Below are 60,948 nucleotides of genomic sequence, written 5' to 3'. Positions count from 1 at the left end.
TCTTTATTATTGAGTTTATATCTCGAAAAGATAAGCATTTTATTTTGATAATATTATTTTTTTATGTTTCTTAATTTATGATTACCAATATGAAAAACACAAGAAACATCAAAGATATTTCAATAATATTAGCACAAATTCTTACTTTCTTTTACCTCCAATCCAAACACAAAAAACATATGACATTCCATTACTATACTCGTGCTCCAAAGAAGATATAAATTCAACCCTGAACTTACTTTCCCTTCTCATACTTCACATTCGCCTCATTCCATCCAAACAAGGCCTAAAAAAAAGGACCCAAATGAGCCCAATCCAAGGCCCAAATCAGCTTATTTAAATCCTCACACGCCATCGATGAACCAGAACAAGAAGAGGTCTCGAGAACGCTTCTACATTCCCAATCCAATCCGGATAAGAACCTCTTCCCCTGCTCTCCACTCCTCCCATCATCCCATGGCCTCCATCACCACGGCCTCCCTCCTACCCTCCCCCTCTCTCTCCTCCAAACCTAAGCCTCGTCTCCTCTCCTCCCTAGCCGCCTCCTCTCTAGCCGCCTCCTCTTCCAACTCCTCCCCCACTCTCAACCTCTCCCGCATTGCTGCCGGAGCTGGATCCCAGACCTTGCTGAAGAAGCACGGCGGACTCTTCGTCGTGCGTGCGGCGCGCGGCAAGTTCGAGCGGAAGAAGCCCCACGTGAACATCGGCACCATCGGCCATGTCGACCATGGCAAGACGACACTGACCGCCGCGCTGACCATGGCCCTTTCCTCCATGGGCAACAGCGCCCCTAAGAGATACGATGAGATTGATGCAGCCCCGGAGGAACGCGCTCGCGGTATCACCATTAACACTGCCACCGTTGAGTATGAGACTGAGTCTCGCCACTACGCCCATGTTGATTGCCCTGGCCATGCTGACTACGTGAAGAATATGATCACTGGTGCTGCTCAGATGGATGGTGCTATCCTTGTTGTTTCCGGCGCTGATGGTCCTATGCCTCAGACGAAGGAACACATCCTTCTCGCCAAGCAGGTCGGGGTTCCTAACATGGTTGTGTTTCTCAATAAGCAGGACCAGGTTGATGATGAGGAGCTGCTCCAGCTTGTGGATCTTGAGGTTCGTGAGCTTCTCTCCTCCTATGAGTTCCCCGGTGATGACATCCCCATCATCTCCGGTTCTGCTTTGCTCGCTCTTGAGGCTCTGATGGCCAATCCCAGCATCAAACGCGGTGAGGACCCTTGGGTGGACAAAATTTATGAGCTCATGGACGCTGTGGATTCCTACATTCCCATCCCGCAGCGCCAGACTGATCTCCCTTTCCTGCTCGCTGTGGAAGATGTTTTCTCCATCACAGGGCGTGGTACTGTCGCCACTGGACGTGTTGAGCGTGGCACGGTCAAAGTTGGTGAGACTTTGGAAATTGTCGGCCTTCGCGAGACCAGAAGCACCATTGTCACTGGTGTCGAGATGTTTCAGAAGATTCTGGATGAAGCCATTGCTGGTGACAATGTAGGCCTTCTTCTCAGAGGCATGCAGAAGGCTGACATTCAGCGTGGGATGGTCCTTGCTAAACCGGGGACAATCACTCCTCACACAAAGTTTACTGCTGTTGTGTATGTTCTCAAGAAGGAGGAAGGCGGCCGGCATTCGCCTTTCTTTGCTGGCTACAGACCTCAGTTTTATATGCGAACTACTGATGTCACCGGGAAGGTTACTTCCATCATGAATGATAAGGATGAGGAGTCGAAGATGGTGATGCCCGGTGACCGTGTTAAGATGGTTGTTGAGCTCATTGTGCCGATTGCTTGTGAACAGGGAATGCGTTTTGCCATCAGAGAGGGTGGCAAGACTGTTGGAGCTGGTGTCATCCAATCCATCATTGAATAATGAATGAATTTGCAGCCCTTAGTTCGTGCCTTTGATTTTGATTGTTCATGGGGAAGCTCATAGATTGTCCGCCAAAGATTTGTCGGTTGCATTTCACTGTCAGAAAGACTACTGAACTGGCATTGTGATATAAATTTTTTTCCAGTTTTGTTTCCTTTCCCCTCTTGTAGTGATTCCCTTTTTGTGTTCGGGTAGTTGTTTCTTCAGTGTAATCTGAAAAAAGGCCATTTTAGTCTTGATAGTATTTCTGTATGGATGGAAACTAGCTTTTTCTGATTCCGGATTTGTTGAACACTGACTTAATGCTTCTTAGAGTGCAGGCATATTGCCGTTGATGTTTCCTCACTGATGCTATTGAGAATAAGAGCTACTTCTGCATTGTGATAATTTTTTGGTTGGTTATTTATTGATTTTTGTTGCATGCGTGGTTTTCTTATTGACTGTGCTCTTTTGATTTCTGGGACTCTTATCATTTAGTAATTATGCCTTTGCTTTAAGTGCATATGCAATGTATGTGATTGTTCAAAGTGCAATATCTGCTTATTCATATGAAATGCAGATGCTGTTCTCTTTCTTGCTGATGCAAGTTATATAAATTTTTCCATGTGTAAGGATCACTGTTGATTGCTTGTTTTGGTGTTAACTGTTAAGTATTCTGCCTGCAGAGGTGGACTTTAAATATTAAAGTTTGTTTGTATTTTGGGACAATTTCATTTTAAAACATTTTAAGTTCTTTAACGCTTATCTTGATGTATGCTGAAAACTAATGTGTTTTCTCTTTGTTTCTCTGCAGGTATATTATTACATTACTTCAACATTTCAAAAGGCAACCTGGTTAGTTTTTTCCCTCATAATTTTTATATCCTTTTTGTGGCTGAACATGTGCTAGAGGCAGGTCTCTTTCACCAATTTGAACTTCATTATCTGTTTCAATTAAATCATTCGTCTTTGTTCAACATGTTTTAAATTTTGCTACCTGGCATATTTGTGTGCTTTGTGGCTTTCATCTTAGTCTTTTATGCTTAAAATTATAGGAATTTATTTAAATTTTCAATTGGGAAATCAGTATTTGGCATACTAAGTTCATACCGAGGATTGGCTGAAGAAGAAAGATTATGGAATTGCCAACTATAATAGATAGGCTCATTTTCGGGGTAGGATATCTTCCGGTGGTGAAACGTTGCATTGTTGTGTATGCAGGACAAAATTGGTTATTGCTTCTGTCGGACATTATAACAGAAATTTTACTGATCTACAATGTTGGCAGCAATTTTATGTTTTGTGAAAAAAGATTAGAAGAGTATCTAAGAAATCTGGCATGAAGGAAGAATAAATATGATCTAATTTGACATTAATTATAACAAAAGCGCTAGATCACAAGGGCTATGCAATAGATGAGATTGTTTTCATCTACAAGAACCGATCGATGGAGGAGGAATTTGAAATGACATGGTAGCAATGTGTGTGGGAGGATTCAATGAAGTTTATATCTGTATTTATATATGATTTTGTACTTCTAGAAGATAGAACTGCTTCATTTATAAATGGTGGACGCTTTTAAAGATTTCACTTGTGCAAACCAACATTCCTTTTGTTTGCTTCATTCTTTTATTTATATTATGTGGAACGATCAACCAATATAGGATTGTTGCTGAATTCCTCTTCCTGCCTTAGGTATTCAACCAATTCATATTCTTTCTTGGTCATATGGCTTAAATTTTTTTTAACCGGCCCATTCTTTTGGTATCATTTACTATGTACACCGTATAGTTGGAGCCAAGGGTGTGAAGACAATGCAAACAACCATGTTAATTTCAGATTGACGTATGGCGATCCAATGTCGATGATTTTCACTTTTGTGGTTAATAAGATGTCCGTTAGTGATGTTGTATAGAATCCATGTAGTGAACTGTTAAACCAGGAAGTAGATTAACTGCTGTTCCGTTAAGTATATATTTATCTTAATGAACCTCATTAAACTTTATTGAACAAGATAAAATCTGGTTAAGCTCCGCTCATTTACTCATGGAGCCAGAAGCTGGAAAGTACAGCTCAAACTTGGATCGTTTATTAATGGTGCAATCTTGAGTGACTTAAATATGTGCTGAAGTCAGATGGCTTGGCTTTTTGAACAGCCCTAATAGTATGTAATGGAATAAGTATAAATTATAAGACAAACTATTAAGATTTTAAACATTAGAATCTAGTTATTTGTAGACTAGTAATAATAGTAACCCTTGATCCATTACCATCCAATGGAAGCTCTTAGGAGAACACTTGCTTGAATTAGTAACTTTGAAACTATAGACCATCCTTCTATGGTGATAAACCCTTAGGATGCGGATGAACTGAATTTTAGCTTCTCTGGAATAAAATTTGAATGAATTGGTGACAGTGTTAGTTAATGTTACTTTGGAACTAGCATCATCATTTTGTTTATTGAAGCTCAAAATAATGTAGCAACTTAAATTTTGCGAGCTAACAAAAAGAACTTCTGAAATTAATGGAGCTATATGGTCAGGATTCTATACATTGGATTTTCTTTAAGACCAACCATCCTAAGTTTTATTTTCTTGCCCTGGATTTATGTACAATGAGCTTATTATGGATATTGATTCATGCAGCTTCCTTTAAACCCTGCAACATAATATGATGCTGTAGTATACTCTGCCTCTCTATTCATATATATGATGATCGTACATTTTGGTCACTATTATAGTAAAAAAGAAATTGTTCAATATGGTCTTCCGACTAACTAACGATGTTCGGTTTTTTCATCATCTGACTCCATGAGCCATGTGGTGAGAACCTTTTCAAAGGTTGATACGACAGCTGAGGTGGCACCCGAAGTGTTGCTTTAATCCTTAAGTTTGAATGCTTACATTAATACTTCCGGCTACTATGGTAAGATCTACAGATTAAGATGAATTGCATCTGAAATGAGCTTTAAATTCATTTCATTGTTAGTCATCAGTATCTTTTACTTTGTAAAAGTTTTAATCACATGACATTTATGATTCTCTTTATGCTTTTCAGTCATTATCTAATGCTCAGGTTATTTAGGGTGTCATATATTATAAATTAATTAATCTAACCACAATACAAAGCATTATGATTTTGAGTGCTTGATTTATTTAACCATCATCATTATTGAAACTAAGACAGGTTTCAACGCCAACTTTGTAGTTATTCTCATGTCCATAATGTTAAGTATCAGTTTGCATATGATACTCATGTTATACATGAATTGACCCAATAATTTTAAAATTTAAAACCTAATTAGATGCTGATAAGCAATGGAGAACAATGAGCTTGATGAGTAGTTTTAAGTTATCAGTTATATTGCATGGCTTAATAATTTGCATTATATGGGGACTTTTCTCAGTGTTTTTTTTTTACTCTCATTAACAGTTCTTTGGGTGATTACTGCAATCTTGTGAAGGATGGCATTTTCTCTGGTAAATTGTTGATGATGTCTTCTTGATGATTGCTTTATAATTGTTTTAACTTTGCAATTGTGCTACTTGTTCTCTGTTTTGAAGGGAAAGCCATAAGATTTGTTTGTGATCAGGGGTTGGTCTGGTTTTTAATTTTAGTGTTTTAGTCATGCTGGATTTTAGGTTTCATAATTTAAAATCAAAGTTGGCAGAATTTTTATTTATTTATTTATTTTTATGAAATGTGGACAAGCCAAGTTTGTGGGTTGGGTGGTTAAGTTTGTGCCAAAAACCATAGGAAAAAAAGATAAGAGGGTGAATAAAACTTAATAAATAAAAATTTTAAGGTAGAATTGCCAAAAAAAAACCCCATAGTTTTGCAATACCCAAAAACCCCTTCTTTTTATACTCCATGATTTTCAAACCCCTAAAGTACGTAACGGCATTAAACGGAGTGTTTTTTAAATTTTATGGACGAATATGCCCTCATGACGGGAAGTCGTGGGCTGCACCCTATTTCGGTGATGCGAGAGGAAGTAGGTGGGTTTTTCTTAGAAGCTGCTGCTTGTCTTCTCTCAACTCGCGTCTCCGACCATTTGTCTTCTCTTAACTTCGCGTCTCAGCTCTTCCCTTTCCACTGGCGTCTCGAAGAAGTCGCGCAAGTATTCGGCGTTTCATCGACTGCGATCTAAAGTATTGATTATGGTTTTTTGTTAAGTATTCTATTACGAAGAGACATTTTTCGGTTTTGTTTTGTGATTTTGTTTTTCTTGGAAGACATTGAAAGGCTGCGTAGGGGATTGATCGGTGGGGTTTTTGTTAGTCCCAGTAGGGAGATCTCTCGCTAGGGGTTTTTTTGTTTTGTTTTACATTTTTAGATGCAGTATCTACGATCGAAATGGTTTTTCGATTGTTGTGATTTGTGTAATATTTATAATCTACGTTTACCCTTTCGGGTTGATATGGTTGAAGTTGTAAAAATGAGGTCTACGTTTAAATAATGAGCTTTTACCGTTTAAGTTTTGTCGTCTCTGTTTAACTATTTGTATCTCTGTTTAATAATATAGTTCTCTATTTAACAAATGATATCAATGTTTAAGAATTGAGAGTTTACCGTTTAACAACTTATAATTCCGTTTATCAATTTGTGAATACTGATGTCTGAATGTGCTGTTATTGTCGCAGGCTTGTGATTATGGCGGTCAATCTAGTTAATGGGCGATGCTACATGACACCGGTAGTGGAGACCGTGGGTGAATTGCAAAATTCACATGATCTCTCGACATCGGGAGATCATCCGAAGGACACTCGTTCAGCAGCATTCTCGAGTTGGAAGTCGTATTCCAAGAACGGGACCCTTCTTGATTCTCCGTTGCAAAAGTACGATAGTCGCACCAATAAATTCGTGATCGGGGAAAGCATGCTGACTTTCAGGCCTGAAGATGTGGCCCTCGTTCTTGGTCTGCGTTGCGATTGAGGCGAGTCGTGTTTTAGAAGAAAACACGCTCAGCTTTCAAAGAGAGGTATCTATCGAAAAGCGTCACGAGAGATCGAGAGACTCCATCGAGAGCACTCTTGACGAACTTCGTTTGTCGAGGAGAAGAAGAAAAATTTTTGTTAAACTATTGATGGTGTACCTCACGGGTGCAATCCTCTTCCCAAATACGTCTCGCTCGATTCCCTAAGCGGATCGTTGATTATGTCGATGATCTACCCGCCATGGGGCGATACGCGTAGGCGCGAGGCGCCTGCAAGTGGGCTTATGGAGGACATTCCACGAAGCCGCGGCTCGAGTGCAATCTAGATGCATGGGAAGAAAGACCAACACCGGGTATGTTAAGGGTTGTACGGTCGCGCTTAACATTTGGTTTTACTGGTGACGGAGCCGGAAAGAAAGTCCGTTTCGAGATCCCAAAAAAATCGTCGTGCTACGGTGAAAATACTTACCGGAAGCAAGCGACGATAAAAACGAGTTTGTCATCTCTCGAATGAAAAGAGGTAATAATTCAAAAACAATATGTCTAACCGTAGGTGTTAATGTTTAAAAATATTATTTACCGTTTAACTTTGTTCATCTACCGTTTAAACCGTTTCTTTAATATTTAAATATTTTGTTCTCTGTTTAACCTAATACGCTATAATGTTTAAATATATAAGTTACATGTTTAAATATAGTTTTTATTGTTTAAACTGAATGTTTTCGCTAAGATTGTTTGGTTTACGCATGTTAGTTTCCTGAGCTAGTTCCTACGAATGCTGATGAAGAAATATTTATCGGGTCAACCGTCGGTTGGATGCTATTGCTCCGGAATCGCTTGCTCGAAGGCAAGATGAGATGGCAACCTCTTCCGTGCGCGCTCGACGCCGTTCTCCTACTTCCAGCCCAAAACGCGCACGCATTCCTCGAGGTTGGAGAAGCCCTCGCCTACCCCGCCCGACCGTGGCAGAGCCCCCACCGGCACTAGGCGAGGATGTCACTATAACTCTTCAGCAGGCTTGCCAGATTTTGATGACCGTGTTCCCTCGGCTTGTCGCTCGGGTTGAGGCGTTGGAAGGCGGTCGCACTCACGATCGATTGCGTCTTTCTCGAACAAATGAAGCACCCGGGGACGGATGCGCCGGTCGGAATTCGACGAGCGAGGACATCATCGGGGTGGTCGTTCGAAGGGGCCTCATTCGAAGAGGCTTGCGAAAAAGGGAAAACAATAATACCTCCGTCTCCACCGCCGGCTGATGATGAAACAATAGCAGCACCATCGGCGGCTGATAGTGTTACTATTGATGACATGCCCGTCACGGTGGAGGAGATCGCAGATGACGCTGAGATTGTCGCGGTGGATAAGATCGTTGAATCTGTTGTTAACGACAACATGAACCCGGTGGAGCCGGCGTCGGCGATCTGCGGCATCGAAAGATGGACACAATCCATGAAGAACAACAACCGACCAGACGTTGTGTATCGCCATTGATCTCTGTTCAGTGGTGCGGTCGAGAAGGTCGTTGACTCTATCCTCAGCGAACTCGAAGTCACGGTGGAACCAATCGACCCGGCCGCTGCGCATCGAGCGGACACAATCCCACAACAACAAGAAGCGTGTAAGGAAGTGTCTCCCGTTGATGCTACGCATCGTGCCCCCATCGAAGGAAGGGAATGCCACCGAAATGGAGCGAGAGAGAACAATGCCAATAAAAAAATTAGAAGAAGTTCGGAAAGTCTTTCATTCGAAGAAGAAAAAAATCGTTGGCGATCGCGCCTCAACAAGTACCAGCGAGGAGTTGATAAGGATCTTCCTCAGCGCCACTATGGACAAGTAAGTTTGAAGTTTTTTTATGTTATTGTTTAAACTATTATATGTTACCATTTAAGTAAGGCGTTAACGTCTAACCATCACAAATAGCATTTAAACTATTACATGTTACCCTTTAAGTATTACAGTTAATATTCAAACATTAAAAATATAGCATTTAAATATATAGATGTTAACCTTTAACTATTATATGTTACCATTTAATTTATATCGTTAACATTTAAATATTTTACATAGAATTTTAAATCTTGTTGTATCAGTTAAATATTTACAATATTGTTTACGTATCTATGTTCCGTTCAACCATAGCATTGTCGTGTGGAAGAATGACTCTATCAGCACCACACGGTCCAGTCTATTCGACCTGCTTGAGGGGAAGGAGATGGTTGCAAACGATGTGATGGACGCTTTCGTATGTATATTGCAAAAGTCGATGAGCGTAGTGCCATATCGTTATAAGAAGCGCGCCTCCATCACACGACCACTGGCGCTGTTCATGTCAAAGCAGGGCGACGACGCACATGAATCTACTATGGCTATGATCGGAGATGCCGCGCGCAACATGCATGAAGTTGACATTGTCATCCTCCCGATAATTATGAGTGGCCACTTCCATGTCGTCGTCCTTGACAATGACAAACAAGAATACAGGCATTATTCTTCATGTCAAAGCGAGGAATATGATAAAAACACGTTAGAAATGGTAAGTGCTTTAATAATGTGTTTGAGTAATAGTATTCGGTAAATAATCGGCATTATAATATCAACTTGTATACCTTGACAGCGAAACCTATTCGACCTTTGTATCGACATGGAGTTGGGCGAGTCGGCGACCGCAAAGTTCCCGCTTGTTCACAACACTGAAACCCCATGACAAAAAAGGAAGTGTCGACTGCAGCGTCTATGTCATGCGGTTTATCGAGCAGTTACTCGCCGATGAGAAGCTACAGCTACGGCAGACGGACGTCCCTTATCTGCGATTAAAGTATGTTTCCCACATACTTAAGGTGGGGAGGCGGCAGCATCAGCGCGAAGGGGAGTGTTCGCAAGCGGGTTCATAGTCATCTGTATACGTTCTTTAGTTTCAAATGTAAACCGGTTTAAATTCAATTCATTTTTCCGAAGAAACATGACAAATTTTTGTCAATGTAAATTTACATGTATCTATATTTATATACTTGACTTTTTCTTTAACAATCCAGTTTCATTGTTTAACTTGCACTTTCATTGTTTAATTATCAACGTCATTGTTTAAATATCCATGTTACAGTTTAAGACGAACTAGTCACTTACGAAAATAACTATCGACCGTTTAAACTAACAACGTCTCTACTTAAATATATGTGTTAACTGTAACAATAATGTTTTTCTCCGTTTAAAAAAATGAAAAGTTGGCACACAAATAACTTTGTTTCTTTATAAAAAAATCAGTGCTTTTTACAATGGCTAGTCGGTGACGTTTCATTGTAAATATCTTGTTTCGCTTTTGAGGTTACGTTCTTGTTGGATGATATTGAAGTCCCTGCGAGTTCATTATCGGCTAGGGTTACGTTTCGTTTTCATTTTTCATTATCGCCTAATGTTAAACAATCGGGTTTCGATGTATAATTATCACTTTCTCCCTTTAACTTTCTTTCTCTCTGTTTAAATTTCATTTTCTCTGTTTAAAATTGTCTTATTGAATATCAGTGTAATTACAATGAAATGTACTTAAAATACAAATCTCTGATAGAAATAGAATGTTCACGTAAGACAATACAATACAACATTCATTTTCTTAGTAAATATCAACGTAATTACAATGGCATATACAAATCTCTGAAAAAAATAGAATGTTCACGTTAGGCAATACAAAAATTCTTTGTTTAAGTTTCAAACTCTCCGTTGAACGCACGACGTAACCATCACGGACCTCGGAATCGTCAAAGTGCACCTTCGAATAGGGTGTCCAGAACACTCGCTCCAGTCAGACCACATTTTCTTCTAGATCAAGTTCTTTTTAAAGGATATGTGATGAGCCTTCTTCTGGTAATCATCCACAATCAACTTGTAAGTGAAATCTTCTTTCCTTGACAAAGTCGAAACGCACTTCCGTCATTGCTTACCCGTAGAGCATTTCGACTTGGCCAAGAAAAAGCAAGTTTCACCTATAGGTTGTTTATGGATGACGTACTAGAGGAAAACAATCATGACACATCCTGTAAAAAGTCTCTGATCTAAAAAATGTGGTTTGAATGGAGCGAATGTTGTGAACACCAAGTTTTCGACTCGACAGGATGACCATCACACAAGAAGAAGAGGAAGGAGAGTGGTTGTATGTTCAACGAAAATGGTTCTTCCTTCCCTATTTGTACTCGCGAAATCCAACGACTGCTTTGCCGCCTGACTTCCGATTTTTAATGAAGTCCCGGAGTGGAAACGCTGGGGAACCGAGCGTGTATTAGTCACGCAGGGGACCAAAAGGCACGGCAGCGTTGTATATTTTAAGCGAATTCAAATGTATTTTTACACGATAAATTAAAACTTTAAAGCAGAGAACCAAATATTTAAGCGTAATTGATATATTTAAATATAAAAGTTCAATATTTAAACAATAATAAGAAGTATATACACAATACACAATGCCTACTCTGAGCATGATTCATTCCGACGATCTGCGATTGTGACCAGAAGCGTGGCAATGGCTACAAGGCACCTCGCGGACCTCGGACGCTTACGACTCGATCATCTTTCGTCTAGGATGCCCAGGTTGCCTTCTCATCTGCGATTTTTGTCCGTCGTCACTGGCGGTCACAAACAACAGTGGCATTGCAAGCCCTCTTAAACCCCACAATACACACACTGAAAGAAAAGAATGCACGCTTAAACACCAAATGAGAAGAAGAAAAAGAAGAACAAGAACAAGAACAAGAACAAGAACAAGAACAACAAGATATGAGCCTTCTAAACTTTGTTTGAGAAAAAGCAAGCAGGAGGCAAACAAAGTTGCAAAACTATGAATAGATTTTGGACATGATATGATTGTGAGTCATTTTTCCCTCCTTTTGTAAGGGCAAAAATGGAATTTCATATCATAAACCTACTTCAACTTACCGGCGGGGGGTTAAAGGGAATGTAAAATATAACGGAGGGTTGTCCGGGTGTGTAAAAGTTGAAAGGGGTTTTTGGGAAGTTTTGAAAATTACGATGGGGTGAACAGTAATTTTCCCATATTTTAAATATAATCAAAATTATATAATTATTTTTTAAAAATAATTACATAAATAAGTATTACAAAATATCAACAAAAGCAAATTTATAATTGTCCTTTACTAGTTTTATTATTTTGAAACAATGAATAATTATTTCATTATATATATATATATATATATATATTTCTCAATGTATATCACTAAGCAATCAGTTAAGAATTGATTACCAATTCTATTGCATAGTTGAGTCTTCTCAATTTTCATGGTTGAAAAATCTCTTTCTATAATTGCAATTGAAATTAATAAAACTAGAGTTAAAGTTGAGACATTAAATTAAATAAGTAAATATTAACTAAATTTAATTTCAAATCAAACCAAAGTCAAGGTTTGACTATTTTCATTTTTTTTTTTTAGCTAGTAAAAAATTAAGGGGGTCAATTGTAAAATAGATGGAGCAATTAGGACATCAACTAATTAAATTATTATTAAATAGATTTAATCTCAAATTATACAGGGGTAATTGCCCTTTTTTCCCATAGCTTGGCTCTGCTATTGGGTGTGGGAGAACACAAGTATATAGCTACTACTTTCAATATATTTGTGCTCTCATCCTTGTTCAAAAGTTCGACCCGTCTCCTCGACATGAACATGAACAATTTTATACAGAGCATCCGGTGTCAATAGACTAAAAGGTCGATTGTCAATTTATTAAATTAATTATAAATTTAATTAGACTAATCAAATTAATCAAATTTTTAGTGTAGATACGGTGAATTTCAATTTCAATTTAGTAAATATTTTGATTATTTCATTTGAAAAAATAATAATATGAAAACAAAATTATCAAGGTTTATCAAACGGAATAAATCAAACTGACCAATTGCACGCCCCAATTATTTAGCTCATGTGATAAAAGAGACAGAGCATCATAGTTGTCAAATGCAGGTTTAGGAAAGAATCATTGAATTCAAAAATAAAAATTACATGAGAGAAGAGGTACACATTGCAGTAAAAATTAGCAACCTTTTATGCGCACACAAACAAAAAAAGGTTACTAAGTTTTTCATGTGAAATTATAAAATTTTGTCATTATGCAAAATTTCTGATATACTCATATACTTGTTTTGTGAAATGCAGTAAATAATTTATAATTTTTTATTTCATGATATGAATAAATAACTGCATCCACTATTAATTTTATTTATTCTTTAATTATGTACTTAAAAAGAGTTAAATTTTTGACCTCAAACATAAAAATTACATGTTTTAACAGCTTGGTCAATGACTCTTTTTGTTCACCTTTGAATTATTTATTTATTTATTAAAAATTTTTTTGAAGAACACCTTTGAATTTTTAGGAACTTGTTTATATTTTATTTTTGAAAAAACAATGTGCTTATTTATTTCTTTTTTAGGTTTGTTCATGGAACTAGCTTACATTTTATTTTTAGAAAAACGATGTGCTTATTTATTTATTTATTTATTTATTTATTAGGTTTATAATGAAAGATGTTTCATGGCAATGCGAAAAGGGGACCAAACATTTTTTCCAATTTTGTCTAAACTCTTCTGGAAGCTAGGAAAAATCTTACATTGTATAATCTTTTCTGCATCAACATTTTTGGAATTTCTATTTGTCCCTTTCCTCACCAAAGAATACTCACAGTTTAATTACAAAATATTGAGTTATCCCATATTTACTCATAAACACACACACACACACACATTTATATATATATATATATATAATTATAAAAGAATTATTATGGAAGAGTCCAATACATACTTGTTCGGATAAATGACTGATTAGATTTTATTTTTATTTTTATCTGAAAAAATTATAAATATGTCAATTGTAAATTTTCTTCCCATTATACAAACTAAACATATTATTCGGAATTAATTTAACTTATAGTTTAAGTTTTTAGAATGAAAAACTTAGATTTATATAATTTAAATTCATATTATTAATTATTTTAACAATTTAGAAGTTAAAAAATTTTGTTTTTATATTTTTTTATCTAATGAATAAATCACTTTGCACAGGCATGGTTCTTATGTTTCAATCATACATTAAAAAAGATTATGACCATCATATCTTTCAAAATTTGTATTTTTTATTTTTTTATTTTTCTGTATATTATCAAACCTCTAAACTGTTAACAACCAAATAACAGATCAGCAACACTAACAACACAAGTTTTGAGATGCCTTTTCTCCTCTGTTTCCAGTTAACACATGCACTGTTTTTGGTCTTCAGAAAAACTTCTTTTTCTTCAGAAAAAGAAAAGGAACAAAAAATAAAAATTAAAAAATACAGATTCAGGTTACTACTGTCAGCAATGCCATCCCATGTTCATTTGATTCTTATATTCCTCTTTGCACTGTGTGAGCTGTTTACAGCTTAACCAGTCAATGAATTATATTAACAATCTTTTCTGTTGTTCACTTGTACTTTCTACATAGATACACTTCATGTGCACCAAATAATAATATTATAAATGTTATAAAAAAAAAAGAGAGAGAGATAAATTTCTGAAGACAATCAAAGATTTGGATGGAAGTGAAATGTCATATATTATCCAAAGGAGAGAAAGAGTCCATAAGGTTTGCAAGTAGGGGCATGAAAAGTATAAGCTGTAGTCACATCTGATGCAATGCTTTTATAGGCACTAAAGGGGACATGTCAAGTGACTGGTCATTTTCTGGTGGCTATATGATCCTCTCTTTAGTTGGTGTTGTCCTTGTGAGGATGCCCCCAGGAATCCTTTGTTCTTTGAAGTCATGGATTAGAGAGATTGATTTTACCCTCAAGGACAGGATAGAAATGTCTCTGCATTTTTTTTTTAACATCCCTAAATGGTACTTGCTTGAATTATATATATATATATATATTTAAAGTAAATAATCAAAATATTCTCTTTAGAGTTGATTTGTAATTTTTATTTCAGTCACATACTTTGAAAAAAATTATAATTTTATTTTATTTGAGCTTACCGTGTTAATGACGCTCATGCATGACTTATAATAAGATTATTCCAAGGATTTTACATGGCTTCCAATACGGCAAACCAATTATAATCATCATTAATACCAAAAATATGATTAATATTTTTACAACAAAAACTAAACGTGGGGACCAAATCATAACTTTAAAAGCTAATTTTATTTTTAAATTAAATTTAAAAGGACCAAATCATAATATTTTAAAACTGATTGACTGAAATTATCACGCTTAATATAAAAGAGTTAGTATTTCATTTTTTTTGTTAATATGATGAAGAATTTAGTTCACTTTCTACTTAAAAATATTGAGGGTTTAATCTCAAAATTGAATTGGGGGTTGAAAAAAATCTTAAGGATTAAGACTTAAGTAGTCATTTAAATAATATCAAGAAATTTATAAATTGCTTTTTCCTTGATTTTAATATTTTATAAGGATGAAAAACTTTACACTTCAAATTAAGATAGTAAATTGTTATTGTATTAGATTATATATAAGTTGATATTTTGTGAAGTATTCTAAATTTATATTAATGTTTTTGGGTGCTAATACAAAAGTAAAATTTCTGAAATTTATACTACATCATCTTCATGTGGATGTTATAATCAATATCAGTGTCACATTTTTTTTTTTAAACAAAGACGACAAGTATCTCTCCAATTAGAGATCATGAAGGAAACAACAACTATAGTAGCACATCAATTATGATGGATTATTGATCATTTAAAATTTTATTAATCTGATCCAATGTTATATGGTATAATGAAAGTTGTGCTATGTACAGACTTAAAAAATATTTATGAACTAAATAAAGTTAATAAATCTCCTAATCATGCAACCCGAAAAAAGAGATACAACATCTCTCATAAGAGACTCACCAAACCCATTTATCTCGGCCTTTTACTATTATTATTTTGGTTAATATTTCTAATTAGTAACATTGATTAGAATTGGTCCATGACTCCATGGTGATCTTTCCTAGTTATTAACAAAGGTAAATAGTGAAACTGGTATTATCTTATAAGAGTATTTTAGTAAATTGATAAATAAAAAAATAAAAATAAAAAAAAAAATACATGATGGGGTTAATAATTCATGGCCTAGTAGGGCAATCACCCATGTGACAAGATCCACTGTCTAGACTTTTTTTTTTTAATTTAATTTCATGAAAATGAACAAAGGACAACCCTTCTTTTACTCTTTACTATTAATGCATCCATCAATCTCCAAAGTAAAAGACATGACTCTTTTTGGATTGGTTGTCCTTTTCCGCAACACCCCTCCAACAGAGTTGACCATTGACCCATTTGCCTGTTCCTCTCTAAAACCTTCTGTTTTCCCAAAAACAAAATAAAAAAATCATTATTTTTTATGATTACATACAACTTCCTAACATTTTTTTTCTCATATTTTTCGAAGTTAACAAGGTTTTAAAAATAATATATTAAGATAATATTTTGTATAATCTATTTATTTTTACAAACTATTTTCATAATTTAAAGTTTATAAATTTTGCCATAGTGTCCTAAATGTAAAATTTTCAAAGGTATAATTTTTTTTTCGTACATGGGAGAAAGAAAACTTTTTTCTTGCTCATTTTTTTTTACTTTTGTCTTTTTTTTCTTAAACTTAACTAGGTTTAATATGGTCATTTCATATCTAGGACTAAAAGCCAACTGGCACTGAAGCGATAGTTACAAAAACGACAGAGTTTAAAGAATTTTTTTTGATTGAGAAATATGGTCAAAGTACAAAATTTAAGTCCTTGATTTTTGAGTTAAGAGAAAAATTTATTTTTTTTAATAAAAACTACCATGTAACAGAATTTAAACTCTCAAATTTTCAATTTTTGAGTCATGAAACAATAAAAACATTATATTTTTTTTACAAAAGTGAATTTTAAGAGGATATACAAGGCAAGAGACAAAAAAAACAACAATTCACTCTCATCCTTCCTCCTCTTATCCTACAACACCACCTGTAGATTCCTTAGTCTTTAAACCTCCAATGATCACAATATTATTATTCATCTATGAGCCCTGAAAGATAAACAAAAGCCTCCCCCCCCCTCCTTGGAAACCCAAAACTTTTCTTCACATGCCCAAACCTTTTCTTTTTCTTTTGCCCCCTCTAACCTTCTCAGGGCCCCAAAAATCCACACCAAACTGGAAAAAATTAAATTACTCACCCATAAAATACTGAACAGTGAGTACCAACTCTGTAAACTTTTCCTGGGAAAGATGAGATCTCTATTAAACTTAGTAAACTACTTCCTTTTTCCATAGAATTTATCAAAAAGCCATCTTTCAATGGCCCCTTTACACTCATCACTACTCCCTCTCACTCCCTTTGCTTAAAAACATCACCCTCTTGGATCACTAACTCTCTCTTCTTCTTCTTCTTCTTCTTCTTCTTCTTGCTTAGAATGCAAGACCAGTTCCCAATTCCTTCTTGTTTCTCTCCATCAGATAAATTTTCTGATGATCCAAACTCAGCAAAGTCAGGCCAGAGCCTAGTTATGTCAGTTTATCGAACAAAGATCGCTGGTCACTGCCGGATAATCACCATAACATGGTGCAAGAACCTTCTTGTTCATGGCCTTTCCATTTCAGTTGAAGCATTAGATCAGAATCCAAATGATGATCACAACATCAATCACAACAACATTGACATTGATCACAAGCACTTGAATCAGTTCAGCTGCAAAGTAGAGCTCAGGCCTTGGTACTTCTGGAGAAAACTTGGTTCTAAGCGTTTCCAAGTTGATGGTAAGCCTGTTGACATCTTCTGGGATCTCCGGCAAGCCAAATTCTCCGGCGAGACTGAGCCTCGATCCGATTATTATGTCGCTGTTGTTTCCGATGAAGAGGTGGTACTTTTGCTAGGTGATCTCAAGAAAGAAGCTTATCGCCGCACCGGCTTTCGCCCTTCGATCATTGACGCAATATTATTGTCCAAGAAAGAGCATGTTTTCGGCAAGAAAAGATTTTCTACCAGAGCCAAGTTTCATGAGAAAGATAAGTTCCATGATATATTGTTGGAGTGCAGTAACAATGGAGGGTTTGATTCAGAGATGATGATCAAAATTGATGGAAATTCAATGGTAGATGTTAAGCATCTTCAATGGAAGTTCAGAGGCAATGAATCAATTTCCATTGGGAAGACAAGGCTAGAAGTTTATTGGGATGTTCATGACTGGCTTTTTGTTCCTGGTATGCGGCATGCATTGTTTATATTCAAACCGGTGTCATCGCCGGCATGTTCTTCTTCGACGTTTTCATCGTCTTCGTCATCGATGAGTTCCGTTGTGAGTTTAGGGGAAGAAGGGAGTAATGGTTCATCTGGTTCTTGCTTGTTTCTCTATGCTTGGAAGCTTGAGTGACTAACTAAATAAGAACTACTACTACTACTCTTTGTTATACCTTCTATGCTCACAAAAGAATTATATGTTCTTAGTTCAAAGTATATGTGTGGCTTTTAAGTTCAATAATGTTTGCAATTTTAGATGAACAAAAATAGAGATAGTTTTTTTTTAAAAAAAAAAAAATTTTCAATGTTTGTAATACTTTGAGAATACTTAAAAAGTTTCTAGTTTTGATACCATATTGAATACAAATAAGGTGTAAAGATATGTGGAAAGAATAGTGGGTGTCACATGGTGGGGGCCTAAGAACAAAAGAGGAGAAGAAGAGTTAGTTGCAGCTAGCTGGTCTTTTGAATAAAGGGGAGAGATAAATTAGTGATGACAGTAAGGATGCACATTAAGATTGAGCCAATAATTCTAACAATTGAAATATATATATATATATATATAAAAGATATATATTTCAAACATAAATAAGGAGAGTTTGGAACATCCATGGATGTTGGTAGGGTGTCTGGTAGGAAGGAGCCAATTAGGGTATAACCTACAAGAGGGGATGTACTAGTGGTTGGGCTTGTAGGGTCTGTATGATATATAAAGTAGGAAGGAGCACATGGATTGATAAGGGAGGTTGTGTAAGGGGGTGGACTTGGTTAGGGTGAGTGCATGGTTGGTTAAGTGATGGAGTGGTGACAAGGTCCCTAGTTAGGGTGGGGTTTTTGTTAGGGTTTTGTAGGGGGTGCACAAATTGGCTTTGAATTGGCTCCTCTCGGCACTTTGCCTTGTGGCCCTATCTATCATTTTGGAAGTTTATTAGATTTTCCTCTGTTTTTTAGATTACCTTCTCACCATAAAATGGAATAATAATATTTTAGCAATCTTAAATTTCTTTTTTTAAAAAAAGGAGAGAAATTGCTAATTTAACGATGTTTGTTTATTTTATTATCGATGTAAATTATTTTTATAAACTAGTATTTAAATGCCTAAAAATCAACTTAATTTTTTCATAAAAATAAATTATTATTTACACTCTTTCTTAATTAATTAAGAAAAAGTGTAAATGATAAGACCGGAGTGCTCGTCCAAAGGCAATGTAAGGTTGGAGTGCTCGTCGACGGGCAATGTAAGGCTGGAAAAGGGAAGGGACTTCAATACGTATAGTGCTAAGGTTCACAGTGAGGGATGGAGAGAAGAGAGGCAGAAACGATTTTTTTTTTAAGTTTTAACGGGATGAACACAAACTGATCCTTGATATGTGTGTTATACAAACCGATACATTCCGTTTGTGAAATTCACAAACGGCGTAAATATCTGTTTGTGTTATACAAACGGAGTCAATCTCCGTTTGTATAACACAATTACTATTATTATTATTATTATTATTATTATTATTATTATTATTATTATATATTTTAAATTTTAAAATTCAGTTAATAATAAAATAATATATTTAATAATTTTATATATTACAAATTTATTAACAAACAATTAAATCTAACTTAATTTTATAAAAATATATGCTAACTTTTATACATCGCAAATTTATTTTCAAATGACTTATATATATATATATATTCATATACGTAAATCATTTCAAAAATTACAAAATAATTTTAATATTAAAATATAAATTTACAAAAGCATAATTATAGCAATTATGACTAAATTTAATTTTAGTCATGATTTGTTACCGATGGAGAGGATTCAGTTTTTATATTTAATTACCAACGGACAAGGATCCCGCTGGTAAATTTAAAAATGGGATCTTTGGATCCATTGGTAACTTTACCAATGGATCCAAAGATCCATTTGTAAAAATAAATTTTGGTATTTATAAATCATGCAATATTAATTATAAATCATTAAAATTATAACAAATACTATTATATGCAGTGATGTATGTTATGCTTTTTATATAATATATATATATTTATATTAAAATTATATGGAAAAATTTTTGAAATATCTACATATATAAATATGTAGAATAATTTTTAAAAAAAGTTAATATATTTAGCCATACCAGATAGATAAAATAATAACATAAATAAATAAATGGTAATAATAATTGTTTCTTAAAAATAAATTATAAATGAGTTTAAAATATAAAAAATAGGCTTAAAATTATTATTATTATTATTTTTTGTAAAACTACTCTGTCCAAAAAGAGTTAATATGTTATAAAAATTTTATGTATTTTTAATTTTTTGTTAATAAATACAAATTAATATTTCATGATTTATATCAATAACAAATTTATTCCCCAAAAAAAAAAATTTACAAACGAAGTTAGGGATCCGTTTGTAAAATTACCAACGGATCCTTAAATCCGTTTGTAATGTTATTTTTCAATTATATATATATATTTAAATTTATTTTATCATGAAGTAATCAATACAATTAGAAAATTTCAATATTGTAAGTTGTTATTTGTATCTATTTGAATTATATATATATATATATATATATTCTTTTAACAAAATTATTGGTCTAGTTTATATTTAAATCACTTACATATATAAATATAAATATGAGTAACAATTTCCAAAAAAAGTAAAATATAAAATTTTATAAATATATTAACTTTTTCAGATAGAATAATTTTAAAAAATAAAATATATGTAACTAGCAATAACATTTTATAAATTTGAACCATTTTTGAACCGATAACCGATGTGTAAAACCTTGTACTGATTTGTGTGTTTGGTGTAACAACACCAAATCTCGAGATGAGTGCATAGAAAAAGTGTAGAGTGGTGTGACATGTACTAGGGTTATCTTTAGCTTGTTCGATGTGACTACACCAACGCTTAGGATGTGTGTCTAGAAGAGTAGTAGTGTTTAGGACTGTGGTATAGAAACCAGTGGTGTGATGTTATAAAAAAGTTTGGAATGCCTACTCACGGAATTGCGCTATAGACTTCATGACCTACATTGCTAGAACATGGCTTTAAGTAGAGTTAAGATTGGGGATTTTTCAATTGGAATCGACTCGCTTGAATAGTCATCTAACATGCCACTTAGACGCCAACGAAGATCACCTCCTCTGAGGTATGATAGACTGAGAGTGGAGAGTTATCCCCTGGAGGAACATTTGAGGGAAGAAGAAGAAATAGCTCAAGGCTCTACTAATGCTACTGTGGACGAGCAAAGAGAAGTTCTGAGGGTGTCCCAAGAGCAAGAGCAAGTTCAGACTCACGTATTAGTGCTGCAGACACACCTGGTGGTGACCATGAGACCAAGAGACTTTACCACGATCATTGTATCCGAGTTGCGAGATATATACATGGAACAATACCACATAGAACTACGGTCCATGCTGCAACTACGCAGAAGATGCGGGGTAACAGGAGAGATGGCGACAACCTATGATGATGCTCATGCAATTCTTCAATATAGTGAGCTAGTTGATTTGAGGAATTAGAGAAGGCGACGCCAAAGACACTAGTTTAAATCTAAGGCTTGATTTATAAGCAGTTGTCTTGCTGAGAGTAGTGCTTGACGCAAAGATATTGGCTTTGTTTTATGTGCTTTTCTGTCCAAAACTTGTTATGTCTTTGTGTACTTTAATGATATGCTGCTCAACTAGTTTCCAATCGGGTCCGTTTAATTGATACAAAGCAATCATGTTATTAAAAAAAATATAATCAAAATTTGAAAATATTGGTCTAATATTCATTAAATACTAATCCTATGAATAAGTATCTCTATGATAAATTTTTTAAACAAATATTATACCTATACATATGCATAAAAGTTATTTATCATTTTATTTAAATTTTTTTAATAAAAATATAAATTTAGCAATGGAATTTCTTTTCGTTTCTAATTTACCAACGGAATTATGTTCCATTGCTAATATTAGAAACAGATTTGTTATCCGTTATTAATTTACCAACGAAAGTATGTTCTGTTGCTAATATTAGAAACAAAATTGTTATCCGTTACTAATTTAGAAACGGATTTGTAATTCGTTTGTAAATTAAAAACGGATTAGCAATTGATAAAACTTACATTTCAAACTTTGAGGCGAATGTAAAGTTCGTTTCTAAAATGAAAACGGATGATTAATCCGTCTTGATTCGTTGCTAATTAGTAACAAAATAATTTTGTTGCTAAATTTCTGTTTCTAACTCAATAGTTTTTTTAGTCATTCATCTTGGAAAGACCTTAATTTTCAAATGGTGTTTTGCTTATATATATATAAATCATTTTTATTTGTAAATATATATTTCTTATATATAAAAAAAAATCCAATCCCTCCTGCAACATGATAGTTAGTATTTTTTTTCTTCTCCATACTATTTTTTTTATGACAATGTGGATAAATCACTTTAACACACATTTTTATTATTTTAGTCTTAACATCTAGAGAGAGAGAGAGAGAGAGAGAGAGAGTCAAACCCTAACCCTCACTCAAAATCAAAGGTTCAAATTTTTGCTTGTCCATGATTCTCAAATATATATATATATATATATATATATATATATATCTACTTAATAAAATTTTTAAATATTAAATTATCATTTAACTGTATAGATGTATAAATAAAATAATTTAAAATATTTTGCATAAATATATGAGCAAATATAATGTTTATAAAGACAAATTAATAATTATCCACTTATACAGGAGATGTGCAAGTAATTCTCTTTTTAAAACAAGTAAAAATAAATAAATAATGTTGGAATTGTTTTTTATAAAAAAAGAAAAAAAAAAAACAATGTTAGAAAATCACCCTTAGTTTAGTTTGTCAATAATAATGTCAGTCACATGACTCAGAAAAAAGCCCTAGCATTTCAAATACCGGTTTTTATATAACACATTAACATACTGCTAATATTTCACATTATTCATTTTGTATTGAATTTTATTTAAAGAAAATTACCATTGAATTTTTCTTTCTCACTTGTGTACACAGGAGACATTGGTTATTTGGAGTTTATATTTTCTATACAAAATTGAAAATGTGTACACCTTTATTTATAATTTCTTTTTATGCGTGTATATATAATTAAAAGAATTAAAAAAAATAGTAAAATACTGAAATGACACGCCACCTCTTCTCCATCCCATAATGCCAATCATAATGTGACATTTTCTTCATTTATAACGTTATAACCACCCCCATTATATCCACTTTTCTTTCCGTGATGGCAGGGCTAAACAAATGAATTTTTAAAATAAAAATAATAAATAAATAAACAATCTATGTTTGAAGAGGGCTTTAGAAATTATATAAAAAGAACAAAGCTTGTTGGTCTTTGGATAGCTCAATAGTATGAAACCAAAGTGTAAAAGAGATGGTCATAGGTTCAAATCCCTCCCCAGACAGTACTGTTTCCCATACTGTTCATACACCGTTCACCTAGGATTCTTATATTATTTTTTGTACATGCATATATACTTTTACATCTCAGGGCCCAAGATCTTGCTTTAGATCTATTTATATTCATAAGAAAGGTTGCTTATCACCTGTTATTCCAAAAAGCGCTAAGCTTAATCCGGTGGGCTTAGCTTACCCTCAAGAATACATGTCTGAGTTGAGGTTGATTTTCATTGCAAAACTTTGACCTCAGTTTGATTTTATTTATTTTATTTTATTATGTATTTTTATTTTTATTTTTGAATAAGAGAAATATTCTTTATTTAAAAATGTCAAAGGACCGACTAGCTTTTAGAAGTGCACTAGTTATAATTGTTTAAAAAACTTACAAAAAAATATTTAACCTGTCATGCAAATCTGAAAGAAAAAAAAAATCATTATTATTCCCATAAAAACCCAAATGTATATTTACGAATTAAAGAACTTGAATTCAAGCCTTCTCCAAACAAAGCACATAATTTTTATTCTAAACCTTTGAACTTAGTTTGATTTTGCTCAAAATAAGTATAAAATAAATTTATTTTTAATAATTCAAATGTGACGTAATTTAGCTTAGAATTAAAATTTAATTTTTAATTTAATACTTATTCTTAATAATAATAATAATAATAATAATAATAATAATATACATAATAGAAATTGTGATTATAAATATATATAAAAATTAATATATTTACATATTCTAGCTATCGAGTTCTATTTGATATTGATTAAGCTTTAGTAAAACATAGTTGGGAATTAATTTTGAGCAGGCTTTGTTTGAAAGTTCAAAATCTCATTTATTTTATTTAATTTAAAGTTTTGAGGAAATTGAAGAATGCAATATGGCATTTCAATTTTATAGATTTAAATTTTTATAAAATCGAATTACTATAACTATATTCCTTTCTGTTTAGTTAAACAAATAGAAAGGATAGTATAGTCCAGTTTAGCTTTTAACCTTCAATACCTGAAAATATGATATAATTCAAACAAGAATTGTTAGTTTCAGCGGATGTATTATGGGTTAAAATTCACTCAATCTCTCATGCAAACACTCACACAATCACACACTGACACTAACCAAAGAGAAAGGAGGCACATGAACTTGGTAACCCAGTTCAGCATAACACTTGTCTACATCTGAGAGTCTAAGACCAGAGATAAAAATCTACTAAAAGAGGGGAATATAAATGAGTATAACTCTGACACTTATCCTCACAAAGGTAATGCCCACTCACTCTCGCCCACACACTTGGGTCTCTCCGGTGGCTCATACTAAATTTTGGAGCAAGGTTTCTTATATAGACGTCTCAACATCTCAAATATAGCACTTCCATCTTTTAGAATCTCTATGGCCTCTAATTTGGACATCTTCCAAATTTAGATGTTGCAACTGCTATTACAACTAAGCTTACAACGCAGCCTACCTGCTGACTTTGATTGAGTTGCAACTTCTGTTATAACGCGACTTGCAGAAGCCTTCAGTCCTCCTGACTGTGTTTAAGTTTGAGTCGATGTAGTCAAATCCTCCCGATCTTGACCTACCAACAACTAGATCGCCTTCTCACGTCCTATCAATAGTATCCTCGCAAATATTTTAAAAGAATCTTAAATGATTGTCAAATATTTCACTAAACTTGATTTCTAAGTCATCCAAATTTAGTCTTCATGATCTTTCCAAACTTGATCTTCATTCATCCAAGTTTGATTTTCAATCTTCAGGTTTCTAAACTTAATCTTCATTCATCCAAGTTTGGTCTTTCACAATATTGTTTGTTACCAAGCTTGATCTTTTATTCATCCAAGATTAGTTATTCAATATTCTCTATGCATATTTGTGTCTTCAAATAGCTATGCCCATAAATAGCTTCAATGAGATCTTGGCCTCCATGTAGTTGATCTCCCAAGCTTGATTCACTTGCCAAATATAGATGTCTTTTCATAAGACCATTGCTTGCACATCAAGAGGTATCTAACACTTTGCTTGTCTTGCCATATAACTCTTCTAAAGATAGAGTGATATCTTCATGTCTTCTCTTGTTACATCATCATGAGTTGCCATATAATAGTGCTACCTCATAATAGTTGCCACGTCACAGTTGGCAAGTGTTAAATAATGGCAATCGTAGAGCCAAGCTCAAACAAGAGTTATAACAAAAGAAATTAAATTATTAATATATTTACTTGCATGCCTTGAAAAAAACAAATTGCTTATGTGTATTATAAAAATTTTACTTACTAATATATCCCCAGAAATTTTATTTATTTATTTATATAGTCCTCTCACCAAAATCAGTTAAAAATGTTAATAAAAAAAATTAAATCTATCATTTAAGTAACTTGCTTTCTCACAAAGCTAACACAAACAATTTTGCTTGCTTATTATATAAAGAGTAATGTTATATATAGCGAACTTCTTGTCTGAAATGTTTGCATGACTGACGTGTATCCTATTCTCTCTCTCCTAATCACCCGCCTTAAAAAAAACAATAACAACAATAAAGAAAACATCACTTGTTCCTCTTTCTAGAGAGACGGCCACCAAACTCATCGCTCGGCGTCGCTGCCACCACCAACGCGGACAAATCCCATCACCCGTTACCCTTCTTCGTCTCTAGACCTCTCCTCTCCAGTGCCATCCAAGTCCATCACTAGCGTGCCACCAAGCATGTCGCTCATCCCTCGCCGTCGTTGCCGCTACCGAAGCTAACACACCCATCATCTGTTGCCCTTCGTCTCTAAACTTCTCCTCTCCGACATCATCTAAATCCATCACCAGCGTGCCACCATGGTTGTCGCTCATTGCTCACCGTTAATGCCACCACCGACATCGACGAACCTCTCCATACATACTGTCACTCCTTCACCTCTTCGTGTAGCTGAATCTCGCCACGCCATAGTAGGTTTCTGGCCTCCGGCTCTCCCCATCGCCCTCGCAATCACCCTAACACCATGGCCATTTCTTCCTGGTGAACTCTCATTCCTCCAAAGCTCTTTATTTCTTAGATCTATCTCCATTGATTTTAGTCTTTTTAATTTCTTGAGCTGGCTAAGTCCTAAATTAACGGAATCTAGTGGGGAACTGGTAAAGCCTGAGCCTTGTGATCAGGCTCCGGAGATTAGCTTGTGGGCCAAGCTGGGTAATGCTTTCATGCTTGACATTGAATCAAAATCATTCTCATGGGATGCTCTCTCATCATTGAGTCATACTAAGTATACCACCAATGCTAATCATTATGAGGATGAATTGAATAAAGCTCCGGAGGAACTCTCATGTTTTTTCATTCTTGGCAAGTAGCAATTTTTGGCATGATTGATGATTTCATGTGCATTGGTTGTTTAAATTTTCTGAATGATTTGTATTTGTAGGTGACTGTGAATTCTGGAGGTGTTGTTTTCTTTGCTTTTTTTAACACCATGAGTAGTGATGATCTCTTGCAAAATGAAGCTGTGGTGGTGATCAAATTTTCAACTTCTCAAATGGCCACGCAATCGGAACGTCTCGGTTATGAATTTGCAAAATGGCTTGGAGTGCACACACCTCAAGTGGAGTTAGTATTAATATTTTGAAACTTGCCATTTTGATTTTCATCATTGTATGAATGTATTGCTATTGTGTGTGAATTTTTTCAGGGCAATTGAAGTCCATCTCCTTCCAATAATGACTCTGAAGATCATTTCTGTTTTGCTTGCTTTTCGCTGAACTTCATTCATGCCGATGATTTTTTTTTTTTACTGAATTGACGTGTTGCTTGATTTGCAGGTTATATGCGTAGATGATTTTCTTGTGAATACAATATAATTAATTAAACATTTTTTTTCTAGATGTTGCATTCCAAATTTGTTCATGAAACTTCCTTCACAATGAAATTGACATAATGTCAAAAGAAAACTTATTTAGCATAAATATGCCACTAAGTATGAAACTCACACAATTGAACTTAGTAGTCAATATAATATCCTTGATTCTGAAAACCAAATACATAACACAAAGCTATCATTTATGAGCATCAATCTACCATAATTTGAAAAGAATACTGCTATAGTTTGGCCAAAAAAAATTCTTTCAATGATAAAAAAGCTGAAAACAAATGCCAACTGAAGTACATCATAGATTATCAAGAAAAAGTAATGATAACAAAAACCAAAATCACAGTAAGAACTCTGTCATGTTCTGATTCTAACCCATATGCCATATGTGATCCTCATAGATGCAGCATTCAAGCACCTAAGCAATCCTTGGGGCTTGCTTGGGAGAAGGTTTTTGGAGGTTTTGTAAAGTAAGGTTATCTACCAAACCCTTGTTTTGGATCCAGGGGATTATATGGAGGGTAGGGTATGAGAGGGTTAAAATGGAGGGTTGAGAAACCTCCATTTACCCTCATTTCTCAACCCTCCAAAGTGGGGATTAGCGAGGTTTTTGAATTTTTCTTTGGACCAAAAATGCTCTCAACTTTTTCCAAACAATTACATATTTGTTTATTTAGAGTTAAGGATTTTTCAAAAATGCCCCAATCTCAATTTTTCTGGACAAAAATGCCCTCAACCTTTCCAAACAATTACAAAAAAATACCTCAAAATTTTTTTGGACAAAAAAATGCCTCAATTTTTTTCCAAACAATTACAAAAAAATACTCTGAATCTTTCCAAATAATTTTGAAAAATCATATTTATTTTTTTAAAAGCATATTTATGGTAAGATAATATTTATAATATTTGTTTTTTTATATGTCTTTTTTTGTTAGTAGTTTATAATAATATCTAACAATCTCATTACAACATACTAAAGAATATTTTAGTAATATTACCATAAAACCTTACTATCTCTTACCTTCAATCCAAACATTAAAAGGGTTGATAATCTCCATTTACCTTACCTTAGCCCCAAACAAGGTATAACTTAAATACTCCACTTCCCTTACTTTACCCTACTCCACCCTCCTTTATAAACCCCTCATTCACCTCATCCAAGCAAAGCCTCAATTCCCTGCTCATACTTGTCAAGTGCAGAAATTATCTCCATTAAACCATTTTTAACCTTTTTTTTGCAGCATAGAAGAACATTTAGTGACAGCAGTACAAGCCAGCAGCAACCAAATCGAAGGCTGAGGTAGATGAACACAAGTAATGTTATCTAACACAAGAGAAAAGTATGATCATAAGATAAAATCATATGAGCGAATTAACTAAACTTATTCCTCAAAAAGTTGTAAAAAAACAAGGACATACACATGGATTATGATATATGAAGGACAATAATGAGGGAGTAGCGAGCGATTATGGCCACCGCATTTCACGACCTCAAATAATATAAAACCGATTGGGGTAAAAATTAATTTAACTTTAGTAATGGCTCGAGGACAACTATGTTCATAAAAGTATTAGGGATCCATATTTTCATGTAATATATCTACCACATATCAGCAACCAATTCAAGGAATGAGGTAACATCAAATTAAAGAAGATCATACCTATCATCTAAGAGTTGAAAATTACAGTCATCTATAACACTCCCAAAGGAAGAAAAAGATTTGTATTGGTTTGTAAAACAACACATAATCAAAATAAGATTTAGTATCTAAAACGTGATTTATAAGTATGGTCCATTATACAACACCATGAGTAGAACATTAACTTGTGCCTTTTTGTCTACTTTAATGCAAAGTGTATTGACCAAAGCACATGCATAAGAGCTATAAAATACTTCAAAAAATATAATTTCACTTTGAATTTTATTGAATAAGTGGCACACATCCACCTTTTGTGAATCGCATTATATTTATATCTCTGTGTGTGCATCTATAATATAATTCAAACAGTGCATGGTTTACCAATAAGCAACCTCACTGGCCAAACAAGATCATCATCCAATATTCACACACAAGTCTTTGCTCCACACAATTACTAACTAGAAACTATAAGATATGACATGTTCAAGACCCCATTTCACCAGCTCATCAAGATACATAAGTTTCCACCAAAAAAAAAATAAAGGACTACTAAGAAGATTTTAAAAAAGTAAAACAATTCAAAGCAAATACATTACTCACAATAAAACATCATCTATATTGTAATCGGTTGTTGCATGGACTTGTGAAATCCAAAGAAGAACCATATTGTTGTACGAACGCCTAGGAGAAAAATAATATATGTTATTTTTTTTTTGCAATACTATAACAAATATAAAATTTGAATAACATAGCATTACCACAATTTCTTATGTACAAAGTTCAACTTGGGAGTCGTTTTGAGTTTGTGCAATTCCTTTTGGTTAGACTTTCTACAAAAAAATAACATTAGTTTTAGACCCAGAAATAATTGAGAAAGAATGATATAAGTTGCAAGTACCTTTTTCTTCTTTCTAATAATTATTTTCCTTAACTGACTTCTTCCACTTTTGATGGTGGTCGGCCCATACTCCGCACATTTAAAGAGTTGAAATCTTGTTCTTTAAGTTGTTGTTTGGCGTTCTTCTTGCAATAGCATTGGTGGTAGAACTTCATTAGAATGACTCTCCCAATAATTTGCATCATCTGTTACCTTCTCTATTGTCCCATCCACACATTTCATCAGAAAATTATATTTCTCAGTTGATTATGCTCCGATGTCAACAGCTTTAGAAAAATGAGAACATAATTTGTTGTGTCTTGCTTTTGTCTCAGTACTTTGTGTGTCATCGTAACAATTCATCACATAAGTATGGCCATGTTTAATATCCTTCCTCCAACAAGATAAAATATATCAAGATAAAATCTCTTTTACATTCTTTTCAATAAGAACCTTGCATATATGTCTGAAAATAACTCCTCTAAACTCAAATAAATGGCATGTGCATTTAATATCTAATTCGACTTCATTGTAAAATACATTGAACATCACTTGCTTTCTAAGTTTGCCTTCTTTTCCTCTACAAATTTCTGTGACATAAAATGCATAAAATTTCTTCATCTGAATTGACAAATGTGAGATTGTAATAAAACATCCCCCTCAACTCATCTTGAAACAATTTAAACACTTCATTTGTATAAGCTTCTTCTAGTTGCTTTTTTAAAATGACAATCGGTTATCACTGAAAAACTTGGAGTTAAAAGAAGCAAAACCAGCTTTCTTTTCTTTTTCAATCTTGTTTTTCAATGCATTATCATACTGCTCAACAAATTGTTTCAATGATGCTGTTAGACCAACATAACCATCAAACAAAGTATTTATACTTTCACTTCTTTCTGTGGTACACATTCTGGCCCAAAAAATTCTTTTGACATATATAGGTGCCCAACAATGACGATTTTTATATAAGGAATTCAGCCATTCATTTTTTTTCAATGTTATAGCTCTTTATCATCTTCAACCCAATGTCTTCAAATTCTTCAATATCAGTTGCTTTATAGACGATGTTTTTCAAAAAAAAAAAATTACTTCTTTGTACTAAGTCAATCCTCTAAGCTTCTTAGGAACCTTTCTCATAATATGCCAAAGACAGAGATGGTGGTGACAATTTGGAAAAACCTCTCTAATTGCACCTTGGATAACCATGCATTGATTTGTAACGATTGCCTTTAGGGTCTTGCTTGACATGTATTCTAACCAAGTTTTAAACAACTATATGTAAGTTTTTGTGTCTTCCTTTGACAATAAACCACATCCAAGTAATATTGTTTATCCATGATGGTTTACACCGACAAATGGAGCAAAGAGCATGTCATACTTACTCGTTTAGTATGTTGTGTCAAATGATATTACATCCCTAAAAGCTTCATAAGCCACTATAGACCTTGCATCTACCCAAAATACATTTTTCGAATGGTCTTCTTTATCAATATCAATCAAATAAAAAAATTGAGTTTCTTTGTTGTATACAAGAGAAATAATTGGCAAGAGCTTCAGCATCTTCAACTCCAAGTCTAAACTTTTTGCAATATAATTCCGACAATCTTTTTCAGTATATATTAAATTTTTATATCCACTACTTTCAACAGCTAATGAATGAAAATTTTTGCTTAAACTTATATCTGCTTAATCATTTAGTTCAAGCCTTCTCTTAACATATGTATCCATTTTTTTATTGCACTTTTGAAAATGGGATTTGTGAGGAGTAAGTGCATGAGTATGCTCCAAATGAGCACTAGAAATAGTTAAGCTTTCGTCATTACCAATAATGGCATTAATTTTGGTCCGACAATTTATTTTAGCGGATAGCCTTATATTGAAAGAATTTTTTGCAGTAGATATTATTTTGTCACTTCTTACACATGCAAGTATGTAATATATAAATTTTCCATCATCATCTGACCTAGTACTCTTTTTGGTAATACCAAACCCTTTAAGCCAAGCATACGCAATATAGAAATTATAAATTTCTTCTTCAGAATTAAGTACCATACTAGGTTCTAGGGCAACTTTTTTTAAGATAATAAATCCTCTAGTTGTACTAATTTATCTTTTTCCTTATTCAGTATGTCTAAACTAGAAGATCTATCTTTTCCTTCATTCTTGCTCCGCTTAAAAAACCCAGCCTTTGATTTTTCCATATTTTCCTCGATTTGCATCTATACTGATAGATAAAAAATAACTACAATAAATTAATAAAAATTACATTGTAGCTTTATTTGGTAAAGCTATGTACAAGAACTCCTACTTCATGCTATCATCTTACAACCCATTTTTTTAGCTTTTAAACAAATCAAAATACCTTTTTCTCTAAAATATAATGTATATATGTATGATCTAGAAACATTTGTACGAGACACTTTTACAAGCAAGTATAGTTTCATATTTTGAACTTCTTCTCAATTTCAATAATGAAGGCTTGAACAATCAACCTTGTGTATAAAACATTGATTCTAGCTAATTAATATGTTATTAATTTCCACTATTACTATTTTGCTAATAATAATAATCATAATCAGTTACCAATAACTGATAGATTGTTAATTAGTAAAAAAAATTAGTTAAAATATCATCTTTAACTAAAATATTATCACACACACACATGGAGAGAGAGAGAGAGAGAGAGAGAGAGAGAGAGAGTATGTTAACAAACGATGTGGCGAGGTTCAGCCGTAGACGACGAGCACAGTGGGATAGGTTCAGTTGCAGGCGACTGGCACAGGTTGGCCTAAGATTACAACTTTGTTAGTTAAAGAGATAGAGAGAGAGAGTATACTTAGAGAGAGAGAGAGAGACAAAGAGAGTGAGTGTTACCAAATAGTGTGGAGAGGATCAACCAAAGGTAACGACCACGGCGTGGTGAGATTCAGCTACACGAGGTGATGAAGGAGTGACAGTATGTATGGAGAGGTTCACTGGTGTCGGTGGTGGTAGTGCCAACGAGCGATGAGTGACGACCCTGGTGGCGCGTTGGTGATGGATTTGGATGGTGTCGGAAATGAGATGTTCGGAGACGAAGGACAATGGGTGATGGGTTTGTTGGTGTTAGTGGTGGCAGCAATTGTGAGCGATGAGCTTGGTCGCTCGCAGGTGATAATCTTGGATGGCCCCCAAGAGGAAAGGTCTAGAGACACAGGGAAATTGGTGATGGGGTTTAACGGTGTCAGTGGCGGTAGCAACGGTGAGCGACGAGTTTGGTGGCCATGCGAAGACGAAGAGAGAAAGAGGAATTAGGGCCAAATTTCAGACGAGATGTGATGTTTTCTTTGTTGTTGTTTTTTGATAAGATGGCTGATTATGAGAGAGAGAATAGGATATATGTTAGTAGTGCAAACATTCCGGACAAGAAGTTCGCTTTATATAGCATTACTCATATTTGAGAAAAACAAAATCCGGTGAATAGTTCTTATTAGCTTTTTTAATATCATGCCAGACCTTACCATGAAGTGAATGTTCCACTATTTAACCAAATTAACCAGTTCAATTGGTTGACGTAATTACATTGATGTAATAAATAATAAATAATTATTTAAATTTTATAATTGGAAATACCATAAAAGTTCCTCCAAATTTCACTTATATACAGATCGTCCAATCAAATTTGGGTATTCTTAAAAAAAATCCTTTTTTTGATAGTTTATCTTTCAATCATTTTGTCATTAATGTAGCTGACGTTGAGAGAAATGCACCTCAATTTTTAAAGAGGAAACACATAATAGTAGACGAAAATGTCAGATATTAAACATTAAAAACAAATATTAAATGAAAAGTTAATATATTAAGTGAAAAATTATGTGGTTACATATAAACAAGCAATGTTAAATGAAAAATATACTTATTAAATGGGAAATACATATGGTAAAATAGAATAAATTGACGGAGTGAGCTACATTGATTGAAAATGAAGTAAATTGAAAATGATAGACTGTTTAGAAAATTCAAATGTTAGAGGGTCTGTGTAGAAAGTTTTGAAACTTTCAAAGACTTATAATTAATTTTTCCTTTTTATAAACATAAAAAAATATATCTTTTAATTGTAACTTTCATTATTATAAATATGTTTTAATCCTTTTTCTTGATTAAAATTATTATCATAGCACAATTCTAAATTTATAACTCAATAAATAAATAAAAACAAAATCTACAAAAAATAAATAAATAAATAGATAAATAAATAAATAAAAGCCATTGTGGCAATGACCGAGAGTAGTTAAGACATCACTCTTACGCAACAGGTAAAGTGGTCGACTATATAATAGATTGTCCACATTATCAATAAATAAATTGATAGAAAATAAAATAAAGATTACACTCATGGTTCTTGATTAATTACTTTCAAATTTAAAAAAAATTTAAAAACATCATTTGTTTTAATTGAAAAAAATATTCATACCCACTTTAATCTGAACTAATACAATATGCAGATTAATACTTTTTTTCTGATATTTTATTAAATCTGGCATTTTATATAAATCTGAATGTAAAGTTATCCAATATCACTATAATTAGTTGAACTTTTTGTTATTATTAATTAATAAATATGGACAAGTTGTAATATCAAATCTCAGCTGGTGAGTTGGAAAGAAAATGAAAGGCCTAGTGGTGGTACCTATCAATTACTCCCTTCCCTTCCCTCTATTCTATCAATTTTTTAAAATTACCATCATTTAAAACCCATGAAAATTTTATTATTTTTTTTAGAATTTAATTATATTTTTTATTCTCACTGTTAACATAGTATTTTAAGGTTTTAAAAAATTATTAAAAAAATATCGAACTATATTAAAAAATAAAAGATAAAATTGTCAAAAACTATTTAATGCTTGATAAAAAAGAATTTTAAATAAATATGTAAAAAAGGTCAAAGAAAATTTTTAGAATGAAACTAGTACTGGGGGAGAGATTATGATATTATGATAGCTTTGGGTTTTTTAAAACCCTGGTTATTGTTAAATGTAACTTTAGCGATATTCGTTGTTAGTTAGTGGTGGAGCATCACAACACACAAAATTTATTCTGATTTAGAATGGGTTGGAACAATGTCTCAATAAATGTGGTTTTGAAAATGGGTCTATGACTAGCTGTGCTGGCATGCAAAGGCATTGTCCTTGAATTAAAAAGTGGCACATTATTATTGAATACAGGCATGACAAGTCAATGATAATATGGGAATTTCATTTGGGAACTTGTGATGAAAGTTTTAAGCTTGCTTGGTGATATTGATTCATGCTCATAGATTTGCAAATGTGCATATAATTAATATTCATTTCCAAAAAATAAAAATTAATAAAAATTAAAATTAAAAAGTGTGATTCTCCGTTATGCACACAAGCATAGGGTCTGCAGACCCTATGATAGGAAAGATAACTCCTATTTATACCGGTGCTCATTTGAGTGGTCCTCCATGTTTGGCCCCGCATAGACTCTCAACAAAAACAAGTATTTGTTATGCACAAATGGAGAGTCCACATCCAAAAGGACACCTTCATATTGAGGGTTGTCCCAAGCTTACATGCACATGATCACTATGTTTAATTAGTCAATATGGGACTAATTTTGGGTCAGTTAGATTTTTTTAAAATAAAAAAAAATTAAATAAACTACTTATATTAAAAAAAAAAAATTTATACAACAACCCTCCACTAATCCAAAATGGAGGAAACAAAAAAAAACCACCATACCACTAGATGTGGTAATACATCCAGAAAAAAAGATAAAAAAGAGGGCAATAGACCAGAGCGAGGAACATAAGCCATCTTCAAGGCCACACCCAAAAGAAATCTAGCCCATGCTCTGATCATGCACCTCCTCTGCCGCCGGAACCTCCCTAGACTCATCCACCCGAGAACCTAAAAACTCCAGGTTTCATCTAATGGTTGAAATAAAATCTTCCAGCTTCCCTCTAGAGCCCTCTGCGTCAGTAGAGAACCAAGATAAAATCATTCAACCAATTTTCAAGATAATACAATGAGCAGGAAAAACATTAGCATTAAAGATGCGATCATTTCTTGTAAGCCAAATATTCCAAACAAGCACTTTTCACGACTAAATCCCCAATATCCCTCATCGCATGTCGCAAAAACAAACAACACGGCCCCCAAAGGAGGAACATGGAAGAAGGTGGATTAGGGAACTGAAGAAGCTTGATAAAATAATCCCACACTTGTTTAACAAAAGGGCATTGAATGAAGAGATGATCTACAAATTCAATCCCCAAATGACACATCACAAAAGTTGTTGTCGGCAGCCTATTGCACCTTCGTCGCGCCAGATTCTCTAGAGAAAGAATCTTGTTCTTCTAAACAAGTCAATTGAAGAGGTTGATTTTCCTTGGACACCAGTTGCGCCAAAAAAACTTTGCAGCCAGGCATCTCAAACCCCCATCATTTAGGAATTATAGAATGATTTCATCAAAAAGCCCCATTCCCAGTAAGCATCCACCATTTCTTATCTCCTGTCGCCCCTTTAGACGACCGCAAGCAGTCTTTAAAAAGCAAAATATCCCCGTTCTCTGTAAAGGCAGCCTCCTCTAACAAAAGGATAAGGTCCTGAACTATGCCATTAGGGTGTTGACTGTTTTTTAATTCCTCCAGCCACAAAAACATGGGCACCCTCCCATTAAGCCAACGGTCTTTCCAAAAGAGCATATCATCTTCTATATTGATTCCTTGCAGGATGCATCCTCTAAGAGTAGGAAGACAACTAGACACCCCTTTCCAAAAAAAAGAAATCCTTTCCATCTATCTAGGGAACAGATTCCATCGAGACAAACCATAATTGAATTGAACCACATTCGCTCCACACCAAGAAGGATCCGTCACAAACTTCCACCACCACTTCCCCAGTAACGCTTGATTGAAGTTAAAAAGGTCCATAATTCTCCAATCCCCTTGGTCACGAGGATGACAAAAGTTCTTCTAGTAGACCAACCGATAACTAGGGTAATCAATATATGGACCTGACCAAAAAAATCAGTTAGATTCTCCTGTAGTAGTGTTTGTTAGATATAATTGTAAATTGAGAAGTTTGATTTAGGTAAGACATAATAGTATACTAAACTATGTTAACAATTAACAAATGGGGTTTTGGGTAATTTAAGTTATTCAAATGGTTTTGCACCAACTTTGTAATTATAATTTTTTATTTTTAAGTTAAAGAATTATATGTGTAAAAACACGATGTAAAGTTAGCAAGATTTTGATTTAATTAATATCGATTAAAAAAAAATTTTACTTGCATAACCAAGTAAAAGTGGATAATTACTAATATGCTATTATAAAAAAAATCATATTTATTCATATAAAATTACAAAATATTTTTATTTGCCTGTGTATTTTAAGGTTAAAAATCAACTTATAAATTTTATTGAAGTATAAGTTAGTTTTTTATTTTTTCTCAAAACGACAAAGATAAAAAGTAAATAATAATAGGTTTTAATAAATTTTTCAGTATATTTTTGATTGTAGGGTATATAAGTAATTTCTTATTTTTGTATATATATATATATATATATATATCAAATTAACAACATTTAATTTATTAAATATACTTATTTGCATGAAAAAATATTAATGGGATAATTTTAGATGTTTGGTTGCAACATAACCATAGTGAAGTGAAGCACCCTGCAAAAGGAGATGGGGTCTTTTATTATGTGATCCAAGAAAACTTTGTCACCTTCTTTATATTTCTATAGGTATATAAATAGAAGTAAGACAAGTTCAATGTTTTAACAGTCAGTTTCTCTTGTGTTGCTCATAATTTTAATTTGGAATATCACGAAGGATCTGTAGATAGTATAGATTAATTTTTTTTTTTCCATTTTATGCTTTTACTATTTCTTAATACATTTATTTTTTATTTAAAATTTACATCATCATTTATTGTCACATAATATATATAGAGCCTGCATCTTTCATTGTAGCCCGCAAATTTAAAATGTACAGTTATTCATAGGAGCCGTTGGATCAACATTCAATAAGCCTTTCTCACCAGAATTCTTTTATTAAATCCTAACCTCACCCTTCCATTCTAAGCTCATCTTTTCTTTTATTTTTAATCATCCACAGATTTCTACATATGTGTGCAAATGATGTTTAGTAATATATATATTTATATATATATTTGAATTATATAAATGTATTTATTACAAATTTTTTAATCTAATATGTAATTAAAAGCTAGTGTTGGTATACTCCAACCTAAAGACACGAGAGTCTTGTGGTGGGGATTAGGAGTTCAAATTCCTCCTCCACCCATGATTAACAGAGTAACTCAAAAAATACTCACTTAAATTTACTATATGTTTGATGGCTCAAGTTTTAGAAATAATTCATTGTTTAATTCTAGTTTTAGCATAGCAGCTTTATTTTCTCTAGTAATGTTGAGATTCTAAATGTACTATTCTGTAGGAAAACAATATTATAATTTTGATGATTAATTTACCATCTGAAATATTAGTAAAAAAAAATTACCATCTGAAATAACTTAAATCATTGATTCAAGTCATGCATGCCACATCTAATCTTTGTTTTCTTTCGTGCCGTGATTGATCTCCATTGAGTTTTAAAAAAATCTTAATACCTATTCATATTATATCCATTATATTAAGTTGGATTTCAATATTATGTATACCATGCATAGAGAACAACGCTGTAAACTCTATATATAAACCTACTTCATATTTAGTACTTAAATTTTTTTTTTTTTTTGTGTTTTATTGTAAAATTAAACACAGGTTGTTGGAGAGCTTTGTTTGCCCACAATGTGCAAATTGATGCATTTCTATCTTGCCATTATTTTTTTAGCATTTATTATAAAATAATTAATTTTTTTCTTTTTAATGTATGAATATATTTTAAATTTATATATTAATGTATTTATGAAAAATTACTTTTTTTTAATTCATATTTTAAAATTTCATATAATTGTGTTTGGAAATATTATGATTTATGTGACATGTTACTTACGACGCAAACACGAATGGTAGAGATGGTAATAAGGTGGGGCGAGGACAGAGAGTGGCTCCCTCACCCTCGCCCCCGTCAAGGGTGGGGATGAGGAATCCCTGTCCACGAATTCCCAAAGAGAATAAAATCCTTCCATCCTCATCCCCGCAGGAAAACAGCCTCCGTAGACGTCTTAATGGGATCCCCATGCTAATACACCTATAAATTTTATTTTATTTTTAAAATAATTTAATACTAATGCACTCATGAAAAACATAAAAATCATTTTACCATAAAACTCCACAACATAACATATAAAAAACGTACCATCTCCAAATATTTATCATTATTATAGAGCAAACCTTAAATATAAACTTATACAAGTATAACTATACAATTTAGTATATAAAGAGCTCGATGAAACCATCCAACAATTTGAATCCCAAACATGAAAGGTCACACACAAAATCAATATTCTTTTTATTAAGGGCTTGTGGGAAACATTTCAAAGAATTTTTATTTTATAAAAATAATATTTTAATAATTAATTAAAATAAATTAATTGGGGGATAGGATCCTTAGGGGACGGGGAGCTCCCCGTCATTTGCCCCATTTAAGGAATCGGAAACAAGTTAATCCCCATTAGAAAATTTATGTTTGTTAATTACTCAAACTTTGTTTTATAAAATTTGTGATGTGTCCCTTCAGCCTCTATGCAAATTTCAGCCTCTTGAGTCATTTTATTTGTAAAATTTTGACCATATCAGTCCCAAGGTCAAAGGCAAAACTATATACATTTACATCTTGGTTTTATTAATGAGGTGGACTTTTTATATTAAAATATTATTTTTTTTAAAAATACAAATTCTATGTACTGTAGCATTAACAGCCAACCATCAGAAAATAAAAGTTTAGTTGGATCCCTTTTAAGTGAGAATTCGATGAAAATACATTTTTAAGAATATAAATAGTAATTATTTAACCTATTTTTAGCACCTTAACCGCTCATTTTAACAAATAAATAAATAAATAAATAAAATAAAATAAAAAAATTAGTCAATGGGAACAAGCATCCTGCAACAAAAACCATGCTTCTATCATTCCAATCTATCAAACTTTCTCCTACCATCTCCTTTCAAGGCAAGTATCCCTGCGCATGTAGATGAACAAAACAATGAAAACACAAATGAAGAAGTACACAAAAATCACAACTTCAAACCAAACCAAGAGTCAAGAAAAAGACAGCTGCTTGCCTATAAATGCTCTTTGGAGAACACAAAGAACTTCCTCACTGGATTACTACTAAGCAACTTGAGATGATTATAAACCAGAAGTTTCTTGTTCTTCACCTCTTCTAGCATAACAATATTCTACACAATGACATTATGGATCTCAGGTTTCTCCAACAAAAAAATATAAAACTCAAAATATAAAAAAATCCACATCAGCAAAACCAAGCAACAAACCAAACTATTGTTGGCCTCAAGACTAACATTGATAAAAATTAACAAATGAAATGAAGATACTCAACGGCTGAAATTTAAATAGAGGAATTAAAAAAGCCAATCCTAGATTTTAGAGGGGCTAAGTTGAGTATTTAATCATTTATATTTCACGTTAGATATTGTATAAAAAAATATAAGTTTTCATATGATCACTCCAATAATAGAGAAATTATTATTATTATTAGTGGAAATTGCCAAAAAAACCCTTTAAGTTTGTAAAATTGCCAAAAACACCCCGTTAGTTTTGCTAATCCCCAAAAACCCCTCCTTTTAAAGTCTATGTTTTTTCAAACCCCCAAACCCCTGTAGCGGATGTGAGCGGAGTGAGTTTCAAATTTTTTTGGGACGAAATGCCCTTGCGATGGGGAGTCGTGGGCTGCAGACCATCTCGGCGATTTGAGAGGAAGTGGGGGTTTTCCGTGAGGGTAACCCGAGGCGAATTTATTGGAGTCAGTTTAATTGCTTTTTCTCAACTCACGTCTTGACTTTTCCATTCGAGTCGTCTCGAAGTTGTCTACTCTGCGAAGCCTCAGCAATTGGCATTTCATCGACTTTTTCCCTTTCCACCCGGTATCTCGAAGGAGAAGTCCCCAGCGCAACTAGTTGGCATTTCATCGGTTCTGCAATCTAAGGTATTGAGTATGGTTTTATGTTAGCTGTTACATTATAAAGAAAGATTTTTTTCGGTTTTGTTTTGTGCTCTTTGTTTTGTTGGAAGATATTGAAGTCTGCAGGGGATTTCTACGGTGAGGGTTTTGTTAGTCTGCGAGGGAGATTTCTCGGCTAGGGTTTTGTTTTGTTTTGCATTTTTCAGTATGTATACACTATCGAAATAGTTTTTTTCGATTGTTATGATTTGTGTAATATTTATAATGTACATTTCCGTTCGTTTGATATGGTTGCGATTTTACAAATGAGGGTTGACGTTTAAGAAATGAGATGTTACGATTTAACATTTTGTTGTCTACTGTTTAAAGTATTCCCGTCTCGTTTAACAAAATGGGTCTCGTTTAACATTTTATATCTACGTTTAATAATCGAGAGTTCTAGCGTTTAAAACCTTATATTAGCGCTTAAACTTTTTGTCAATCTGCGAGGCTTGTGATTATGGCGGTCAACCTAGTTAATGGGCGTTGCTATTTGACACCGGTTGTGGAGACCTTAGTCAATTGAAAGTTAACATGACCCTCGACATCGGGAGATTATTCGAAGGACACCGTTTGCGGCGTTCATCGGTGGAAGCCATATACCAAGAGAGGGCCCTTCTTGATTCTCTTTTTGCAAAGATGCGATGGTCGCACCAATAAATTCGAGGATCGGGAAAGCCTGCCTGAGTTTTCGGACCTCAAGATGTGGCCCTCGTTCTTGGTCTGCGTTGTCATGGCCACGGTTGAGAAGATCGTCGAATCCGTTGCCGTGGCCGTGGCCGACAAGTCTGCGCGACCCAAGCGGGACACAATCCCACCACAACAAGAACCATGTAAGGAAGTGTCGCGGTTGATCTTTGTCGCCGTCGTCCCTCAAGATCGAGCCGGACACAATCCCACAACAAGAACAACAATGTAAGGATGTGTCTGCAGTTGATGTTGTCGCCATCGTCCCCGCATCGAAGGAAGATCGTCGATGAAGACCCCGACCGAGCAACGAGAGAGATGATCAAGGCCAATCGAAAAATTGGACCATACTGCTCGGGAAAGCTTTTTATTCGAAGAAGAAGAAATGGGTTGGCTCGAGTCGTCTTTAACAAAATCTGACGAGGAGTTGATGAGGATCTTCCTCAACCGCTTCTATGGACGAGTAAGTGTAACGTTTTTATGATATTGTTTAAAGGGTTTCTTATAGTGTTTAACTATTACCTAATAGTGTTTAATAACATTATGTTATCATTTAAGTTTTCAGCCTTACCGTTTAATTATATATAATATCATGTAACAATTGATAATATCATTTAAATATTTACAATATGGTCTTCTAATATACTGTTATCGTTTAACCTCGAGACTATCGTGTGGAAGAATGACTGCCGTCGACCTCACGCTGACGAGGTTATACTACGCCTGAGGGGAAGGAGATGGTCAGCCGATGATGTGATGGACGCTTTTCGTATGCATAATACAAAAGTCGGCGAGCAAAGAGCCATATCCTTACAAGAAGCGGCCTCATCATCGGATCACTTACTGTTTATGTCAAAGCGAGACGACGCACATGACACAATTATGGCTATGATCGGGGATGCTCTACAAGAACTCGCATGAAGTTCAAATTGTCATCCTCCCGATAATCATGAATGGCCACTTCCATGTCGTCAGTCCCGACAATGATAATCAAGAATACAGGCATTATTCTTCATGTCCGGATGCGATAAGGACGCGTTGGACATGGTAAGTTCTTTAATTATGTCCGATTAATATCCGCTTTTGGTATTTAAATCGGTATTCTAATCTCGACTTGCATATCTCGACTAGGGGAATCTATTCGACCTTTGTGTCGATATGGAGTTAAGCGAGTCGGCGACTGCAAAAGTACCCGCTCGCATGACGCATACGTAAAACCCCACGCCAAAAACAAGGAAGCGTCGATTGCGCGGCCTACGCTCATGCGGTTTATCGAGCAATACGTGGGGTGAGAAGTTTGACTGCCAGCGACAGGGCGTTCGCCTTACCCTCGAGATTACGGTATGTTACCCGCGATACTTAGGAGGGAGGCGTGGCGTCCACTGACAAAGTGGGTCGTCACAGCGGGTTAAAGTACATTGCTTTTGAATAACATGTCTTGTATATCCGATCATCAATTTTTGTTTTCAAATGTAAATCCGACAAATTCAATTCATTGTTTTCGTGTTCGAAGAACATGACTTGATACTCTTAATGTAAATTTTTGTTTGTTTTGAATTGTAAAGCGGGTTAAATTCCATTCGGTTTTATTTCATTGTTTAATTTTACGTTGTGATTGTGTACATTTCACTTTCATTGTTTAAATATAGTATATATCGTTTAAACATCGGTTTTAAATATTTCAAATTACGGTGTACCCGTTTAAAATAACACTTTATCTGCTTTAAATGAATGCACTTATTGTTTAACTAAATATGGAAAGTTGCCCATCAATACACAATTCAATTCATCGTTTAAACATCAGTTGAAATATTTCAAATTACAGTGTATCCGTTTAAAATAACAATGTCTCCGTGTAAATACATTCAATTAGTTATAAATACACAATGTTTCCATCATCGCTCGGTTTATTAACAATGCCCTAGTCGGCGAGTTTCATCACAAGATCGTCGATCGTGACCGGATCCTCGGCGTGCCGCAATGTAACTCTCACGGACATCAAACGCCGCGACTCGATCCTCTTTTCGCCTAGGCCGCCCGTGCCTTTCTAGTCAGAGTGTCGCAAACGAAGCTCACGATTTCCGCTCGAAGGCTCGCCATCGCGTGTATGGGAATATAGCTTCCTGTATGCCGATTGTAATTGTCGACGTGAAAGTACCCGCTCATAAATCGATGTACGTTGGTGTCTGTCTGCATTATTGCCGCATAGCATGTTTGCAAGGGATACTCATAAACTTGCCACCTTCGACATGAACAAGTTCGATGGCGAGATCCACGGAGTTCGCTGCATTGGTCGATCACTCGTAGCGATCATCGACACAACGACCAACACGAAGATTTCGTCCGTCCCTCAACAATGATCTCTAACTCGAATGTATGTCCGGGCATAAGTAGGTCTCCCATTTGGTCGCTTGCTCACGCCGGTTACATAACATGCGCATCAACTTGAACGGCAAATAAGGTTAAACAAAGACAGTGATGGTTAAATAATTCGATCAACATGTTTAAACATTATTGTAATTAATAAACGAACCGATTAATATTTAAAAGTCGAAATGTGTAATTAAACAAAGATTGAGAATGTTTAAAGGGTAATACTAAATGTTAAGTGTAAATCAACATTCGCAGACCTTATGGAGTCGACCATTTTCGTCACCGGTAAATGACGAGCTTCCTTGATCCAAGCATTGAACGACTCGCGACGTTCGAATACATCTCACCCCAACGATCACCTCCGAACGGATAATTCGACCAATGCGCCATATCCGATTTATTAATCAACCGATGATGAGCTTCGGGTGATATGGCTGCAGCTCATTCACTGTGATCATCGAAATCTTTAGCCGTGGATGCCCACGCAATGCTGGAAGCATATAGACCAGAGACTCTCCCTCAATGCCTTCCCAAGTCCGACATTGGCTTTCATAAAATTGGCCTCCAAATGTCGAAGGCATGACGCATGTGGCGAAGAAGGGAAGACTCTCGCAATTGCGCTCACAAGGCCCTTGGACTCGTCCGACACGAAGGTAATTATCTCATGATAATCTCCACCCTCGTATAAGGCATCGCCCAACTTAGATATGAACCAAGTCCAATTGGCATCGGTCTCGTTGTCGACTATACCCGAAAGGCGACGTGGAAAAACCATTGTTACTATCTTTCCTGTGGCACCCAGTAGTATACCCCGATATTTTCCAAGGAGGTGGGTACCATCGAGAAAGCAGTGCAGCCTCCCGCAAGCCCTCTCGAATCCCACAATACACGCTCGAAAGAAAAGAATGCACGTTTAAAACGATCACCGCCTCTCTCCACGATCGCAACGCTGCAGGGATTTGTCTCGACCCACCTTATCCACATACCAAAGGAAAGCTTATAGCCGGAGATGTCACTCGCCGTCGAGGACCACCCGGGCATGCTCTTTTCCCAACCAAGCTCGCTTGTATGGTATGTGGACACCATGTTCCCCGCAACATGTCCTTCCGAATGTCGATGGCCTTGTCATAAGGGACGGTCCTCGAGCTTCGAATCACTGCGGCGCTAACCCATTTTTTCGGGCGCTTTCGGATGTGACGTCGAACCTACGCCACCACCGCAAGTGTGTGACGGGTTGATTGTCTTGATTCCGAAAGTATTTTTTTGTTATACTCTTTTGATGCGATGAAGGCGCCTAACGACAACCATCGGCAGCGATTCCACAGTCACCCGATGTTTTTTCGTTCTTTATGAATTTGAAGTCAAAAATTCCTTTTTGATTGCATGATTTCAAGACATCCCTCGAAATGTTCGACATCGTCAAAAACGCTGACCAATATCCAACGACAACACTTCGTAATGATCTCGACGAGGAAGGAAGACATCCCACAGCGTCGAGGTCACCATGGGGATGAATGGGAGCACTCGCAGAATCTCGAATTCTGCCAACACTTCGACCAAATGAAAAGATCAATATGTTAAGCGGAGAATATAATGTTTAGCGATAATGACAATAGTTAAACGTTAAATTAAATACTTAAACAATTAACTAATAACGTAAAGGACTAGTACAATATGTTAACCGATCTTGGGACATATTTAAACAATAATGACCCCGCACAAACTGAAAATAATTAAAAAGAAAAGGAACTTTCTAACGAGTAAACCTCGTTTTCATTAGGATTCGGCAATGGCACATTTTACGTCTCGACGACAAGATCAACTACTGACACATTTGAAGATGGAGTGGGACGTGACACATCCGATGGAAGTCAGACATCGCTTTTCTATTAGGGCAAACCGTTTTATATCCATCCGGTGTGATGAACTTAACCTCGACAAGAGAAACTTCGAGACCCCATCGCTCACATATCTCGGCTAACACCGATTCCCAAGAAGTCTCGAGCCGTGAACATTAGCACTCTTCCCTCCCCGTTGAATCTAGCAATACCACAAAAACTCTCCATAATATATCGATTGAAAACCAAATCGATACAAAACCAAATGAAATGAAGAACAAAACGAAGACGACGAAGAAGAAGTAGAAGATGTAGAAAGAACAAAGCAGTCGAGCGCAGTACAGCGGTTGTCATGCAGAGGTTAGACTAGACGTGATGTGATTGGGCGGTATTTTTCCCTCCATCCCAAGGGCAAAAAGGGAAATATATGTCATTGTCGCGAGGAAGACATGTTGTCATCGTTCGAATGAAAGTTCTCAACTCAACACGAGTCTCGTAGTAAACGTCTAGCTTTTTATGTTTAAAGCAGATACATATAGTGTTTAAAATAACGAGTTAATCGCTTTAACTAAAGTCTATATCATGTAAATAATATGTTATTGTTTAAATTGAATGCTTTTCACTCGACATCAGCGTTGCTAGATGGATACCTCCCCTGGTCATCTGTTTAAACATATTTACGTATTTTTCTTAAACACCGTTGTCGTTGTTTAAAAGATTAACTCGAGTATTGTTTAACTTTTTTTCTATTGTTTTACAATGACGTTTTTTTGTTTCCCACATTGTTTTTTACTAGGTCTCGTTTAAATTTCGTAAGTTCACGATCAAATACGATTGTTTCGTTTTTATTTATAAAAATATTTACAACATTTACAACATTTACAAAGATTTACAACATTTACAACATTTACAACGTCCGCTCGGACTTTGGACACTCACGACTCGACCCTCGATATACGAAACAAGTGTCCATGACATTCGAATGCTCACAGCGGTTTAGCAATAGCGCATCAACTTGAACCCGCAAAACGTCATAACATTAAAAAGGTTAAACAACACACATTCATGAAAAACGACTATTAATCAATGTGTCATGGTAGGACTTAAACGACGATCACGATAGTTAAACACGTAAGCGTAACGATTTGATACACCGACGTAATTTTCTTAAACGTTAACGTAAAAGTCTCAGTGGTAAATGTCAACCCTCGTCTTAAAGGATGTTTCACGATCTCCCTCCTCTAGAGAATCCTCCGCAATCACGCAATACGTGAAAACTTTCTTTTCATACCCAAGTCGAAATGCTCTCTTAATTGCTTTCCCGTCATCCACCGCTGGAGAATCCTCTACATTCGGGCAATTATGAGAGGACTTCGATCAGGCGAAAAAGATAGTTTAACTAGTTCGATGATTACGGCTAATTGATTCTCAAGATAAGGAAGAAGGCTCACGAAACATCCTTTCAGATAGAGTGGTTGTCCATGGGAAGAGGAGGAAGAGGAGGAGGAGGATGATGAGGACGACGAGGAGTGGTTGTCCATGGGGAGGGTTCTTCCTGGTTATTTATGGTGTGAAGTCCACAGCGGTCGACTCTTCGTATCCCGAGAAAAAGTTAAACGCACGATGGCCGACATCGGTCGATGAGAACGAACGGGTGTTCGGAAATTTATATTACAGTGCATAAGAATTAATGCCAGTCATTAATTCTTACGCACGGATACTCATAACTTCTGCCACCGCCACGTGCCACATGCCAACAATTCGGATCAAACGAAAAAGATCACCGCTTTTACGCAGAGACTTTGAGAATTTACACGCTTTATGAATAGTTATACATGTAAAGATAATGTTAAAGCGGAGATGGGAAGTATTAAAGCGGATATGATAATTATTAAACATATTAGTAAAAATATTTAAAGCGGATAATAGCAAATAGTTAAACATTATTTAAAAATATACAAATAGATAACCATAAGCGAGAAGAACTTTACAACGAAATGAACTCGTCGTAATATCGCTCTTCTTCTCGTCGTAATACAACTTTACAACCATAAACGAGAAGGCGACAATGGCACATGCTCGCCTCGACAATAAAATCGACTACTACTTTCATTTGAAGATGAAGTCGCACTGACCAATCCGATGGAAATCAATTTCATTTTCTCGTTAGAAACCGATTTATATATTTCGGGTATGATAATGAGGGAGAACAACAAGATGTAATGTAACTCCTCGCCATTGTCATCGAAACAGCGGAAAGCCCTGCAAAAGGTTGAACATGATGTGATTTAGCTTTCCTTTTCCCACCATTTTCGAGGGCCAAAAATGGGATTTCACAACATGGACCCATTTGAAGTGAGCGGTAGGGGAGTAAAAGGGAAGTTAAACACTAACTGGAAGAGTGTCAGTGGTGTGTAAAAAAAGTAGGAGGGGGTTTTTGGGAAGTTTTGAAAATTACGAGGGGTGAACAGTAATTTTCCCTTATTATTATTATTATTATTATTATTATTATTATTATTATTATTATTATTGATAAATATGGACAAATTGGATTGAGCCCCAGACCCTGCTTGTACTCTGGACGGGTTAGGTTGACCAGGCATGTTACATCCACTATCCAAAATATCTACTAAACATATCTTAACCAACTAATCTCCACTTCAATGTTATGGTGTTATTAAAAATTAAATAAATAAATCCCACAAATCCCTTTTTTAAAATAATTAAAATAATTTAAAATTTAAAATAATTTCTAATAAATGAGAAGAATTTGAGATAACTCAAAATAATTTAAAAAAAACTTAAAAAAAGAAACGCATTTAATTCATTTACCTATTGAATTAAGTTGTCTACATATTCTGTTGGGTACGAAAGGAATCAATATTCTCATAATTCTCTTATCTTGGATGGAAGTTGTCACTGTTGTCACTTATTTGTTGGCATTAGGTTCTAGCTTTTACTCGAACTCCGGGGCTAATGTTGATGCACTCATCATGTTATCAGTGAATAAAAAAAACACACGTTTCTGGACTTCTAACTATGTTATCAGTGAATAAAAAAATCACACGTTTCTAGACTTCTCACGTCTGCGTCTTTCTACAATTAAAATAATTAATCATAGTTAATAAATAAAACTTTAGAACAACTAATAGAGTAAAATGAAGATAATTAGATGCATTTAGCAAATCAAACAATAATAACAATTAATAGTGTAAAATTTAAAATTAAGCAACCAATATAAATTTAAACCTAACCTTGTTAATTAGAGATTGAGGAGAGCTTTGTGATCAAAGAATGAATGTAGCCACCGACATCCAGCGGCGGGTAGAGGTGAGACCGTGGAGCCACACCACTCCCTTAATCAATAATAATGCTTAGAAAAAAGTTGGAGTTTTAGAGCTTTTTGAATGTTGAGAGAAGTGGAAAAATTGGTGTGAGATTAGTAAGGGGATAAAAAGGGGTATATATAGAATAAAAAAATATAAAAATTGAAAAAAAATTATATAATGTTAAAATAATAATAAAAATAATAAAAATCAATGCCTACAGTTTTATTGCTATATATTTGATTTGCATCTAATCATCTATTTATGTTTTTAAAAGAAAGGTGCTAAGTACCAAAATTCAAGGGATGTGTGTGAAATTAATACCTTACAAGTCTTCATTTTGGGCTAATGGGTATGAAAGAATTCATGGGGTGTTTGGTTCTTGGATTGGGAATAGGGAGGAGTTAAATAAGAATGAGAATTAGGGCGAATAAAAAACATGTTTGGTTGGTAAAAGTATGAAAGGATAATTAATTGGGATTGAAAAAAATAAAATCAGTAAAATATTATAAAAATTTATATTTTAATGTAAATAAATAAAAAAAATGTTAGGTTTAATAATTATTATTTTTTAATTATAAAATATTTTAAGTATTTTTATTTCCATTGAACTAAATGTTTCACTTTAATTATTATTTAATTGTAAATTATCTATTTCATTATTATTTAAATTAGATTATTATTTTTAATTATTAGTTATTATTATTTCACATTAAATTATTATTTATATATTAAAATTACCTATTTAATTAGTATTTAAATTAAATTATTATTTAAATTATTAGTCATAATAATTTCACATTAATTATTATTTATTATTAAAATTATCTATTAATTATTATTTAAATTAGATTATTATTTTAATTATTAGTCATTATTATTCCACTTTAATTATTATTTATTATTAAAATTATATATTTAATTATTATTTAAATTAAATTATTATTTTCATTACTAAATAAGAAGGCTAAAATAATTTTGGGAGGATTGCTCACTCATTATTCTTTACCTACTTTTCTCTCATTCTCATTCATGGTTAACCAAATATGGGAATGGATTTCAGAAAGAAGTGATTCCCACTCCGATCTAAGAACCAAACACCTTCTTAATTCCATTATGTGAGATTTAAACCGATGTCCATTTTTTCCCCAAATAATCAGGAATGGTATCTCTAACTATCCAAATTAAGTGATTTTGGCTAATTTTATTTATGTTTTTGGCTCCGTAAAAATTTTCTCAAAATATTATATATTAAAAAAACAAATAAATTTGGCCAAGTGCAGATCCAACTCAAGCTCAACTATCACCAAATCACTTTAAATTACTTGCTAGACTTGGCTAATTTCCAAATCTAATGATCATTCACCTAATTAAAAACTAAACTCTGGTTGAACTTTTTGCCCTTGGCATTGCATATTTGTAGGTATATACCCTACAAAGAAAAAGTGGAAGAAAAGAATGGTGGAGAAAGAGTCTAACTTTTCCACAGGACACTGATAAAAACATTCAAGTCCTTTGAAGCTTTGTTCTGTCTTTGAAGGCATCTGATCCTCACCTCCCTTCTCAAAAAACTTTGCCTTGTCTTTTGCCTTTTACTTATGGTGCCATGGGTGATGGGTATATCCTTTTTAGAACACCATATTATTATTATTATTATTATTATTATTATTATTATTATTATTATTATTATTATTAATTATACCTTTGTTCATAAGATTTTTTAAAATAAATCTGTCGTATTTTTAGTATAATCTACATAAAGTTTATTTTTTAAGTGAATAAATCACTCACCGTAACTGTTATAAGAGAGAGGTGATTCTTAGGGCTCTATTCATCGGGAAAAGAGTTATCATCCTTCTATTACGAACGTGGTGGTCATTTAAGATATTTTAAAAACGTAAAATATTATATTTTACAGATATAAAAAATAAAATATAAACTATTAATTTATTTATTCAGCCAAAAAATGTTGATTTACAGTATATAAGAAAGGAATCCATTGTTTTTTGAAACAAATGGAATAACTCTTTTTTAATAATGAATGCATAAAATAAAAATCTTATTGTTATTTTTTCAATAAATTTTTGGCTAATGTCAAATAATAAAAATAATAGTAGACAAATATATGCTTCCAAAATTAGTAAAGTCCCACTTTATGTAGATTGAAAATGTTAAGGACTAATACTCTATCATGTTTTTTTAAATCATCCATTCATTAAATGAAATGCATCATAATGCTAATCATCTTCATGAAGTGCTTAAATTCAATTTATATATATATAAAATAAGACTTTTGCTAACAAATTGGGATAAAAGCTCATCTTCATTCTATACTTAAATGTCAATGGTTTTGATTTATTAGCATTAATTATATAAATTTCAAATCATCCATACGAATAGAATCTATTTAAAAGTAAACCACATTTTATTGAAAAGAATTTTCAAACTAGGCTTAGTTTGGTCAAACTCAATTAAAGAGAAAGGTAATTTAACAACATATATTAAAAATTATGGATCACATACGAATAAACCAATAAATGCGAATAAACCATGCATTAAACCCTTATCCATTTCTAATTAGAGAGAAAAATAAAATATCACCTCTATTATTTCATTTGAGTGGTCTATGAAATAATTTTCAAACTAATTGTGATAAAATATTTAACTGAGTTTTTTTTTATTTTTTTTTTTTTTTATCAATTTTGTATAAATTTTTTCTATATAAGGTTTATTTTTTTATATAATGCCTATGCCACCTTTATAAAAAAAACCTTTTCTATCATTTAATTTTTCTAAATTACACCTAAAATAATAAAATCAGAAACAATCACGTTCGTAATAAAAAGAAATTAACTTCCCCTAGCTTATGAATTAAAGGTCCAAAGATCAACTAGCTCACCTAATTTGAGTTGAGTGACTTGTTTTATATATATATATATTAATACTAGATGACAAACATCCTCATTTAAGATTTAAATATAGATGTGGAGCGCACACAAGCTTAATAACATTTTTCTCTCGTCATGCGTAGGTTTTGATCTCGGAACCCCTCCGAAATGAGAACTTTACTCAAGAGACCTAGTATCAATAGATCAAGCAACAATTATTTTTTTTGTAAATATACATACAAAATTATTAAAAAAATAAATAAAAAGCCACATTTATTCAAAAAAAAAAAAATAAATTCAAATTTCAATGAAATTTGGACCATAAATCATATTCTAACCAAATCATGATTCATGTGACACAAAACAAAAATAAATCCCCCCAAAAAAAAAATCACAATTTTTCCACTTTGACTAAAAATGTCCCCCTTTTTTTATTTAATCACATCAAACCCACCAACCACCATTAGAGAATAACAAGGCTATTTAACAGGGTTAACCTTAACCACCTTTTACCCCCTCCCTAACCCAACCCTTCATCTAATTTTTTTCCTTTTTACCAAACTACCCCTCTCTATCTCTATCTAATCCTCAAAACCATTTCTTTTGCTTTCTTTGCATGTCTCTGAGAGCTCTGGCTCCTCCGTCGGAGCCCTAGCCCATTGATCCCTTCCAAACCCTAACCCTAACCCTAGATTTTTCCGATGTCCAAGGTCTGGGGTGGCGTAGGCGCGTGGGCGCTGGATGCCGAGCGCGCAGAGGCGGAGGAGCAGGAGCGTGCGGCTTCTGAGGCCTCGAATCCTCCCGTTCTTGCTGGCCAACCGGCTCAGAGCTTCCCTAGCTTGAGGGAAGCTGCATCGTCGAAGCCTAAGAAGAAGAAGGCTGTTACTACCATGTCTCTTGCCGAGTTCACCACTAGCGCTTACCCTGGACCTGGCAGCGGCAGCAGCGGCGGCCGGAGGGATGCGGCGATCGAGCCTAAGGGACTCACCCATGATGAGATGCTTCGACTTCCTACTGGCCCTCGTGAGCGCTCTGCTGATGAGATTGAACAAGGCCGGCTTGGCGGTGGGTTCCGTTCGTATGGATACGGTGCGGGGTCGCGTGGTGGGGGAGGGTTCTCTGGTGGTGGGAGGAGATCTGATGACGGGGATGGAAGGAGGGGATTTGGTGGGGGTTTTGATGATGAGCAACGGAGGGGACCGCCGAGTAGGGGTTCGGATTTTGATCAGCCATCGCGGGCGGATGAGGTGGATAATTGGGCTGCCGGGAAGAAATCCTCTGGCTTTGGCCTGCCGTCTGGGGATTCGGGACGGTCGGACCGGTATAGCATGCTTGGAACCGGCGGTTCTTCTAGGGCTGATGATGTCGATAACTGGTCTGCTGGAAAAAAGGTACTTCCGGCTAGGAATTCCAGCTTTCGGATCTGGATTTAGGGAAAGCGCTGCATCAGCATCTGATGCTGATCGATGGATCAGGGGAGGAGGTAGCGGTGGTTCAGGATTCTCAAACAATGGTGATCGGGGCGAAAGACCAAGGCTTGTCTTTAGATCCTCCCAAGGGTTCTGTTGGTGCACCTGTGCAGTCTCCTGTGAAGACTCGGCCGAGCCCCTTTGGGGCTGCCAGGCCGAGGGAGGAAGTTCTTGCTGAAAAGGGTGTGGATTGGAGGAAGATGGAGTCTGAGATCGAGGTTAAGACTAGTAGGCCAACAAGCTCACATTCCAGCAGACCTTCTAGTGCACAATCAAGCAGGCCTGGGAGCCCTGGATCTCAGACATTGGCAGCAGGGGCGTCAACTATTGTTGGAGCTATCAAACCACGCCCAAAGGTGAACCCTTTTGGTGATGCCAAGCCACGGGAGGTTATCCTAGAGGAGAAAGGGAAGGACTGGAAGAAGATTGATCAGGAGCTCGAGCATCGCAGGGTCAACAGGTTTAAATACTCTCACACTTCACTTCTAGTTTCACCATTTTTGTCTGCAACTAGTTTGTTGGCAATTGGACAGTGCTGCCACTAGTTTGTTTTTAGTGATATTACAGCATACGACAATTTCAATTGCAGTCTGATAGGTTGTTGCTTGAGGGAAAATGTCATCCATTTTGTTTGATCTTCATGTGAAGCTTTGTGCAATTGCTATAGATATTTACTTTTCTTCTGAGTCTGCCAGGAGTGGGGAAAGGATGGTTACTTGTTGCATCAAGCACAGAAAGTAGGCTACTTTTTTAATGACTTGTGTAGCTTCCAATGCGTCTGGGCAATTTCCTTTTGTGCTTTAACTCTAGCCTCTAATTTCTCCCATATGTGGCATAACAGTAGCTAAAGATCATGTTGCCTTGTACTGGTAGAGAATGATATTTGCACTCTGAGTCATCTTCCCAGCTTGTTAGAAAAAAGTTTAACTCATCTAGAAGGATTCCTTGCAAATTTTGGCCGGTTACTTGATGATCTGTGACCAACCCATCACTAATAAGTCCTGACCTTGCTTCTTAAGAAATCAACATTTTTTTAATCGTTTTTTCTCTTCTTGTCAAAAGTTTTCTCCTTTTTCTCCCTCTCGCTATCTCTTCTAACATTTGTGCATCTTTCTTCCTGTGACATCCTTCAACATCCCTACCTATTCCCCTTGTTCCCATAGTATCTTATATTCAATATCTAGTTTCCTCTATCTATTATATTATTTCAGTCATCAGCCCCCAGCTTCCCCCTAGGAATACATTTATATAGTAAGGCCTGATCATGATTTTGTTTGACTGTAATTATGCTTTTGAACTTTCAGATTGTGAGTTTGTTTAGATTTTGTGTTATTTCTAGGCCTTTTATTTATCTTCAGCGTGAATTTTAAGATCAATTAATTTCTAATTGCTTTATATTTTAATTTTATGCTGCAAGAATTGAACTATTACTACTTTTATGTCTTGTAGATTTCAGGTGCTTTACTGTGTACTTTCACTGTTATAGTGTGAATTGATGAATTATATTGCATTTCCTAAACATACTTTTGTATGAAGTCTTTGCTTGATGGTTCCTATCTTTCCCTTGTCATTTCCCTTCTGCCACTTAGCCTACCTTTTTAAATTATGCGTAAAATTCCAGATCTATTTTTTTACCTTGCAAATCAGTAGTGAACTCATTATAATAGTATTTTATGTTGCAAAATAGTGGTTCTGGCGTTGGTTTCCAGCTATTAATTTTCAAGGCGGTTTGGAAATATTAACATGTTTTATCAAGAGATAGCAAACATAACCTGTTTCTGATCCATTTGACACCTTCCCTATTTTTTAATTATAATTCATATAACAAATTATTTGCATTATTACGTCAGATGACAGTTTGAAATCTGGATTTTTTTTTTTGGATTTGTTTGGATACATTCTCTGAAATGATATAGATTTTCTCTCCCTTTTGAATCCTCTTATAAAGTATAGAATTGGTGATCCTTAGTTGGCAAGGAATATTGGAAATTTAAAAGTGTTGTTACATCCTTGTTCAGGCATTAGATATAAAATCCTAGGTTATTATTGGATAAGATGTGACATACATCCATTTTTCAATTTTGAAAACATTAGAGAATCATGTATACCTAAGATTATTGAACTCATTTTGTCTTCACCCTTCAGTGAATTTTTTCTCTTCAAATAAGAACATATTACTATGTTTAGGATCTATGCCAGAGTCTTAAATTTTTAATATGATGTTCATTAATCACAAGGTTCTAGTCTTTTTGTATGATTTAGGCAGTTTTTAAATTTAATTTATTTATTATCAGGAAAATCTATGTTTTCTCGTTTGAAATATGCCAAGTCCTTTGCTATAATTTTGTCCTCAAAAAGTTGACCTTACTTTTCGCAATGGTATTTCTTCAATAGCAATAGGATGTGCTTATTACTGTTTTATGAGAGCACTTTTAAACTAGAGTTTTCAACTAATAGAGTTTTTGATGAGTAAGTTTTTATAGTAAGGCAATTACTAGAAATTTTTTGGATGGATTATGTTGTTACTTGTTAATCTCATAAAAATAACCTTGTATGATATATTTAGTTGAAGATTTGTTGTATTTGGAAATATTAGTACATTTGGACATTCTCTGTGAATGATGAAAGAGTGTAGCACAATGAATCAACTCCAATTTACACTGAATTCTGAGAACATGAAATGAAGTAAATAACCCAAGAAGCTAATGCTAACTTAGGATAGGATGTTGGACTTCAGCTTTTGGATATAAGTTTCTATCCAAAAGCCATAATTTTTTTTGTTTGTTTTTTTTTTTTAAAATTTTTTTTAAGTTGAGGATTTTCCGTATTAAGAGAAGTTGAGGCACTTCCTTGATTTACCAATTACCATTGAATACTCTTTAAATGACACAAATGTTTTTCGTCATTATGGACTTCTTTCAGAGTTTTGAAAGAGTTGGTTCTGTACCAGGTGGTACATATCCAAGGTGTTAGCTAGAATATTTTCTTCGGAAGTGCAATGACAATGGCACTCTAAGGATACTGTGTTAAATTCCGGATTGCAGTATCAAAGTTGTAATTCCCAATTGCTGACTTCAAATTTAAAATTTCAAGTATAATGAACTGAAAATTATTCTTAGATGGTGTTTAAAATGTTAAACAATGTAAAACTTCTTTATTTCTCTTAGAAATATACAATGTAATTGCTGTTAACTTTTTATCCTTAGCTTAAACTTCTTATGTAGCTTAAAGACTGATTTTTTGTTTCTCCCCTGACCAACTTACTTGATGACTGGAATTTATATTGCTCTAAGCTTTGCCCTCGTATGGATTGGAATTACTAGCCAGATTAAGCTTTAAAAGGCAGCATTCTATTTGTTTCTGTTCATGGCTCAGTATGTCAATATAACATAAATTTGTTAGTTTAAATACAATGTCATACATTCATAGATATGTCTAAACTTAATTTAACTTGTGATATTGTCTAATGTGGTGACTTTATTTTTTAGAAAAGTGAATGTAACTAGAGGAGGCCTTCTTCCATTATGTTATGTAAAATATATTTCCATTTTTCTGCTATAACTGAATTCAGATCTTCTGTTTAATTATACATATTTGGAAGAAGGCTCTTTTCATCAATAATAATATTGTGGGATTTTGTATTTCAGGCCTGAGACACAGGAAGAAAAGGTGCTGAAAGAAGAGTTGAGACGTCTGAGGGACACACTTATCAAGGAAAGCAAGGGTAATTCAGATGGTGAGTCTGCACAAATTTCTGCTGATGAGCTCAAAGGTCTTCATGAGCAGGTACTTCAAAAAGAGAGGGAACTAGAGTTGCTCATTCGCGAGTTTGATGACAAGGTTCGGTTCGGTCAAAAAGCTACCATTGACATGAGACCTGGTTCTGGATCTGGAAGAACTGTGTCATCCTTTGACAGACCACCTTCTCAGTCTGGCATCTCTGAGGAGCAAAGGATAACAGATTATGGTGAGAGGCCTCGATCCCGTGGGGGCATGGGTGATCATTGGTCCAAGCCGGCGGATGACAGACGATTTCAAGTTGCAAAGGAAAGAGGTTTTCCTGGGAATCGCAATGTGGACCGGTATGATTTAAGTTTTTTCTTTGGTTTTTTATATTACATGCTAGGCTGCTGCTGGTGCTAATACCACATAGACGAAAAAAACTTGACAATGGGATGTGGCAATTAATATTATTTCATGATCAGTATAGTTTCTTAGAAACATACATGTCGTGCATTTTGCTGAAGCTTCATCAATGCTTCTTTCTATTGATAAAAATTAGCAATTTGCTACCCATTTGACGGTCTATATTCTCCAAAGTGTGTTACATAAAGTGTGATAATCTTAACTTATTCGTATGGCTGCAACACAATTACTTTGATTAAAACTTCTGAATATATCCCATGAAAATAACATTTAGAGGCAGGAGAAGCACAAGATATTTTCTTGGGATATGTTAATAAAAATTTTGATTTGTATTGTTTTAGAATTCAATAAAGGCACTTGGTCTCTGGTCTGCCATGTTTTGCTGCTGATTTCACCAAAGGATGGGTTTCTTTTTCCTGCTACCAATTTGTTCGCATGTGTATTTCATTATTGCTAATCATTTATGTTTCCTATGTTCAGGTCAAAGTCGCGGGAGAGATGGTGAAACATGCTGCATCAATTCGTTTGTTGATTTGATACAGAAATCAAAATAATGTTGTTTTTATGTTTTTGTTTTAACACCAACAGTTGGTAAGGTATCATGACTGCGGCACAACCCTTTTTCTCATCTTTTTCTCTTTTTGGTTTTTTCGCTACCTTGATGTGGTGTAATGTTCGAATTTTCCATGTCAAGGGGACTGACAGTTATTATGCTCTCACTCTCTTGCACTCTCTCTCTTAGATTTGATCTTTTTTTATTCTTATAGTTCCAATCTGCCATGCCTTTTATTAATCACTGTAAACTTTGGTGGTTAGTGATTAAGTATGGGCATCGGTCATTTTTTCGACTCTATTTATGTTAAATTTATTTGAACATCTGTTTTATGAGAGTGAGCATATGTTGTTTGAGATCCATTTTATTCTAGGGATGTTTAGTGTGAAAATTGAGGAATGAAACTATGTTCCTACTACATTATGTCTTTCTGGTATTTTGATTTTCACATTAGCATAACCAGTTCTGCATTTATATACAGTAATATAGTTTGGGAATTGTATATTGATTCTTATCAATGGGCAAGCGCTTTTGAGTTTTTTTTTTTTGTGGACAACCCAGAGATTTAAAACCGCTCATCTTTGATTTGGGGGAGGAATGGAATATTGACTCTTGAGAAAGCCAATGATACAATGGCAAAAGCCGAAAAACAAACAGTAGTAATGTCAAGCCATGGACGGCGGCCGGAGATGCCGATGACACCAAACATGTTGGTCATTTTATGAGCATCAGTTGTCCGGCCATAACCCACTCGCTTGTCACCCGAATTTAGTGCATTGACCCTTGCAAAGTAAGAGGATGTGAGCAAAAAAATGATCAAGAACATAGTTATAACTAGCATTCTTTGTGTAATGATTTTAAGATTGAGTGGTTAATGTGAATTGGCATGTCTTGTCTTTGTTAAGCCCACCTTCAACCACAGTTTTGTTGGCTAACTGGTGCGCAACATAACTTAACTTTTGACCTTGTTGTAGCCACTTGCCTGATTTAATCCCCCATGTGATTATCATGCTGCTCTCCCCAGCCATCAACACTGCATCATTTGCTATATATATATAGCATCCTGCGGTTGGTGGGTAATATTGCAATTAAATTTCATATGAGTAAAGAACATAATTAAAGATTTGAGATGTGTGTGGTGTCTTGTCATATTGTTTTTAAAAAAAAACTACATCATTTGGTTTAGAACTTTTAAAGTTATATGATCTGCTTTTTTGCTTGAAATGAATATATATATATATATATATATATATATATTAGCAAGAAGGAAATTATTGAATATCAGGAAATATTACACCAAAATATTTTAAAAAAACTATATAAAAGTAGGAAATAAAAGACATAAGGATCTTATTTACATGAAGTTCATGAGAAATAATAGATGAAATGAGTGATTAAAAGAAACCTTTGTCCTTGTTTGAGAGATGCATTGGCAATAAGAGGATCTTATTTACATGAAGTTCATGAGAAATAATAGATGAAATGAGTGATTAAAAGAAACCTTTGTCCTTGTTTGAGAGATGCATTGGCATTGAGAGTCTCAGAAACTTTGGAGAAGAGCTCTCCTCCTCCAACAACAAATCCCACAAAGAATGTTCTCTCTTATGTGAGCATAGATTTAAAACCGCTCATCTTTGATTTGGGGAAGAGCTATAAGAGCAGCTATTTATTAAACAAACAAAAAAAATGTTTACAACAGTACAAAAAGAACTACAAACAACAAACTAAACCAAAGAAACACAAGCTATCAAACAAGAAACAACTGGCAAAAACACAGAAAACTAACATAATCCAGTTTGAGAAATAAGCTTCATCAACCAAAATGGTTTCTCCATTCCCATGTGGAATAGAGACAGTTGGGTCGAATGCATATCACGGCCAGCCAGACTAGCGGCAATACGGTTCCAATGATATGGGATGAGTTCAACCTGTGGGACGATTCATGAGCTGCAGCATCTCCATCACTTCAACAATGAAATCCGGTAGAAACCAGCCAACAGAGTCCGCATCCAGATGAATTAATTTCCATAGCTTCTCCGAACTGATATAAATGTTTGAAACTTTTGCCCGAGCAATTTTGGATTGATGTAGAGCCAAAAGAAGAGCCCTAGATTCAATCTCCATCGTATCTGTGAAATGACAAGGACCACAACCTGCATAACAAACATTTGCCTTAGAATCCAAGAAAGTGAAACCCAACCCACCCTTACCTGTGGCCTCATTCCAAGCAGCAACTGAGAAAATCTTCATGAAAGGCATAGGCCTATTGTGCATAATATAATTTAGCATTTTATGATTATTAGGAGATATAGAGAATTCATTCACATGTAGAATGACCAATTTTGCAACTGTATCCGAGCCAACACATTCATGCCTAAAAATAGTGTTACACCTGCACTTCCAAATTTGCCACAGAGTAGCAGCAATGATAGAAGCCAAGAAAACAGAGTTTCCTTGACTATGCAAATCCAACCAGAGCCCACTTTTGACAAGATCCACCAAGTTAGTGTCAATGTGAGCAAGAGATGCAACCAGATTCCAGATCTTGATACTAAAGTGGCAAAGTTTAAATAAATGATCCGCAGATTCTAAAACCAAACCACAGAAAATGCAGGGAT

At 34.5% G+C, this 60,948-nt stretch overlaps 3 protein-coding genes and 1 long non-coding RNA gene across 4 annotated transcripts; all 4 read left to right on the top strand.

Moving 5' to 3' along the window:
- The first annotated feature begins 372 nt into the window (after positions 1–372).
- LOC120270574 (elongation factor Tu, chloroplastic-like) lies at positions 373–2,231 on the top strand. Its single transcript, XM_039277623.1, has one exon. It carries the CDS (start codon positions 457–459, stop codon positions 1,888–1,890), a length of 1,434 nt encoding a protein of 477 aa, XP_039133557.1. The 5' UTR covers positions 373–456; the 3' UTR covers positions 1,891–2,231.
- Positions 2,232–17,055: 14,824 nt separating this feature from the next.
- LOC120270125 lies at positions 17,056–18,236 on the top strand. Its single transcript, XM_039277143.1, has one exon. The coding sequence runs from the start codon at positions 17,256–17,258 to the stop codon at positions 18,210–18,212; it is 957 nt and encodes a 318-aa protein (XP_039133077.1). The 5' UTR covers positions 17,056–17,255; the 3' UTR covers positions 18,213–18,236.
- A 7,821-nt stretch (positions 18,237–26,057) lies between these two features.
- LOC120270836 lies at positions 26,058–27,206 on the top strand. The gene is made up of 2 exons (XR_005539689.1): positions 26,058–26,532; positions 26,933–27,206. It is a non-coding gene; the product is annotated as an uncharacterized LOC120270836 (long non-coding RNA).
- Positions 27,207–52,758: 25,552 nt separating this feature from the next.
- On the top strand, positions 52,759–58,496 carry LOC120270486 (eukaryotic translation initiation factor 4B1-like). Its single transcript, XM_039277514.1, is given in 5 exon segments — positions 52,759–53,577; positions 53,579–53,707; positions 53,709–54,091; positions 57,279–57,713; positions 58,258–58,496. Coding segments are annotated over 5 exon segments (1,686 nt in total). The 5' UTR covers positions 52,759–52,863; the 3' UTR covers positions 58,283–58,496.
- The last annotated feature ends 2,452 nt before the right edge of the window (positions 58,497–60,948 follow it).

This window comes from Dioscorea cayenensis, chromosome 10 (assembly GCF_009730915.1).
Source record: "Dioscorea cayenensis subsp. rotundata cultivar TDr96_F1 chromosome 10, TDr96_F1_v2_PseudoChromosome.rev07_lg8_w22 25.fasta, whole genome shotgun sequence".
NCBI lineage: Eukaryota > Viridiplantae > Streptophyta > Magnoliopsida > Dioscoreales > Dioscoreaceae > Dioscorea > Dioscorea cayenensis.
Note: the sequence above shows the minus strand (reverse complement) of the source record. Positions and strands in the feature narration are given on the sequence as shown.

Bases quoted from the DNA above. Each gene is read 5' to 3' on its own strand.
- LOC120270125 (XM_039277143.1), top strand. From the start codon at position 17,256: ATGCAAGACCAGTTCCCAATTCCTTCTTGTTTCTCTCCATCAGATAAA.
- LOC120270574 (XM_039277623.1), top strand. From the start codon at position 457: ATGGCCTCCATCACCACGGCCTCCCTCCTACCCTCCCCCTCTCTCTCC.